Raw genomic sequence first — 55178 nt, 5'->3', positions numbered from 1 at the left:
TATGACAAACCAAAATCACTTTCACAATGCGGAAGCTTTACTAAACTTGTAATATTTTGTAGACAATGTGCCTCGTATTTTATAAACAAAACAATTAGTTAATTTATGACGTTTCGTATAAGCAAAAATGTTAGTTTAGGCATTAATTCCCCGCATTCAAAAAGTTCTTTGAAAAAAAACGAAAAACAGCGTATTCGGCCGAAATGTTTCGGCATACCGAAACTTCGGTGCATCACTATACTATAGTCACTGCTTTATATCGCTTTGTGCAACAATTTAACTTTGTATTTTATCAGTTGGTGCCTTGGTGGCTTTTGGCTTGCTACAGTTCAGTTATATTTCTAGTTGTAATAGTGCACCAAGGGGTCCAACAGTTTCACATAATAGCCGCCACACAACACACCACTGTTGTTATTTTTTTTCATTTTTGTCTCAAATATTGCAAACATTTCTGTAGTTGTGAATGTGAACCGCCGTCATGCATTACTGCACATTCTTGGCATAGAAATAAAATAAAATACCTAGATTTTTGGCGCGAATTTATTCAGTCTTCAGTCTGCTGAAGTTTAAATTAGGTGAAAAAAAGTCCCAGTTAGCAAAAAATATGCAACGTGCAAAGTCTATTTAAAAGTTTTTAACACCACTGGGCACTGACAATCAACATAACATTACAAAGCGCTGCAGGAACAATGCAAATCGGAAAAAAACGGGCCCGTGATAGTATTGAAATATTTGCTGCTATTTGAGTATTCGCACCCCAATATTTGATACTATTGGAGTAAACCTAGCATCACCCGAATACTCCGTACTATGGAAGATAATACTCGAAGACTCGTTGCGAATTGAGTAGCCAGCTACTAACACCCAAATACTCGATATAATATTTAAGTACTAGTGTCCTAATGATTGGTGCTATTAGAGTATATTCGATATTATTCAAGTATCAGTAACTTAATACTAAACTTATGTGGAGTATGAAGTATGTTTGGTAAAACGCTCGGTGAGGTCAGGCGTTTAACCCACAAAGTCTGCAATGCCTTTCTATGCCACTATTTCCGAAGCTTTCGTCACATGGATAAATCGCGCGCCCTTTAAATCCTCTGTTTCTTTTTTACATCTTGCCCTTTTCCCACCGCAGGTTCTGCGCTTAAACTGACAACCAGTCCGCCTGTTGGATTTTTGCAAGAAAAGGTTGTTGTTGTTGGTTTTACTTGCAACTAAACCTGTAACGTAATTGGTTTTGTTAAGTGTTTAGTTTTGTAAGGACGTGTTCCGATACATGTGGACTTTGTACAGCGTAGTGCAAAGGTAGCATAAGTGCGACCTGTGATTGCAAATCGATGTTGAAAATCAACCTGTACGCCCATTCTTGACAGTTGACACCTTAAGAAACGAGGTGATCTAAGTGCTGTTCTTTGTGTCGATTGCCCCAACTAATGTAGGCCTACATTGTATTGTGCGGTTGCCCACCACACAACGGATAATGATGGTCACCTAAGTGAACTATTATAAGGTCAGCAGTGCTTTTAATTTATACCGAATTAGGTTTCAGGACAACCACCGTTTTATATCCATTAGCGCTGCTTGAACAAAGAAAGCACCAATATATACACAACACACCTGAGAAGAGGATTGCAATTATTTGAGGCTTTGTCAGCTCATCACATCTGGAGTTAAAGACAATTCCCGCGTTAATGGTTGCACTACTATGTAAGAATGTTTCCACGAGGTGTAGCCAGCAGAGCGTGTTAAAACCCGGGAGCCAAATGATTAAAAGGATTTCTGGTAATCTGGATTCACTGGTAATGGAACACAATGAGGTAAATTCAACCTCCCATACGGTAGCTAATGTAAAATGTAGTTATAATAGATGTAGGTTCTTATATGTCTGCTGGCCTTAGTTTGAAAGAACCCTACGAGTTACTCACTGCTTGCTACAGGCCGTTACTTAAAGACTAATAGATTAGAAGTAAGTCCTTGCGTTCTTAGCTTTTCCGTCGATTGGAGTGTTTACCCTGATAAAGGCGACTTGAATAGGACGGTGGAACGACGGTGGAAAAATACATATTTTTTGTCATTATGGCGTTACGCGATATGCATTCACTGACTTGAGTGTATTTGTTATCCTGGTTAAAAATACACATGTCACTGTTGATTAGCACCAATTTTGTTGGGTTGGCACCAGGCTTTATTGCCTTAATAACAATATAATTGAAAAGTTTCTTATCGTAACGGCACTATTTCAGCTAATTGGGTCGCCTAAATAAAGAGTTCTTAACTTTTTCAACATGTATATTTTTTACACTGCATTTATTAAACCGTTGCGTTCGAAACCAGCAGAAACACTTCCGTCCAGACCATCTTACTACCCAAGACTTTAAAACCCCAAAATTAACAGCATGTGTATGCGACTCAATAATTTTACGCCAAAGATTTTCGCAACGAAAACATTTTATTCTGATATTTTACAAAACAAAAATTTTGTTTGATATTGAATGTAATCAATGATACATATTTAACTATACAATACAATACGTCATATAAAAGCACACGAATTAGCATTTGTATTTTTATTATAGATTTAAGTAGATCACCAAGAACGGAAATAAAGTAGTAGTTTCACTTTCATTTCCCGATTTCGCTTTTGTTTCAAGGTCTGGGCAAAACTGAAAAAGCAAAATGTTAAACAATCGTTTACAAAACACGAAATGAGCACTGGACCTCGGGTTTGCAAACTTTTTAGACTTTGAAATGAAAACAGTGTGCTTTTTATATTCACAAGTTACCTGTGCATCCAGTCTCATACGGATCTCTGATAGTTCCCCACAAGAACAAACTTGAGTCAGATAAGCTTTACACTCTGCACCGATGTCACACGGACTAGGGTGCAACGGTCAGACACTGGAACCAAACACTTATGTCACAAATGTTAATTGTCTTCAGTATTTTGTTGTTCCAGTTTAAAATTTTAACATTGATAATTCGTTTGGAATAGAACTAATGATTCCAGATACTTGAAAGGTTTTAAGTTCACTTCGTATGTTTTTCAATGTATGAGAATGATTCTGGTCCTATCCTAAGATTGTTACTCACTACGGTTAACAAAGTTTTCGACATGTTAAGATATAGGCAAAAATGCAGCTTGCGTTCGAACCCACGACAGCAGTCTTTCCGGGACTCGCCCAGTCGAAGGACGTTTTGCCCACAAGAACGGTAGGGCTTCTTCAATCGGCAATGAAGTGAGATATTTGCAAACACATGAACGAAAACGCATGGGAGCAGCGGGATGCGAAAAAATAACTACATATGAACAAAGTTTTTCTTGACGAGTTGTATGCGCCACAATTAAATAGCGCATAACTTATGTCCGACAACATATGCCCAACTGTATCACTAAAATAATCAACAAGCCGGAAATAGCTGCGCTAAGTTAAAAGGTTATGAAGCGAAAAACAGTGGCTGGCACAATTGTCGGATGATGGCTGCAGCTACACCGTATTATTAAGCGTTATGTGACTGGGGCTCATTAGAAAGTGAGTGGTAACGTTGGTGGGGCCAGTTCTAAAAAGATTGAACACCCGTGTTAGGGAAAGAGGTTGAGGTTGATGTTTGTGCGCCCGGATTGCTTTAAGTAATGCGATTCAATGTTGCGCCGTGATTTGTTTTATAATTTACGGAAACCTGCGTTTCTGGTATTTGTAGCAACGGTGCAGTCGGGTATTAGTTGATTGTTTTTGTTTGGTTGAAGGTCCGGTGCGCCTGACTCATATATACAGAAATAAATAAAATCTTGATTGGGATTTATCCCCGGGAGCGTATTGGGTTCGAACCCCGTGAAAAAAACAAAAAAATGCTGACGAATGCTGACAAAAAATGCTTAGGGTTGGATTGAGGTTTCGTAATAACAACAACAATAAAATCAGCCTAAAAAACGTCGACAAGTTTCTAACGTGAAATTTAGTTTTTATCACAGTCTCACTGTCGATTTAAACAACTGCGCTTTTTATGCAATCTATTGGTATTTAGCAAACCGTTTCTAGTGTAAGTTTTTGTGTTAGTAGCTCTACCAACAAATTGGCAGGTGCATTGTGTCGTTTACACACCCTTAAGTTTGCCCTCGGAATGTAAGTAGCAATTAAAGCGTGTTGTTTATCTCGGGACCCCCAAAAAAATTGAATTATTTTTCGTTGCAGTGAGGCGAAATGAAGTATTTGTTTCTACTCTATGCTCTCGTGTCTCTATCTGTGGCCCTTAAAGGTAAGTTTTGTAAAAATTATAAAGTTTTGAAAAAAATTGGGTTTACCAGTCCTTTTTTTAAGTCTTACTGTCTTACTAAATTTGCTGTCGTTCGTGCATTTATATTTGTATCCTTACTAAATTACAAAACGGGTAACAGCACTCAAATAATACTGATTAACTGATTAACTTGGATGTGTCTGAAGAAGTGACAATGCAAAAAATATCATATTTACAGTAGATTATCATCAGTAACGTTGATTTTAACTTTCGCCGATTCTGTTTGCTTTTAGATGTTTGCAGTCCCCCAGCTAAGCCCCAACGTGGTTTCTATTTTCCCTTTCAAACCAATTACAAGTACGGACAACACATCACGTTCGGATGCAGTTTAAGCTACAAGCTGGAAAAACCTGTCACCAAATTTTGTATCAACGGAAAGTTTCAACCAACCGACGACGTCGTCTGTAGTTAGTAATTAAATTTTTTCAACAACTTTGGTTCTTGCCACTATAGTGATGCTATGAATATTCGGTTTGCTGAGTTTATTCGACCGAAACCGATTATTCGGCAGCATTTCCGAGCAAATTCAGCAGAATCAACCAAACACTTGTCTACCCTACTCAAAACTATGCGAAAATGCATGTTGCCATAGCGAATCAAGTTTGTTCAAAAAATATTTGTAATTCGGAATGTTTTACGCACGCTATTTAAAGTCGAAAATGTAGCATTTCGCTTAATTACGTAGCACAGAATCTATGAACCGGCGCAAAAACTATCATCGCATCAACTAGTCACAATTTAAGTATTCATGTTTTCTCCAGCAACGATAAATAAGTTAATAAAATCATTTGCTGCTTCGACAACGGCCGAGGCAAGCTCATAACTATCTTGTTGACGTAACACCACTGTGGGTCCGGTAGAAAACTGAATTAATCACGTCAAACGCTTGACGTATGGCTAAACGTAAAGTCACAAACGGTTGGTTCGGCCGAATTTGTTGATAAAACTGTTGACATTGGGTTTGGCATAAAGCCCATTGAACCAATTTGGTGCAAATATGCTTATGACATATGAAAGTTGTAAACGGGCCTGAAATTGAAGCCTGAACCTAAAAGTACAAGTCCGAAACCCGGCCCGAACCTGAATCGTTTTTGAAAAGTCCGTTTAGGCTCGAAAGTTTGATTGGCAGGTCTATACATTGACGCAACGAGACAGACTAAGACAACAAACAAAAACTATAAGGTTGGTCTTCAAGCAAGGCGTTTTAGGGCTTTCAACAACTGGCTACTTACCTGGTTAAATTTATTCAAAAAAAAAAAAAAATAGCTGAAGCAGAGTGTAAAGTCAGGCCAGATTCAAGCCCGTTTTTTAAGAAACCTTAGCCCGAACCCGGTCCAGTTAACAACCCTGTGGCATATACCGGGAGAATCTTTAACCAATGTTATCTATTTCTAGTTCTCGACCAGTGCCACATCAACCCATGTAGCCTTCATGCAGGGTGCCATAGTATTAAAGGAATGGTGGTGTGTTTCTGTCCACCTGGATATTCCGGGGACCCGAGGATTAAATGCACAGGTTTCTGCCCAATTCTTTAATTGTTTGTTTGCTTAGTTCAGTAGTCGGCAACCATCAGGCCACGGCTTGGTTTTTGTTACCGTTACCGGGCCGTGTACTTTTTCAGGTTAAATGCTTTATCAATTTATTTCAAGCAATCCTCGCCTACGGCCACGTTGGCAAGTCCGAATACAACCTATATAACCTGAAATAGCCGGTTCGCGATAAAATTTCATTTATTACAAAAATGATGTAAAAATGATGGAAGATATCAAGTAATGTAGGCATAACTAATGTACAGTAGAATTGCGTTGCCTAAATCCTAACACACTCTATAATGTCAAAACATCCCCGCAACAGACACACATTTACCACGTGTACCATTTTGTCTGTACGAAATACGGTAGCGAACCGACAGTGGTTGTTGAAACAACTCCAGACACAGCAAACTGGCTTGTTTAGGTCTTCATTGACTTGACTCTTTTTTGCCTTTTGCCCTGACCCGGCTCCAATGGCATGTATTATCTAACGTGTATATCAATATATCATGGTGATGTTTTTTAGGCATTAACCCTTGCGATTCGAATCCCTGCGGCTTCGGAGCCAGTTGCACTAATAGAGATGGACTTGCTTTATGTACTTGTCCAGCTGGAAGTAACGGCGACCCCTTATGGGGTTGTTGAGGTAAAGTTGTATAAAGTTTTATATTACTACAGCAACATGATTTTAAAAGCTGCAGACAGTGCTTCGGCCTATAAGGTCTCATCAGTGCAGCTGGTGACGAGAGATATTGGCTGTATTGGCTAGTGTTGACATCCGTTCACCAATGATTTGACTTTCACTTATTGCATCTTAAAGTTCTAACAAGAACAAACAAGACAATCTATTTGTATAGAACACGACGTTTTGAGTTGCGTCAGAATGTCAGAATCATTGAAGAATAATGCAAGTTGTTAATTGTTTACCAAAATGCATTTTTTGCTTGGTTTAGAACTTCAAATAATGAACTTCAAATACTGTAACAAACGGAAATTAATGGTTGGTTTGTAGTTTTCTCTCACCGTTGATTTGAAATTGAAGTTCGCTTCAATCATATCCACATTGATGCAAATCTACACCCAGCTCCAATTAGTGTTCGAAATCTACAGAGCCGAGCTACAAATTTGAAATAAATTTTGTTAAAGTGTAACTTTAAATACAAAACAACTCTATTAACCAATCTTTGCTGGTTATTATTTAAAATGAAGGGCTAACTTTTTCTAGTGCTGCAGCAAAAAAAAACAGTGGTTGGCACAACCGGTGCATGGTGACTGAACGCGCCGCAGCTGCACCGTATAATAATTATTTGGTCACAGCATTTTGTATTTTCAGCAACACCGTATTGTGAAGCGTTATTACGAAGCAAAGGGATCTCACTAGAGAGTGAATTTGGCCCATTATGGGTAAACACTGCTGGGGAAATAGAATTATCTTTCTCGATTTAATTATGTTTCGTCGTACGCGCAACTTGCTTTTACAAATCAAACTGCCCATTGATTTTACTTATCATAGTCATTAAAGTTTGTTTGTCCAGACCTTAATTACATGTGTCCTGTAACTAAATTTGTTCAATTACGTTTTTGGGGGGCACCTTGACTCCAAAACCGAAAAGTTAACCGATGCCTCTTCACATCACCTCACGTTTCTTTTAAACTCACAATTTGCGTTCGCGGGTAAAAATAAACAAATAATTGATTGATGTGTTGGTCAAACTCAGTTTATCAATGGCCGTAATTTGGCGCATGATAACCTTTAGAAAAAGTTTAACTTCAACTAATTTAAGCATATGACGACTTTTAACCTTCTGTTTAGACCAGTGGTTCTTAACCGGGGCCAGAGTTCGACGAAGGTCTTTTTGTACAATACAAATACTCGTTTTTGTGAAACTTTAGGGTCTATAGTCGCTAAAAACGGTCATTTGCATTTGCCAAATATCAAAACACTGGACGGTTAAACTTACGCAGAGGTGTTTTAAACTGATGTAATCTGGGTTTTAGATGGCAAATACACTATTGATGGTAAATGCATGATATAAACCAAGTATTTTAAAACAAAAATAAGCGGGTAAATGGCGACCGTTGGTGAAATAAGAATCTGCGATGCGGCTGTCCTAGCAAAATGGTTGTGCACCCCTGCACTAAGGTTTATTTTTCATTTTTTGACGTACCAAAGAGCATTGTTCGTAAGCAGATACACAACGAAATTTTGTTGGCAGCAAAAATTTATTACTTCATCTTTTTCATGTTTGTGTACAGAATACAGATGCTATAAATGCAATGCTTCATTTTGGTAAAAACTAAAAATTGCCGGAATTAAAGCAATCATGAAACAAGTTGCTTGTACTATTATGTTAGAATTTAACAATATGACAAACATTAACTGTTGCCACTACGTTTATACAAAAACTAATTATGACCCACCAAACGAAATGGGTTAAAAACTTAGGATGAAACTTTGGGGTTCAACCAAAGGCTGAAGAATATCGTAGGGGTTCGGCCGTTATAAAAAGGTTAAGAACCACTGGTTTAGACTTTAAATATTTTGTTTTACTACAATTCTGACTGCATTTGTATTGTTGTCGAAACACTTGACTTCTTTGTACAAAGCAACAAGGTAACTGGTTTACAGGGCGAAACAAAATAGGAAAGTCGGGGAAATTGGTCACAAATGAGGCTGAGTGTAGAAGTAAACCCCGGATCAAGTCCGTTTTGTTGAAACCTAAACCCAAACCCGACCCGATTTTCTGACGTTAAAATCCGTTTTAAGACTTCTATTTCATTTACCAAAAAAAGAGTAAAATTAAATTCGACGCCGCATACGAGACACTTTCACTAAGAGTTTCTTTTCGATTTAGGGCAAATTTAACAACGATGGATCATTTGCAATACAGCAAATAACAGCTTAAAAAACTATTTATGTACCTCAATAAATTACTGTGATATTAAATCGTGACTCAACTATAATTGGCAGCTTCCAGCAACTGTTTGCGGAATGATCATGCACGAGCTGGCTAAATCGGTTCTCGGAAGGCCCGCCCGTCCGTTACCTACCAAACGAAAGGGGAATTTTGTGGTCGAATCATGAGGGAAAGTCCAAAGTTAGAGGTTAAGGTGGCGGTGAGTTCGACTTGCTTGCAGTGTTTGTCAAAAAATCCTCTGCAAGGACAAATCAAGAAATAACCAGTTACTTTTCCACCCGAAAGTAAAATAAGCAATATTTGAGAAGCTTGTTATAATAATCGAACTGGTCAGTTACGTAAAAAGCGACATGCTAACGTTTTCGGCGTGCTACAGGCACCTGCTCAAAGATTAGAGGCCCAATCATTCGTTATCGCGCAGTGTTTTCGCTGCGTTGCGTTTATTCTTTTTTCCTTTGTTTATCGTGCACTGTACTACACGCATTCAGTGTTATTTACCCTGATGAAGGCGACCTGTATAGGACGTCGAAACGTCGGAATAAAAATACATTTGCCAGAAGAGCTCCATAAACTTGATATTATGTCTGACAGCAATAGCTTATTTATGCAATATAATGTATAATACAAGAACTGGGAACAGATTCTTTGTTTTGCAGAAGCTGTCAATTTCAAAATCAACCACATGTCTATTTCCACAACATGTACAAAACACACACCAAGTAAACGTATTTAAGTTGTGTACCTTATACTATGATATATTTGAAAGCATCCCTATCTCAATGTATCATGCAAACTTGACAATATTTTATAAAAATTTTGAAATGTTATTTCAACTTTAGGTGAAATATAGTCGAAAAACATGTTTGCAGAAAGTATAACCCCCAATTAACCCCGCACGAATAGCATGAATCACCGCAAACGATTTCTCATCACAACATAAGTTTTGCACCCGAATCCTGATGCTAACATCGTCATCTGGACAATGCACTGACGTCAACACACTTCCAAATTGACCCGGCGTTCTATTTGCCCCGCAGGCATACAAGGTCATTCAGCTTATGACGTCATAGAAGCAAGGTGACTTTGCAATTGTTTAACCGTTTTAACGTTAACTTTTTAAACTCTTGCCATGCTTGTTATTTTCCGGTGGGTGGCAGCACAATTGAACTAAAACATTCACCGGGGCAAACTATTTTACTTGGCCGAATGGTCCGGCGCGCCTGACCCATATACAGACATAAAAAAACCTGATCGGGACTCGTCCCCGGGAGAACTATTTTAATGTGAATAAACAAAGTTTTAAATTCGTGGATTTTGAAAGTTTATTTGTTTTCGAATAAAATTTATGACTAAAAAATGAGACAAACGCTAATAAAATAACAAATGGAAACCAAGGTAGAAGGCAATCCTTGTATTATAGTATCATGTCTAAAATATTGCTTGTGTTTTTTTTTTACAATCATCCATTGGCGCTACTTAATTAACGGCTTTTATTTTCGCTGTTACGTCACACCGTCGTGCAGCGATTAGAACCACACGCATGCGCACTATGGAGAAAAACAATCTTATCTATTCGTTAAATTACCGGGTGATTTTGTGCCGGGCGTTAATGAAAATTCACATTTAACCGAAGGCTATATGACGCAAGCGACAGGATGGTTTATAAAGACTGCTGGTGGACGGTTAATATCATACACAGCTTAGCAAAGCAACCTGAACGAAAATGAAGACTTTACTGGTTTTGTGTTCTCTCGTCTCCGTCTCAATGGGCTTCATTTTTGGTGGAGGAGGTTTTCCAACTTTGCCTGGTTTTTCAAGTGAGTTAAGTTTCAAAAGTAAAATATAACAAATATTTCAAGTTTACATAGCTCTTCTGGCAAATGCAATTTTATTTCGACGTTTCGACGTCCTATACAGGTCGTCTTCATCAGGGTAAATAACAATGAATGCGATTAGTACAGTGCACGATAAACATTGGTAAAAAATGGAACGCAAGCACGTCGTTATGACATTCGGTGTTATTAACCCTGATGAAGATTACCTGTATAGGACGTCGAAACGTCGGACTAAAATTACATTTGCCAGAAGAGCTCTACAAACTTGATATTATGCCTGGCAGCAATGGCTTACATATTTAAAACATTTGCTGAATTGTTTTGCAATGCATTATTTGTTATGTATTTTCTCACACTATCGTTTAATTTTTAAACTTTTTACTTTTAGCAACTTGCAAGTTGCCTTCGAGGCCATATCAAAGCTATGTCTCACCAACCAAACCGACATACAAATTTGGGGAGAAGATTAAATTCTACTGCCTACCACAATACAAACTTGTGAAATCAATTACGAAGACTTGTATTTTTGGCAAGTTTCAGCCAACAAACGAACACGCCGTATGCAGTAAGTAAAAGCAATATGATTAGCAAGCTGTTTTTTAAAGTAATCCACACACATCAAAATGTATGCTGCGTATTAACCGTTGTGTGGTCACAGCAATATGTTACTCACAGTAGTCCTCAGCGTGCTCAGGGAGCTTGTGTGTATGCCCAGGCACATGAAAATCTATGCTGCGCACGAACTGGTGTGTGGCCTTAGCATGTACATCTTATGTTGCTCACAGTGGTCCTCAGTGTGCTCAGGGTGCTTGTGTGTTGTCAATTTATCTATTGTTTCTCTTTAGACCCAGTTTGCACCGTAACCGGATACGAATGGACCAAGTTTTACGACCGGGACGACCCCTCCGTCACTGGCGATCACGAACTTCGGTCTCTGATGCGAAATCCTAATGTTTGTGCGAAACCAGTTTCTATCGACGCCCGGGTTGTAGGAACGAACAAAGACTTCCGAACAACGAATGAAAAAGTCGAAATTTTACCAAGTTTGGGTCTAAAATGTTTGAAGAAAAACAACAACAATAAATGTTCGGACTACAAAGTGCGATTCTGCTGTGGTAAGTGGTTACTTCTTTAACAAAACGTAATCTAACTAAACTAGTATTCGTTACCAAATCAGACATTTGTGTTTTAGTTCTTGTAGCGTAGACTAATCAAAGAAAGTCGGTCTCCCGACCACGAAGTCAGTCTCAATATGATATATAACTTAAATATAGCATAGTTACTGGTCTGCGCTTGGGCTCTTTTTAGCTAACTTAGCCGGTAAGTCACGTCTAGATTTCCAAGGCCTCGCTATTATTGCCCTGGGCGTTGTGGTTTGCCTAGTTCTGCTTGAGTAAACTCTGCAATTTATAGCCTTGTCCAATGGGCCTGATATCAAATGTGAAAAAGCCCAAATAGCATGTTTGTATAACTAACCAAGAACGCTACAAAAGTTACACTAAAAAAGTGTGTTTGTATAAGAAGCATGGAAATTATATCTACTTGTTTGCAATGCACCTGCAGTGTTACATGCTTGTCCGTTCGTTTTCTAGATGCTGACGAATGTGCGAGTTCACCGTGTAGTTCTCATGGGACTTGCACCAATACGGACGGCAGTTTTAGGTGCTCATGCAATACGGGTTATACCGGAGACGGATTTTCTTGCAGAGGTAAGAAATGATTGTTTACATTGTTTTTTTTAAGGTGTTTTGAAACGGTCCCCCAAATTTCTCCAGCGGTTTCCCAAATAAGCAAATATGGCTATTTTTTGGTATTTAAATGAAACACTTGCGGTCTCTTAAAACTACTTAGCGGTCACCCAAACCAAACCTTAAAAAAACCCTGGTTGTTTACACTTTTGTTTATTTACCATTCTAGATAAAATGCTGACAATGCAAGTATTGATGACTTTGTTTTGTTTTAAAGAAACGTTTCACTTAAATTTTTACCACAAATCCAGATTTTTAGAAAACAATTGTTCTTAAATTTATGACGTCATAATACTACTGTTTCGGCATAGAATAATCACACGCAACTTTTTTGGGTGATTGCAAATTTGTTTTTTTCGAACAGACGTCAACGAATGCACTGAAGTTTCTGGCTTTTGTGGAAACGGGGCTTCATGCACAAACACACCTGGAGGAGCGAGCTGTAGTTGTCCGGCTGGTACCACAGGAAATCCAAAAGTTGAATGCACAGGTATGACACGTACCTTAAGTTTTACTAACACCAAAATGTTCACATAACAATCAATTCAAATATGTAGACACATTACAAAAAGATTTACATGCAACTTTTGTTCATGTTAATTAAACAGGTATTTTGTTTTCTCCTCTCTTAAGTCTGGGGTGTACTTAAATCAGAAATGTTAGTTTCTTCTTTTGATTTATAACTGGTTAACCTAAAAAGTTTGAACAGTTTATGGTAACTTTTTTATTCAGTCTATTTAAAGCTATATTTCAGTAATTGGTATTCATTTGTTCTTATCCAAGTCTTTTGTAAGCTTTTCACAAATATATTCAGACAATTCTCCTTATTTGCATAAAATTTAAATACATATTCTTTTTTGTATATATTTGAATTGGAAGCCTATTTGTTGACAAAAAAACTGTGATTGAATATTCTTTTTATCTGTATAAACAATGTTGTCTGGCACTTAAACTACTGCCTACAGTTTAGTACAGCACTGTACCTAATTTTTAAAAATCACACCTCACTGCAGTGGTCAGGTTCCTACTTAAGTATGTGACAGATCAGTTCATAAACACATATTCACTTCCAGCTATTGATGTTGACGAATGTGCCACTGATACTGACAACTGTCATGCACAGGCAACCTGCCAAAACACCATAGGAAGTTTTACTTGTACTTGTAAATCTGGATACACCGGTGATGGAACCCAATGCACCAGTAAGTTAAATGGGATTCTAAAATCTTGTCTCTTTAATTGAACAGTTTGTTTACAATAAGGTTATCTAAGAATACTTAAAACAACCCGCAAATCATTTCACCTTTATGTAGTTACACCATGTTGTTGTTGTTTTGCAGGAATCACATGTCCCAAGCCCACACCTCCAGAAAATGGCAAAATTATATTCGGCAAGAGCTCATACAAACCTGGTGACAGTTTGATATTCAGCTGCAATGATCATTATGTTCATGACTATGCAAAGCATGGTTTCCCAAGGTACAAATGTGGAAACAATGGAGAATGGAGTGGCAGCAAACTTGTTTGTGAAGGTGGATATTATATAGTTTGTAACAGACTCTCTAATATTGCGTATTAGTGACAAAAATTGACAACAGTTTTACAATGCACCTTATGAAAAGGACAAACATTTGGTCTTGTTTAATTGCTATGTGCAAAGATGTATGTTTTGTGCCTTACATTTACAGGTACAATTTTTATTGTGTTATTTGTTATTTAAATACAATTTAAGGATACTGATGTTGGTATGTAGCAGTCTGATAAAAATCTAAATCTGTTAGCAACTTTGACTGCTTGTATTGAAAGATTTCACTTCATCTTTTAACCTGATCTTTGAAACCTTCCTATAACTGAAACCTAGGGTAATTTTGCACTAAATCAAGTTGTACATTTTTGTTTTAAGGTAGCTGTAGGTATGCATGCTCCTCACACAGTATCCATTTGCTGAGAGGATCGCCTCCTTGTGGCTGTGATCCCTCGTGCAAAGAAAATGGAACCTGCTGTGCAGATTATACACAAAACTGTGGTAAGTCAAAATAAACCAGTCACTTTAGGGTGGCTACCTCCAAACCTACAAAACTGAGCTAAATAGTTGCCTTGTGCTAGAAGGCTTTAACTGTGCCCTCAAAAGTACGACACTGCTTACATTCAGGAAATACACAATACATAGTTGATGTAAATGTTAATAACCTTGTAGCTTTGTGCTGGCTACATTACCTTACTTTATAGAAAGTTGCTGATTTATCCAACCTCATGTTCAAATGATTTCTTTTTGCAGAGACATGCTCATTTGGCTGTCAAGACAAACCAGGATGTAAATGTTCCAACTGTTTAGGAGACTGCTGTAAAAATTACAAACAAGCTTGCTGTAAGTTAAGATTAAAGTTAAATTTACCTATTTAAGTTGCAGCATACAAGACGTTAGTGACAATACTTCCAGCATGCTTCCATTAAAGCTAAAATAACACTAACTGTGAAGTGACATTTTGCAAAATGTACTTTTAAACCGGCCATCTTACCTTTGATTTTAAAAACTGAGAGGCATAAGAACGAATTAAGCCAAGTCTATCGAGCATGTCCATGTGGCAGGGCATAGGTTTGATAAATCAAAGTCTGGTATTAGAAACGACGGGAGTCTTTTTGGGCCTGATGCTCTTACAACTTACCTAAACTTGGTGGTTAGCCCGCCGAAAGTCTAATCACAGGCACCTATGATATACCATGTTGGCAGTGGTGGGATTCAGTCGGTTCGCATCGGTTCTATAGAGCCATCTCACGAATATTTATGAGATCAACGAACCGGTTAGCATTACTTGTTACTGTCAGTGGACTTTTTGTAACAGAACCGGCTGAAAATATGACTTTTGTGATAAAACCGGCTGACAAAAAAATGGAATCCCACCACTGCATGTTGGATTAATTGTTGATGTATGGACCTCGTTTATGCAACAATTTACCGATAAAAGATATCTATACCAATTTTCTCTTTATTTGCAGTGTACCCAAATCCAGTTCCAACGTTTTCATTTCCCCCAAAACCAACGTTTACATTTCCACCCAGACCAACGATTTCCTATCCATTTCCGACTGGATCTTTTACCTTCCCACCATTCACGCCTCCGGGGAAAAAATAAAAATATCTCTGCAAAATTTTGACTTTTATGTGCAAATAAAATCTAAACCTATAGCAACTGATTGTTCCTGCTTGCTTGATAGTTGGGTATTTGTGGTTTTTGCTCTGCAGTGAAAAAATATAGAAACGTCTGATGCAGTTTATGCCGTCGACAACTTTGTTTGAAACGGTGGAACTAGATTGGTTGGACTCCATTAAAGTCAAAACAGTCACAAAAAACGGATAAAAATGACTCCTCCTTGTAGAGAACCATAAAAATATTAGGTTAGGGTTGCCATACGTCAGGATTTTCCCTGACATGTCAGGGTATTTAGTGTTCAAATCTGCGTCAGGGAGAAATGTTAAAATGTATTTAAAAGTCAGGAATTTAAGAAAAAAAGATATATATATACTATGAAATTAGTACCAACGAAGTTTCTAGTAGTTAGCTACAATCGCGTCTATACCATGAAACTTAAAGAGACAAACTGGCGGCGTGCAGGTTAACGTACAAGGTTACTGTTTCGTTTTGCAGTGTGTATGCGCGCGTAACAACTGGAAACTAACTAACAACCAAAGATATATGTGCTTATTGTTTCAAGGATAGTAAGAGTAGTGAGCTTAGCCTAACAAACATAACTAAACAGAAGCCAGCAAAAAGCCAATTCACAAGGATCAGAGTATCGTATCCAACGTTTTCTCGTGTCGCCGTCCGTGTGACTTCCGAATATTCTAAATTTATTCCTGAATAGAAGTGTTTGGATCCCAAAAATGGTTAACGCAGCGGTTCCTAAACTGGGGCCCGCGGTCCTTTGGGGCATTTTGCGGGGACCGCGAAAAGGTGGAAGTAATCCTATATTTTTATTTGGCGTCAGTTTGTGCAACTGAATAAGTTTAAATGAAAGAGAAAGTGTGATTCGACCGTCCCCATTGCTAAACAATAGGCTTTATTGCATGATGACTAACAAAAATGCAATTGTTCGCGCACAATTATAATGTTTTTGTCTTGTCTGTGATGTCAGATTTGGATCATTGTTATGTGCAATTTTTGCATAACTAGCTAAAATTCTGCAATCAACTTTCGTTTTTCTAAAATACACATTCAGACTTAAAGTTTGAGAAAAACTGGGTTAACGCAACCGAGATAAATTTTGTCAGGGATTGTGTATCATAAAATATGGCAACCCTATATTAGGTGCTCTACAAATCAACAGCCTTGCAATCGCTATTTCTGAACAGGTGCACTTTGAACCATACAGCTTCCAAAAGGTGCTGACCAAATTAGTATTACATGAGATTTTCACAAATTTTATTTTCAAATCAATACCAAATAAAATATAGCGTAATGGCAAACCTAATGCTGAGTGATTTGGCATTGAATTTTTATTGTGAGGATTTCCAGTTTTATTCCGACTTCTTTAGGCTGACAATTGTCAATTTGTAGAACTGTTGGACAATGACTGGTTTGGAAGGATGAAAACAAGAGGCTTTTTCATGTGAATGATTTCCTGACTTCGTATGAAAAGGTTTATTAAAGGGCCCCGGCAGCGGCGATGTGACTTTTTCTACATTTTAGCCATTTAGAATTGCCATACTGCGGGGATTCCGTGTCACTAATTTTTTTTGTCCTATGATTTGTCGTTTTCGAGATATTCAATCAAAAAATGAGCTCTCGAGCGACACCTAGGTTTAAAATATAGCAGCGATTGTTACGTCACCAACTTCCAACAATGGCGATGCTCAGCTGTTGTTTTTGTTGCTTGTTTTAGCTTTGATACGTACATTTTTTACTGTTTACAACCGATAGAACCAACGTAAATATTTAGTTCACAAAAATATTGACTATTTTACCCATGCTCAAGTGAATCAGAAGAAGATCATTATGCTTATGTGGACAAAGATATATTGTAGGTTATTCGTTTGAAACACAGTACCAAGAGGATGAACTAAGCGTGGACGAACCACAGTCAGCCAGCCTTCAAATGCAAATGGAGCATACAAATTGGTAACAGTCTTGCTTCGCTGAGCTAAGTTTAGTTTTAACGGTATTATTGTAGGTGTTTATGTACAAACTGTGTGATAATGGAGGAGAGAAAATCGTGCGTTTGTTGCCATAAAATTAGTAAGTATAACAGCAGTTATCCAAGTTCAACGAATATTCTGAGTCGAATCTGCTTTGTATAAATGCACATCCTGGATTTGAACCCATTTGTCTCAATGTGTATGCATTAGAAGCAACATAATTATCGATTTAAACGTCAATTCGGAAACCATGATGACAAAGTTTTACTGTACTAACTGAGGAACATGCAATATGCAACCAGCAACTGCTATTTACTTAGGCGTTACAGATATACAGCCCACAGAAAATTTGTTGAATGGTGCTGAAGAAGACTATTACCAACATGAATACATGGAATGGCATTTGGCTTTAACACCAGAACATTTGCCATACCCCTAGCGAAAGCGAAAAAGAGTCACATTGCTGGCCTTTTGATTTCCTATCGAATTGCAACCCTACACAGAACACACTGCAGGCATTTTGCACGCTTAAGTCCAAAAATTAAAACGAAACACCAAAATACTAAAACTGACTAACGTTGTTGGCGTCGCTGAACGTTAACAACCACCGACGACAAACACGCTCCAAACTAGTGATGCACCGAAGTTTCGGTTGGACTTTTTTCTAAAATTCGGCCGAAACCGAACTTTTTGATTGCATTGAATTAATGCCTACACTATCATTTTCGCCTATACGAAACGTAATAAATTAACTAATTGTTGTGTTTATAAAATACGAGCCACATTGTCTACAAAATATTACAAGTTTAGTAAAACTTCCGCATTGTGAAAGTGATTTTGATTTATCATAATTCACTTCACTCGCATCAACGGCACAAGGTTCAGTTGGCAACATTCATATAAACGGGGATTTTAGGTTCGGCCTGATTCGGCCGAAATTATTCGGCCTCGTGGCCGAATATTCGGTTTCGGCCCGAACCTTTTTAGGCGGGTTCGGTGCATCACTACTCCAAACCAAGTTGGTACGAGGTGACGTCACAGGGCGCTTGGACAATGTGACAAAATATCCGCAAGGTGTCAGTGTTTTTAGATTTTAAACATAAATATTTTACTAGTAACTTTGAATTTTGTCATTTTAAACCTGAAATCGTGTTTATAAAAATTCAACAAATAACATATTAAAAAATGAGCAGGGGCTCTAAAAAAAATTCCGATGTTGTGTTTTCAGTTAGTTGTGCCTGCCTGCTGGATTATGACATCACAAAACGAATCAATGAAACAAAACTAGCACTGCCCTCGTTCTGAAAAAAGGTTACAGACAAAACATGTTCGTTATTTGAAATTGACCAGACTGCATGAAGCTTAACTGGTTTAATAGTAACAAAGTGAACAGTTTTACAGAAACGTTTTTGAGGACAATTAGGAAATTGTGAACTTGTTAATAGGCATGTCATTAGAATTAGTTGCTATATTTTTTGCATATGTCGACTGGTTATGTACCAGGGCGCTAGCATATATGGACTGGTTATGTACTTGTGCATGACATTGAAACAAGTTAATTGGTAAACGGTTGTTCAACCAGCCGGATATCACCCCTGAGCTGTTTCTGCAATGCTTGGGGCATTGTTGTGATAAAAAAGCACTGCCCTGCCGATTGCTTACAGCTTTGTAGTAAAGTAGACTAATACCAACAACCAGAAATAACCCACCAAGGAAAATTCATGTCCTTTTATGGAGAGTAAAGTAAGTTGTGTAAAACGATGCATGACTTTGAAAACAATTGTTTCTTTTTTACATTTTGCCTTTTTTCCACCGCAGGTTTCTGATTCTGCGCCTTAACTGACAATCAGTCAGGCTGTTGGGTTTGCAAGAAAAGGTTTTTGGTGGTTTTCCTCACTTGCAACTAACTCTCAGTGTATTAAAATTGTTTAAGTTTTGTATGGACATGTTCAGTTTTGTGAGGGTGTGGTAGAATGCATGTTAAACTTGTACAACGTGCTGCAAATGCTGCATGTCGAAATTCGTGTGCCCCAAGCAACGTGGTGATGTAAGTGTTAATCTTTGTGTCCATTGGAACTTTAAATCGCGTGCTTGAAGGAATGTCAACTGTGTTGCGAGGTTGCCCAGCACACGACGGCTACAATAGAAAATGGTCACATCAAGGGCTCTTATGAGGTAAGCACTATTCCTAATTCACACGGAATTAGGTTTCAAGGCAACCATCGTACTAACTAACTTTTGAATCCATTAGCGCTGCGTAAACAAAGAAGGCTTTAGGGAAAAAAATACCATTTCTTTACGTTTTGCTATCTGCTTTATTACATCTGTAGCACTGCTTTAAATTAAAGTAAGGCCGTATCTGTGTTGATGGTAGCGCTGCAAAGTTAAAAACGTACCCACGAGGTGTAGCCAGCAAAGCGTGTTAAAACCCGGGTACCAAATGATTAAATCGCATTTCTGTGCTTTTCTGTCTCTGGCCCTTGCCCAACTGCCATGCAGATGCAATTTGTCAAAACCCTGAAGAAAAGTGGTACTTGGAACGCTGCATTCACTGGTGATGGAACACAATGCGTAATTCAACCTTCCTAAGACAGCTACTGTAAAATGTAGTAATAGAATATGTCTACTGGTCCTAATTTAAAAGAACCCTACGAGTTACTTTCTGCTTAATACGGGCCTTTACTAACAGATTAGAACTAAGTCATTGCGTTCTTATCTTTGTGTTTGTCATGCCTTTGTTTGTGTTTTCGCCTGTTTTTTCTCTTCTTGTAAACTTTTTTTTGTCGATTGGAATGTTTACCCAAATGATTGCGTGCTTCTTTTTTCGCAAATGATCTCTTTTGACTCCTTGGGAAAGTGCTTTTGCCTTTACAAATATTTTACGTAATGTAAACGTAATGTAACTGTCACTACAAACACTTTCCCAAGGAAGTCAAAAGAGATCATTTGCGATGTTTTAACTTTAAGCTTCAGAATAATGTCGTTTTTCATTATGCTGGCGTTCACCTAAAACTGGATTTACTCAATATACTAAATCAGCCGCCCACCAAGCATCCCCATATGGAAAGGTATAGGCCAAAAAATGCAGCCTGCGTTGAATTCGAACCCACGACAGCAGTCTTTTCGGGACTCGCCTAGGCCGTAGGTTACGTTTTGCCCACCAGAACGTTAGGGCTTCTTCAATCAGAGCAATGAATAAAATATTATCCAGCACACAAGCGAAAACGTATAAGAGCAGCGGGATACGATAAAATAAGGTTAAGCTACTAACACCATACACCACGGGACACCCACATTTAGCTAATTTTCGATAGGTGGCGCAAAGAGCACTGTTTCCACTTAAAACGGTATATCCCAAAAAATGCTCACAGTTAGGGCTATTAGGGTCGGGGTAAGGTATTAGCATTTAAAATTCAATAAAACTATCAAAAAAATAGTTTGTGATGTAAATTTTTTAAACATTTACTTCCCAAGCCAACCCCTGTTTAGCCGCTAAATAAATAATTCAGCTCTTTGCGTCACCTATCGAAAATGAGCTAAATGTGGGTGTCCCGTGAGGTATGGTGTCAGTAGCTCAACCATAAAATAATTACATAAAAGTTTTCCATGATGAGTTGCGTGTGATTGCAATGTCAGTAGCTCAACCAAAAAATAATTACATAAAAGTTTTCCATGACGAGTTGCAATATAACAGTGCATAATTTACGTCCGATAACACAGTGGTTCCCAACCTTTTTTTGTCGCGACCCAAATACTTACCAAAATTTTGTTTTGTGGTCTCTCGCGACCCATGGGCATGCATTCTTACTATTTGGGTTGAATTTTTGTTTGTAAATCAGGAAAGCTTTTCGAAAATTACTACGTCAGTTTGAAAAATAAAAAACATCAAACAAAAATTATTCGTTTTTCCGCCAACTTTAGAGCTGGTTCAAAGCATTATGACCCAGACAACGCTTAGCAGTGATCTCACACAAACAGAATAATTCAATATCACGCCAAATAGTCATGAAATGGTTATTGGGAAACAATTTATAGCCTTGGGAAATAACAAAATAACGCTACGAAACGTAGATGCTCTTATTGTCACAAAAACTGGCGACTCAACAGAATTTACAGGCGACCCAACTTTGGGTCGCGACCCATAGGTTGGGAAACACTGCGATAACATATGTCCAATTGTATCACTGAAACAATCACCAAGCCGGAAATAGCTGCGCGAAGTTAAAAAAGTCCTGGAGCACAAAACAGTGGAAGGCACAATTGGTGGATAATGGCTGAACGCGATGCAGCTACACCGTATAATAATTATTTGGTCACAGCATTCAGCTACACCTTATTCTGAAGCGTTATGTGGGGGGAGCTCACAAGGGTTTAAGTTTGGCGCACTGCGAGTATAACACGACAAAAACGGGGCAGTTATCATAAATCGGTTAATTATGTTTCGTCGTACGCGCAACTTGCATTTACAAATCAAACTGTCCATTGATGTTACTTACGATAGCCATAAAAGTTTGTTTGTCCGGACCTTTATTGTATGTTTTGGTCAAACTGGTCGTAATTTCTAAACCCACGGACGCCAAATATTTTAAATTAAAAATAAACAACGTTTAGCAAAAGCTTAACTTTAACTAACTTAATTTAAGCATATGACGACTTTTACTAACAAAACCTTCTGTTTGGACTTAAAATATTTTTTTACTACAGTGCTAACTGCATTTCCTTTTGTTGTCAAAACACTTGGACTCCTTTGTACATAGGTAAATGGTTCACAGTGCAAAACAAAATAAGAAGTTTGAGCTCAAATAAGACCGAGTGCCAAGTCAAACCCGAATCAAGTCCGTTTTATACGAGCTTAAACCCGCACCTGACCTGACTTCCAACTGTGTTACTCTTTCACATGAGTTTTGTTCAATTGTCACCATCTGCAACTATTTTTAACGCTTTAATAAAACCCAAATTGTCAAGGGTGTAGAATAAAACGTACTCATGAAATCAAGAACTAACAAGCTACCTTTGCACTCAAAGCTAATATGCAATAGTTGAGAAACTTATAATAATCGTTATAAGTTATAATAATCGCACCGATCAGTTACGTAAAGAGCGGCATGCTATATACCAGGGGTTCTCAACCTGGGGTACATGTACCCCTTGGGGGTACGAAGCACCAAAGCAGGGGGTACGACATGCAGTGTGAAATTGTACGCGATTTAGGCATATTTGTAAAGAATGCGTAACAAGTTACTTTGTTATGTGTCTTTGACTGATTTGAATTGACTGATTGTTGATGTGCTGTAAATACTGTTGAAATTGTCTGTTTTAATGCATGCATCAAAATCTTAAGTTCTTAATACACTGAATTTAATTCCTATTATATAATTTTGTTTACTTCCGTCGGCCATTGTAGACAGGGGGTACGAAAAAAATTCCTGAAAGCTCAAAGGGTACGAGCGCTAAAAAGGTTAAGAAACACTGCTATATACTGTCTAATAAGGTACCTGAAGGTATATAGACCCGGAATGTAATAAGGCCCACTGCTAATATTTTTTTATATACAAGAAAAAATGCTGCCGTTTTCATGTAATTTTAAAATATACACGTACTTACAATGATTTACAAAGTTTTGGATCTGCAAGTTATGTGTAATTGATATTATGACCAATCCAAATTTAGAAGTGTTTGTTTTCAACTTATTATAATTTTTTTAAAAAATGGCAACAAAAATAAAAAGGTTGTGTTATCGAAATGAAATCTTATTACGTTAAATTAGTGATGGGGTCATTTTAGTTTAATTGAAGCATTATCCCATCAACAGAATTACTTCAAATAAATTTTGTTAGGGTGTTGTTTGTCAGCCATTGCTTGCAATAAGGCCCAACGGTTTTTGTCATTTTCTAAAGTGTATTTATAGTAAAGGCGACCCCAATTAACCCGGCATCACACTTCAAACTTGACCCGGCGTTTTAATTGCCCCGCAGGCATCCAAGGTCATTCAGTTTGTGTCAAGGTGACTTTGCAATCATTAAACCTTTTTTCATCGTTTATACTGGTGCCTTGCTAGCTATTTTCCGCTGGGTGACGCAATTTTGCCGCTCTTAATAAACTGAACTATAGCTCGCATTGAGTCAAGTATATTTTGCCGGGTAAACAAATCGTAGCAGCAACAATTGAGCTAAAATATTCACCAGGCCGAGCTATTTCAAATTGAATAAACAAAGTTTTAAATTTGTTGATTTGAAGAAGTGTGATTGTTTTCGAATAAAAATTATGAACAAAATATAAAACAAAGCTAAATTAAATAACAAAAGGAAACCAAGGTATTGGACAATCCTTGTATTAGAGCAGCGGTTCTCAAACTGGGGTCCGCAGTCCTTTAGGGGTCCGTGAGGCAATTTTAGGGGACCGCGAAAAGGTTGAAGTACTTCTATAATCTTATTTTGCGCCAGTTTGTGCCACTGAATGAGTTTAAATCATAGTAGAATTAAGAATCGACTGTCCCCAATTGCTAGAAAATAGCCTTCATTGCACAAAAACTAACAAAAATGCATTTGTTGGCACACAATCGTAATGTTTTTTTGTTTTGTTTGTGATGTCACAAGCTGTCTTTGGATCCTTGTTAAGGGCAATTGCATAACTAGCTAAAATCCTGCAATCAACTTTCGTTTTTCTGAAATACACATTCCAGCTAAATGACCGCAAGCCCCCGAAACAATGGCAAAGGGACCGTTTAGAAAAAATAATGAAAAGTTTGAGAACCACTGTATTAGAGTATCATGTCTTAAATATTGCTTGGTTGTTGTTTTACAATCATTTATTAAATGCTGAACAGGCGTTTTCGTGGACAAAAACAACTAGTATTTTTGTTTAACATTACACCAGTTGAACGACATTTTTGTTAAATCAATCATTTATTGTCGCTAATTAAATAACGGCTGCCTGACGTTGATGCAAATTTACATTTACCCGCTGGCTATATGACGCAACGACAGGATGGTTTATAAAGACTGCTGGTAGAAGGTTGTTATCATTTTCAGCTATTAGCAACGCAACCGGAACGAAAATGAAGACTTTATTGGTTTTGTGTTCTCTTGTCTCCTTCTCAATGGGCTTAATTTTTGGCGGAGAATTTCCTACTTTACGAGGTAAATCAAGTTCCCAAAGTAAAAAAAACAAACATTTTAAACATTTAAAACATTTGCTGATGATTTTATGCATTTGTTATGTATTTTCTCACACTACAGTTAAATTTTTAAACTTTTCTCTTTCAGCATCTTGTACGCCGCCTTCGAGGCCGTACCAAAGCTATTACTCACCGAAGAAATCAAAATACGGATTTGGAAACAAGATTACATTCAAGTGCCTATCCTCATACGAACTTGCGAAATCAGTTACAAAGACTTATTTTTGGCAAGTTTGAGCCAACAAACGAACACGCCGTATGTAGTAAGTGAAAGCAAATTAATAAGCAAGTTGTCTTTTAAAGTAATCCAAACACAAAAAAAATATGCTGCATTTTTTTTCTGTAACCGGTAAGTCACATTTAGTTCCGGTAAAATTCTGCATGAAGTAATTAGGTTCCGATTCGTGTAGGAAAATCCTTCCAATTATGCTTCCGACACAAGCTTAGATTTCGAAGACCTCGCTATTATTGTCCTGGGCGTTGTGGTTTGTCCAGCCCTGCTTCAGTAAACGCTGTATTTTTTAGTCTTGTCCATGGGCCTGATATCAAAAGTAAAGAAGCCCAAATAAATGCATTTGTAATTATGTTACACCTAAGAACGTTATGTAAAGGTAGAACTGTAAATTGTGTTCGTAAGAAGCATGGGAATTTTACCTACATGTTTGCAACGCACCTGCAGTGTTACATGCTTGCCCGTTCGTTTTCTAGGTGCTGACGAATGTGCAAGTTCACCGTGTAGTTCACATGGGACTTGCACAAATACGGATGAAAGTTTTAGGTGCGAATGTAATACAGGTTACGTTGGAGACGAATTTTCTTGCAGAGGTAAGAAATAAGTGTTTACACTAATCTTCACTTACCATTCTAGATAAAATGTTGACAATGCAAGTAATAATGATTATGTTCTAAGATTTTTGACGTCATAATAGTACTGTTTTGACATAGAATAGCCACACGCAACTTTTATGTGTGATTGCAAAAGTCGTTTTTTTCTAACAGACGTCAACGAATGCACTGAAGTTTCTGGCTTTTGTGGAAACGGGGCTTCATGCACAAACACTCCTGGAGGAGCGAGCTGTAGTTGTCCGGCTGGCACTACAGGAAATCCAAAGGTTGAATGCGTAGGTATGAAACAGACCCAGAACAACAAATATTGAACAAAATAATCAATTCAAATATTTGGACCTATTACAAAAAGATTTAAAAGCAACTTTGTTCATGTTATTCAAACTGGTCTTTTATTTTATTTCTCCTCTCCAAGTCTTGGGGTGTATTTAAATCAGAAATATTAGTGGACGCTTCAGGGCTGATCCCAGTATGCATAGGCGCCGAGTAGGCGGTGGCGGGGTGGCGCCGCTACCTTGGGTTTGTAAAGCACGGTGGCGGCCACCGTGGATATTTTGGTTTCTTTATTGCGGTATGGTACGAAACATCGCAAAATCTATAGAAAAAACAGTAAAATTTGCTTTTAAACAAACGTACTGACAATATAGCAACAAAACTTGCCTCAAAACTCCAACCTGTTTTGGTTAGTGCCTTGTTTATGACATTTGTTTGCCAGTGAGTGTTTGGCCATTATTGTGTGCAATGCGATTGTGTTGTGATAAAAAAAAAGGTTAATTCAGGTGATACAAAGAAACAACAACTTGACGAAACATTTTTTAAACGTCGCTAAACCAATAATAAACAGCAACGTGTTCAAAAATAAACAATGCTTCAAACTTTTAGTTTTTTTTTCTAAATTTTGACGAACGTTCCATTCTATGGGAAGTTTGGCTTTGATTTGAGCTTTTGTGTTTGCACGCATTGACGTCACATTATGTGTTTAAACCTATAGCCCAGTATCAAATAGCTTTGTGACCTACAGGTTGAGAAAAACTGGTCTTAGACTACACCTCACCCAAGTTCTGGTATATCTGGATGGATTATTTGCAAGGGTTTATTTTGTAAACTGGATTAACCTGTGTATAAAAATACTTAATACAACCTTGAAATCATTTTTATGTAGTTGGACACAATTTTTTTTTTTGCAGAAATCACATGCCCGCAGCCCACACCACCAGAAAATGGCAAAATCATAATCATATTCGGCAAGCGCTCATACAAACCTGGGGACAGTTTGTTATTCAGATGCAATAATCATTATTTTCATGACTATGCAAAGCATGGTATCCCAAGGTACACATGTGGAAGCAATGGAGAATGGCGTGGAAGCAAGTACATTTGTGAAGGTGGATATTTTATATTTCGTATCAGACCCCCTAAGATTGCCTATTGGTAAAAAAAAATTGACAACAGCTTTACAGTGCACCTTAGAAAAAGCGTTTGTTCCTAAAGTTTTTGCCATGTACAAAGATGTATATTGTGCGGCTTACATATACGGGTACAATTTTTACCTTGTTTGTGAGGATACTGATGTTGGTATGTAAGAGTCTGATAAAAATCTTCACTACATTATTAAACCTGACTTTTAAAAGCCTCCAATTACTCTACAACATTGGTTAATGTTGCACTGTATCAATTTGTACATTTTTGTTTTAAGGTAGCTGCAGGTTTGCATGCTCCTCACACAGTATCCGTATTGTGAGAGGATCGCCACCTTGTGGCTGTGATCCATCCTGCAACGAAAATGGAACCTGCTGTGCATATTATTGGAAAAACTGTGGTAAGTGAATATAATCCAGTGCAGGTTTTTTTTAAGGTTTGGTTTGGGTGACCGCTAAGTAGTTTTAAGAGACCGCAAGTGTTTCACTTCAATACCAAAAACTGTAGTTGTAGTTGCAAGTTCAAATTTTGGGAAACCGCTGGAGAAATTTGGGGGACCGTTTCGGTCCCCCAAAACACCTTAAAAAAACACTGATCCAGTGTCAAATTTTTATGAATGCGACTTTAGGGTGGCTACCTCTAAACCTACAAGCAGTTAACCTACTTAATTAAAGTTTCAGCTTAGAATACAATAGTGACAATACTTTTAACATGCTTCCATTAATGCTAAAATAACATTAGCTATGAAGCAACAGTTTGCAAACATGTACTTCAAACAGGCTAACATACCTTTAATTTAACAAATTTGTTTTTTGCTGACGTTTCGCCCACCAGAACGGTATAGGGCTTAATCAGAGCAATGAAAGAAATATTGCGAGCACACCAGGAAAAATGTACAAAGGCATGCTGAAAAATACCTTTAATTTAAAAAACTGAGCGGCACAATAACAAATTAAGCCAATCTACCCACAAGTATTCCCACATGGCAAGACATAGGTCTAATAAATCAAAGTGCAACATAACAATGAACCCACGACGGGAGTCTTTTTGGGCCTGGTGCTCTTACAACTGACGTAAACAAACTTGGTCGTCAGCCCGCCGAAAGTCCGACCACAGGCACTTTTGGTATGTCATGCTGTTAAATTGTTGTACCTCGTTTCTGCAACAAGTTACCCATAAAAGATATCCATGATTTTCTCTTTATTTGCAGTGTAGCTTACCCAAATCCAATTCCAACTTTCCCTGGAACAACGTTTTCATTTCCCCCCAGACCAACGTTTTCCCATCCATTCCCGACGAGATCTTTTCCCTTCCAATCTTTCACGCCTCCGGGGCAAAAATAATAATATTTCTGCAAAATTGTGACTTTTATGTACAAATAAAAAATACAACCATAACAAAATATACAACCATGGTTGTTTCTGTTTTGCTTGAAACTTTGGTATTTGTGGTTTGTGCTCTTCTGTAAGAAAATATAGAAACGTCTGGTGTGGTTAAGCAGCTTGTTCATGTCCTCAACAACTTTGTTTAAATCCAGTGGAACCATATTGGTTGAACTCCATTAAAGTCACGGTGATAAAGAAAACAACGAAATAACCCCACTATTTAGAGAATCAAAATAATATTAGGTGCTCTATAAATCAACTGACATGCAAACGCCATTTCTAAACTGGTGCGCTTCACCAGCTCCAAAAATGAGCTGGCCAAATTAGTATAAATTTTATCTCCAAAACAATAGAACATAGCGTAATGGCAATCTTAATGCTAAATGATTTGACATTGAATTTTTGTTGTTAGGATTATTACTAGTTTTATACCCGCTTCGTTTGTGTTGCCAATTGTCAATTTGTGAAACTGCCGGACAACGACTGGATGATTGTTTTGTCCCTTTGTCGTTTATTAAATATAATTACCGATATTTCAATTAGTTGTGCCTGCCTACTGGATTATGACATCACAAAACGAATCAATCAAACTAAACTAGCACTGTCCTTGTTCTGTAAAAACAAGAATTTAGGCAAAACATTGACCAGACTAAAACTTAGCTGGTTTGATTTGCAGAAAACGTTTTAAGATAAGGGCAATTAATTGATTGTAAAATAAATGATTGTAATTACATTTGAACAAGTTAATTGGTGAAAGGTTGTTTCACCAGCCAGATATCACCTCTCAGCTGTTTCTGGAATGCTAGGGGCGTTTTTGTTCAGCGATAGAAAAGGCTTGCCCTGCTGATTGCTTGCAGCTTTGTAGTGAAGCAGACAGATGCCATGTTAGCTGTTTAAGTTCTACAGTTTGTTATGATGGTGCTGCCGAAAATATTGGCAGATGCACGTTGTACAAGTTCGAATTTTAATTTCCAACTGCAAAATTAAAAAACATGCTGGAATCGCCAATCAAAAGTAGAAAACGTATTGAACACAAACATGATTTGTTTGAAGGGTCAAGCACAACGTTTGGAAATATAGCTTACTGGTGGAATAAAGACAAACGATTACTCGAAAATACATCAAAAAGGTAGGTCGACAATAACCCGTATTGTAAAGTGGAAATAATGGATCATATTACGGGTTTTAAGTAATCTGTTTACTAGGTTTTATGTGTTGAGCTCGTCAAAACCGTGGTAAATCAACGAACAAAAGTTATTTTCTCGAATCTTCCTTTGGTTATTTTTACCAGTTTTTGCGCAATATAAATACCAAGCAATGCACGTCGTAAATACAGTACTACATAAACATTTGCAATAACGCTTGTTACAAACAGCATGATTTGGTGTAAACCAGGGGTGTGCAACATGTGGCCCGCGGGCCAAATGCGGCCCGTTGGTAAAGGCCCGCGGGCCAAATGCGGCCCGTTGGTAAAGGCCCGCGAAGAGGCTGGAAATTTCTAATTTACTGGCAAACGAGTCCAATTATCACATATTTTAATGCACCCTGTGTTATTTTTCTGCAATCTGGCAATAATGCGGCTAGAAGTAACTGTGAATTTATCTTGCTAACTCAATATAAGCATATTTGGTATGCAACACAGTAAAATCAACTGGTGGTGCGGCCCGCGATCTAATTATGGTAAATGTATTTGGCCCCACAGTGACAAAGGTTGCACACCCCTGGTGTAAACAATGCACACTTTGTTTGAAGACTCAAATCTATTGCATTATGATGGCGTTTGACATCTGCAGCCCATTCTTACGACGTTCAGTAAAAAGCAATGGTGGAAGTTATATCAATGAGGAATATAGCAGGTAAGCAGATCCAATTATGACAGCTGTCATTGTCTTTGCCTTCGTGCTAATCAATACTGCAAGTTGGTAATTTCTTTTAGAACTTATGCATATTATTTACTTAAGCATGTAAATGGAGACAGAAAAAGCCCGATTCATTCACTGGGTATTAAGAATTGCGGTTTTCGAAGTTGAAAATAGAAAATCGTTTCTTATGTGGCAAATGGGGCTTTATGTATAGCCTGCATAACTTGCAAACGGTAACAAATTTATGTGTTTTCCCCAAAACGCATCACACAATCATTGATATCATATCAATACTATATGAAAGCATACCTCAAGGTCTCAAAAAGGTGTTGTTTACTGCATATTGCATGCTATACGTTGTGGACGAAGATTATCAGCTAAAACGACAACAAATGTTGGGAGTTTGTAAACACTTCACGATTTTTTTGGTATATTTGGTGAACCGTTTGCGTGTTTATGTAAAAAGACCAAAGTTACAAAACGAACTCTTTGTGACTGGTTATAAACGGGGTAACTGATGTGACCCTCAAATCATTGATAATATCATGAGCATTTGGGGAAACGTTGAATAATAATAAAGTAGCCGCTTTCTTCGTCTATTTGGGTCGTTATATTCGTCAATAAACTCAGTCTTCTCGAAAAGTTTTTAACTTAGACCTGGTCGTGAACGTAATTAAACTCACCAAAATTGCCCGAGCTTGATAGAGGTGCCTTATGTGCATATTATTTGAATATGAATGCGAGAGGAATGTTGAAAGCTATACTCAGTGTATTGTCATGGATATTTATAACGAAACGGCGGAAATCGGAACGAATGGTATTTTAATGCTTCTTGCTTCGAAAAACAACAACAAACAATTGCGGTATAAAGTAGCCTATACTTAAAGTGGTGTAATGCGCATTTTTTAGCCGAGTAGTGTCTTTGTTAGCTGGACGATAAAGTTTGACTGAAAACCGAAACAGAAACCGAAGTCCTAAACTTTTTGTGGTAAAAGAAGAAAGTATCACTTGGTTGTTTTTTTGCTGCGCTTGCAAAATATCGTTTGACGCCATGTTGTTTGCGGTAAACGACTTTGGTTCGGGTGCAAATCCGCAAGAATTAATAACATAGTCTAATATAAAACCAGCGTGTTTGTTTACATGAATGCGTTTTATTGATTTGCAGCGTTATGTTTGTAACTAACACGGATTTAACCTCCTCACTGTTATGTTGCCGAAAGCGAGAATATATTTACATTATTTTCTTTTTATGTGGCCTGTGCATTTACCAAGACATTAAAATCATACTTCATTAACATGTCTTCTAAACATATCAAATAGGCACCAGAAATACTTTGTAAAAAGAATTTTAAATGCGCGTTATGCAGCCTGCAAAAATGGCAATATTTTACATTCAAAATTCTATTGTAATCAACAATAATTTCTACTTATGGTGGAAAATAGTCGAAAAACATGTTTGCAGAAAGTATAACCCCCAATTAACCCGCATGAAAAGCATGAATCACCCCAAACGAATTCTTATCACAACATAAGTTTTGCACACAGATCTTGATGCTAACACCGTCATCTGGACAATGCACTGTCGTCAACACACTTCAAACTTGACCTACTGCCGTGGTACGCTTTGTTTTAAGACTCAAATATATTGCATTATGATGGCGTTTGACATCTGCAGTCCATTCGTACGATGTTCAGTAGAAAGCAATGGTGAATACACATTTTTTACATTTAGCCGCAGGCTATATCATGCAAGGGACAGGATGGTTTATAAAGACTGCTGGTAGAAGGTTGATATCATATATTCAGATTTTAGTAACGCGACGTGAACAAACATGAAGATTTTACTGGTTCTGTGTGCTCTCGTCTCCGTCTCAATGGGCTTCATTTTTGGTGAACGTTTTCCAGGTTTTCCATGTAAGTTAAGTTTCAAATACAAAATTTTACATTTGCTGATTTTTTTTTAATTTTTAAACTTCAAAATACTGGTCTATATGTGGTGTTGTAACTATTAAGAGACCCATTGTGTTATCACAAGTGGAAAAAACAAAGATACAAGATAATAAAGAAGTTCTTATTTAGTAGTATACTTCGAACTAAATAAAGCTAAAAAGCTAAAACATTTGTATAGGCAAGCCGCCTTCGAGCCCGTATCAAAGCTATTACTCACCGAAGAAATCAAAATACAAAACTGGAGACAAGATTACATTCTACTGCCTCACCTCATACAAACTTACGAAATCAGTCAAGAAGACCTGTATTTTTGGCGAGTTTTATCCTACAAACGAACACGCTGTATGCAGTAAGAGAACGCAAAATGGTAAGCAAGCTGAATTTTAAATAAATTGAACCAATGAAAATCTATGCTGCGTATTAACTGGTGTATGGCCACAGCGTGCACATCACAGTGGTTTTCGGTGTTTATTGTTCGTAATTGATATTTTATCTATGGCTTCTCTTCAGACCCTGTTTGCACCAAAGCCGGATACAAATGGACCAAGTTTTACGACCGGGACGACCCCTCTGTCACTGGCGATCACGAACTTCGACATCTGATGCGAAATCCGAATGTCTGTGCGAAACCAATTTCCATCGATGCCAGGGTTGTGGGGACGAACAAAGACTACAGAACAACAAAAGAAAAAGTCGAAATTTCACCAAGTTTGGGTCTGAGATGTTTGAAGAAAAATAACAACAATAAATGTTCGGACTACAAAGTGCGATTCTGCTGTGGTAAGTGGTTACTGCTTTTGACAAAACGTAATCCAAATAAACCAGTTATAGTAAGCCAGGCCTACTGTAGCATAACACCGAATGAAGTCGGCCTCTCAACCATATGATACATATATAACTTTAACATAGCGTGATCACTGGTCTGCATGAACGCTTTACGGTTGATCCCAGTACTGATGGTCAATCAAATAGCTATTCAAACCGGTATGTCAGGTTTGGTTCTATAATGTAAGTTTATTTGAAGTAGTTTGGTACGGTTTCGATTCCTGAAGTGTTTGGAAAACACCGTACATCAAAAATCCATCGAATTATGCTTCCAACACAAAACTTAAATTGCGAAGACATAGCTGTTATTGCCCTTGGCGATGTGGTTTGCACAGCTCTGTTGAAACCCTCCAACGACCACATTATCTCCAAAACTAAAGTTCACCGTGTAGTTCACATGGGACTTGCACGAAAAACAGATTGAAGTTTTAAGTGCTTATGTAATACGGGCTATGTGGGAAACGGATTTTTTTTACAGAGGTCATTGTTTGTAGTCATCTTTGATACCATTCTAGATAAAATACTGACGATGCAACCAAACCATCAGTAACCTTACTTGTTTTAAAGGAACTTTTTGCTCATTTTTTACCACAATCCAGTTTTAAAACTCCAGCAGATTTGAAAAACAGTTCTTCTAACATTCATGACGTCATAATGATGATGTTTCGACAGAGAATAGTTTGGTACGGTTTCATATCATGTAGTGCTTGGAAAACTGCGTACATCAAAAATCCATCGAATTATGCTTACAACACAAAACTTAATTTGCGACGACATAGCTGTTATTGCCCTTGGCCATTTGGTTTTCACAGCTCTGCTGTGGTTTGTGGTTTGTACAACTCTCAAGCCAGCCAACGATCGCAATATCTCCAAGCATTCCTATGCGACAAGTCATAGGCTTAAAAAATTGAAGTCTGGTATGGGAATAAAATAACAGTCTTTTGGGGGCTGGTGCTCGTACAATGTAAAAGATGTTGTGTAAAAGTATTGTTTGCGTATGGACCTAGTTGCTTTTAACAATTTACTCATAGAAGATATCTGTAACAAATTTTCTAATTTTTAATTTGCAGTGTTTCCAAATACGTTCGCATACCCCAGACCAACGCCCTCCTTTCCATTTCCGATCAAACCTTTTCCTTTGGAGCACAAATAATAATATCTCTGCAAAGTTCTGACTTTGATGTGCAAATAGAATATACAACAATAGCAACTGGTTGTGATTGATATTGTATGTATGGCTTCTCTTCAGACGCTGTTTGCACCAAAGCCGGATACAAATGGACCAAGTTTTACGACCGGGACGACCCCTCTGTCACTGGCGATCACGAACTTCGGTCTCTGATGCGAAATCCGAATGTTTGTGCGAAACCAATTTCCATCGATGCCAGGGTTGTGGGGACGAACAAAGACTACAGAACAACAAAAGAAAAAGTCGAAATTTCACCAAGTTTGGGTCTGAGATGTTTGAAGAAAAATAACAACAATAAATGTTCGGACTACAAAGTGCGATTCTGCTGTGGTAAGTGGTTACTGCTTTTGACAAAACGTAATCCAAATAAACCAGTTATAGTAAGCCAGGCCTACTGTAGCATAACACCGAATGAAGTCGGCCTCTCAACCATATGATACATATATAACTTTAACATAGCGTGATCACTGGTCTGCATGAACGCTTTACGGTTGATCCCAGTACTGATGGTCAATCAAATAGCTATTCAAACCGGTATGTCAGGTTTGGTTCTATAATGTAAGTTTATTTGAAGTAGTTTGGTACGGTTTCGATTCCTGAAGTGTTTGGAAAACACCGTACATCAAAAATCCATCGAATTATGCTTCCAACACAAAACTTAAATTGCGAAGACATAGCTGTTATTGCCCTTGGCGATGTGGTTTGCACAGCTCTGTTGAAACCAGCCAACGACCACATTATCTCCAAAACTAAAGTTCACCGTGTAGTTCACATGGGACTTGCACGAAAAACAGATTGAAGTTTTAAGTGCTTATGTAATACGGGCTATGTGGGAAACGGATTTTTTTACAGAGGTCATTGTTTGTAGTCATCTTTGATACCATTCTAGATAAAATACTGACGATGCAACCAAACCATCAGTAACCTTACTTGTTTTAAAGGAACTTTTTGCTCATTTTTTACCACAATCCAGTTTTAAAACTCCAGCAGATTTGAAAAATAGTTCTTCTAACATTCATGACGTCATAATGATGATGTTTCGACAGAGAATAGTTTGGTACGGTTTCATATCATGTAGTGCTTGGAAAACTGCGTACATCAAAAATCCATCGAATTATGCTTACAACACAAAACTTAATTTGCGACGACATAGCTGTTATTGCCCTTGGCCATTTGGTTTTCACAGCTCTGCTGTGGTTTGTGGTTTGTACAACTCTCAAGCCAGCCAACGATCGCAATATCTCCAAGCATTCCCATGCGACAAGTCATAGGCTTAAAAAATTGAAGTCTGGTATGGGAATAAAATAACAGTCTTTTGGGGGCTGGTGCTCGTACAATGTAAAAGATGTTGTGTAAAAGTATTGTTTGCGTATGGACCTAGTTGCTTTTAACAATTTACTCATAGAAGATATCTGTAACAAATTTTCTAATTTTTAATTTGCAGTGTTTCCAAATACGTTCGCATACCCCAGACCAACGCCCTCCTTTCCATTTCCGATCAAACCTTTTCCTTCGGAGCACAAATAATAATATCTCTGCAAATTTCTGACTTTGATGTACAAATATAATATACAACAATAGCAACTGGTTGTGTATGTTTGCTTAAAACTTGTGTATTTGTGGTTTGTGCTTCGCGTTGGAAAAGTATAGAAACGTCTGGAGTAATTTATGCCTTTGACAACTTTGCTTAAAAAAGTGGAACCAGATTGGTTGGACTCCATTAAAGTCACCAAAGATCGAAAAAACAACAACAATGAGATTCGCTCTATAAATCAGGGAGTCGAACCGGAACTGAACCCGAACCCGCGAACCGGTTTGAGCGGTTAATTTCATTAAACCCGAACCCGAACCGCTAATTACGATTTCCTAAAAACCTGAACCGGAGTTGAACCCTATATTTTGTTTGGCGTTGGACCCGAATCGGAACCGAACCAGTAAAAACGCAGTCTGTTTTGGATTTTGGATTTTTTTTCAAAACAACGCACTGAAGAATACACGAGATAACACTTATAGGGCGTGTCAAAAATAACAGTGCATGGGCAAAATTCTTTTGGAGTTTGATAAGTGCAGGTAGATGATGGGTAGCATTAAATTAAAACGAATAAAAATTTGAACCGGTTTAAAAACCGCAAACCGGTTCGGACCGGATAATTTGCCCAAACCGGAACAAAATCCGAACCCGAAAATAAAAACTTGAACCGAACCCGAACCCTTAAAAACAAAACCAAGTGAACCCGAACCGAACCTGAACCCGTATGACAAGCGGTTCGACTCCTTGCTATAAATCATACAATAGACATCTCGAAAATTTACGGTTAAACTTTATCACTCGAGTTCTTTTGAGCCAATTATAATAAACTGTCATCGGCATTTGTGAACAGGCACACTTTACATTTACAGCATTAAGAACAAAAAGCTCTGACCAAATATGTATTACACGCGAACTTTTATCAATTTTCCTTTTTGGCTTAGGTTTTTCAGGAGTAAGTATTTTACTTTCAAAACAATACCAAATTAAACAAAGCTTTGTGGCAAATCTAATGCAAAAACGATTGGACATTGATGAGAGTTTGTTTGTGAGGATTATTTCCAGTTTTATGCCGAGGCTGGCAACTTGTAAAACTTTTGGGCAATGACCAGTTTGAAAGGATGATAAAAAAAAAGGCATTTCCATGTAACTGATTTCTAGGCGCCAACTATAATAGACTGTGATAGCTCATATGTTTTGACCCTTTGTCTTTTATTAAAAACATTTACCGATATTGTATTTTCAATTAGTTGCGTCTGCCTGCTGGATTATGACATCACAAAACCAATTAATCGAAAGTAAAACTAGCACTGTCCTTGTTCTAAAAAGAGGTTTAAGTTGAAATAATGTTCGATATTTGAAATTAATTAGACTGCTGAAACTGGTTTGAAAGCAACAATAAAATTGTTTTGCAGAAACTTTTTAAGGGCGATAAAATGATTGTTAACTGGTTATGTTTTATTAATTGTTACAATCTGTATGTCATTAAAAATAGATGCTATATTTCAAAAGGCGTTTGCATATGTTGACTGATTATGTACGTGTACATGACTTTTGAGCAAGATGATTGGCAAAAGGTTGTTTCACCGGCCAGATAACACCGCTGAGCTGTTTCTGGAATGCTAGGGGCATTATTGCCTAGCGTTAAAAAAGCGCTGTCCTGCTGATTGCTTACAGCTTTGGAGTGAAGCACACAGATGCCATGTTAGCTGTTTAAGTTCTACAGTTTGTTATGATGGTGCTGCCGAAAGTGTTGGCAGATGCACGTTGTAACATGCTGGAATCGACAATCAAAAGTAGAAAACGTGTTCAACACAAAAATGATTTGCTCAGAAGGTCAAGCATAACGTTTGGAAATATAGCTTACTGATGGAACAAGGAAAAACGATTCCTCGGAAATACATCAAAAAGGTAGGTCGACAATAACCCGTATTGTAAAGTGGAAATAATGGATCATATTACGGGTTTTAAGTAATCTGTTTACTAGGTTTTATGTGTTGAGCTCGTCAAAACCGTGGTAGACCATCGAACAAAAGTTATTTTCTTGAGTCTTCCTTTGGTTATTTTTACCAGTTTTTGCGCAATATAAATACCAAGCAATGCACGTCGTAAATACAGTACTACACAAACATTTGCAATAACGCTTGTTACAAACAGCATGATTTGGTGTAAACCAGGGGTGTGCAACATGCGGCCCGTTGGTAAAGGCCCGCGAAGAGGCTGGAAATTTCTAATTTACTGGCAAACGAGTCCAATTATCACATATTTTAATGCACCCTGTGTTATTTTTCTGCAATCTGGCAATAATGCGGCTAGAAGTAACTGTGAATTTATCTTGTTAACTCAATATAAGCATAGTTGGTATGCAACACAGTAAAATCAACTGGTGGTGCGGCCCGCGATCTAATTATGGTAAATGTATTTGGCCCCACAGTGACAAAGGTTGCACACCCCTGGTGTAAACAATGCACACTTTGTTTGAAGACTCAAATCTATTGCATTATGATGGCGTTTGACATCTGCAGCCCATTCTTACGACGTTCAGTAAAAAGCAATGGTGGAAGTTATATCAATGAGGAATATAGCAGGTAAGCAGATCCAATTATGACAGCTGTCATTGTCTTTGCCTTCGTGCTAATCAATACTGCAAGTTGGTAATTTCTTTTAGAACTTATGCATATTATTTACTTAAGCATGTAAATGGAGACAGAAAAAGCCCGATTCATTCACTGGGTATTAAGAATTGCGGTTTTCGAAGTTGAAAATAGAAAAGCGTTTCTTATGTGGCAAATGGGGCTTTATGTATAGCCTGCATAACTTGCAAACGGTAACAAATTTATGTGTTTTCCCCAAAACTCATCACACAATCATTGATATCATATCAATACTATATGAAAGCATACCTCAAGGTCTCAAAAAGGTGTTGTTTACTGCATATTGCATGCTATACGTTGTGGACGAAGATTATCAGCTAAAACGACAACAAATGTTGGGAGTTTGTAAACACTTCACGATTTTTTTGGTATATTTGGTGAACCGTTTGCGTGTTTATGTAAAAAGACCAAAGTTACAAAACGAACTCTTTGTGACTGGTTATAAACGGGGTAACTGATGTGACCCTCAAATCATTGATAATATCATGAGCATTTGGGGAAACGTTGAATAATAATAAAGTAGCCGCTTTCTTCGTCTATTTGGGTCGTTATATTCGTCAATAAACTCAGTCTTCTCGAAAAGTTTTTAACTTAGACCTGGTCGTGAACGTAATTAAACTCACCAAAATTGCCCGAGCTTGACAGAGGTGCCTTATGTGCATATTATTTGAATATGAATGCGAGAGGAATGTTGAAAGCTATACTCAGTGTATTGTCATGGATATTTATAACGAAACGGCGGAAATCGGAACGAATGGTATTTTAATGCTTCTTGCTTCGAAAAACAACAACAAACAATTGCGGTATAAAGTAGCCTATACTTAAAGTGGTGTAATGCGCATTTTTTAGCCGAGTAGTGTCTTTGTTAGCTGGACGATAAAGTTTGACTGAAAACCGAAACAGAAACCGAAGTCCTAAACTTTTTGTGGTAAAAGAAGAAAGTATCACTTGGTTGTTTTTTTGCTGCGCTTGCAAAATATCGTTTGACGCCATGTTGTTTGCGGTAAACGACTTTGGTTGGGGTGCAAATCCGCAAGAATTAATAACATAGTCTAATATAAAACCAGCGTGTTTGTTTACATGAATGCGTTTTATTGATTTGCAGCGTTATGTTTGTAACTAACACGGATTTAACCTCCTCACTGTTATGTTGCCGAAAGCGAGAATATATTTACATTATTTTCTTTTTATGTGGCCTGTGCATTTACCAAGACATTAAAATCATACTTCATTACCATGTCTTCTAAACATATGAAATAGGCACCAGAAATACTTCGTAAAAAGAATTTTAAATGCGCGTTATGCAGCCTGCAAAAATGGCAATATTTTACATTCAAAATTCTATTGTAATCAACAATAATTTCTACTTATGGTGGAAAATAGTCGAAAAACATGTTTGCAGAAAGTATAACCCCCAATTAACCCGCATGAAAAGCATGAATCACCCCAAACGAATTCTTATCACAACATAAGTTTTGCACACAGATCTTGATGCTAACACCGTCATCTGGACAATGCACTGTCGTCAACACACTTCAAACTTGACCTACTGCCGTGGTACGCTTTGTTTTAAGACTCAAATATATTGCATTATGATGGCGTTTGACATCTGCAGTCCATTCGTACGACGTTCAGTAGAAAGCAATGGTGAATACACATTTATAAATTCACATTTAGCCGCAAGCTATATGACGTAAGCGACAGGATGGTTTATAAAGACTGCTGGCAAACGCTTGATATCATATATCCAGATTTTATTAACGCGACGTGAACAAACATGAAGATTTTACTGGTTCTGTGTGCTCTCGTCTCCGTCTCAATGGGCTTGAACATTTTTGTTGAAAGATTTCCAGGTTTTACATGTAAGTTTTCCATGTACATTTACTGATTTTTTTTTAATTTTTAAACTTCAAAATATTGGTCTACATGCGGTGTTGTAACTATTAAGAGAGCCATTGTGTTATCATAAGTGGAAAAAAACAAAGACGCAAGATAATAAAGAAGTTCTTATTTAGCAGAATACTTCGAACTAAATAAAGCTAAAAAACTAAAACATTTGCATAGGCATGCCGCCTTCAAGTCCATATCAAAGCTATTACTCACCGAAGAAATCAAAATACAAAACTGGAGACAAGATTACATTCTACTGCCTCACCTCATACAAACTTGCGAAATCAGTCAAGAAGACTTGCTTTTTTGGCAAGTTTTATCCTACAAACGAACACGCCGTATGCAGCAAGATAACGCAAAATGGTAAGCAAGCTGAATTTTAAATCAATTGAACCAATGAAAATCTATGCTGCGTATTAACTGGTGTATGGCCACAGCGTGCACATCACAGTGGTTTTCGGTGTTTATTGTTCGTAATTGATATTTTATCTATGGCTTCTCTTCAGACCCTGTTTGCACCAAAGCCGGATACAAATGGACCAAGTTTTACGACCGGGACGACCCCTCTGCCACTGGCGATCACGAACTTCGATATCTGATGCGAAATCCGAATGTCTGTGCGAAACCAATTTCCATCGATGCCAGGGTTGTGGGGACGAACAAAGACTACAGAACAACAAAAGAAAAAGTCGAAATTTCACCAAGTTTGGGTCTGAGATGTTTGAAGAAAAATAACAACAATAAATGTTCGGACTACAAAGTGCGATTCTGCTGTGGTAAGTGGTTACTGCTTTTGACAAAACGTAATCCAAATAAACCAGTTATAGTAAGCCAGGCCTACTGTAGCATAACACCGAATGAAGTCGGCCTCTCAACCATATGATACATATATAACTTTAACATAGCGTGATCACTGGTCTGCGTGAACGCTTTACGGCTGATCCCAGTACTGATGGTCAATCATAGCTATTCAAACCGGTATGTCAGGTTTGGTTCTAATGTAAGTTTATTTGAAGTAGTTTGGTACGGTTTCGATTCCTGTAATGTTTGGAAAACTGCGTACATCAAAAATCTATCGAATTATGCTTGCAGCACTTAATTTGCGAAGACATAGCTGTTATTGCGCTTGGCGATGTGGTTTGCACAGCTTTGCTGAAACCAGCCAACGATCGCAATATCTCCAAAACTAAAGTTCACCGTGTAGTTCACATGGAACTTGTACTAATACAGATGGAAGTTTCAAGTGCTTATGTAATACGGGCTATGTGGGAAACGGATTTTCTTACAGAGGTCATTGTTTGTACTCATCTTTGATGCCATTCTAGATAAAATGCTGACAATGCAACCAAACCATCAGTAACCTTACTGGTTTTCAAGGAACTTTTTGCTCATTTTTTACCACAATCGAGTTTTAAAACTCCAGCAGATTTGAAAAACAGTTCTACTAACATTCATGACGTAATAATGATGATGTTTCGACAGAGAATAGTTTGGTACGGTTCATATCCTGTAGTGTTTGGAAAACTGCGTACATCAAAAATCTATCGAATTATGCTTGCAACACTTAATTTGCGAAGACATAGCTGTTATTGCCATTGGCGATGTGGTTTTCACAACTCTGCTTGTGGTTTGTACAACTCTCAAGCCAGCCAACGATCGCAATATCTCCAAGCATTCCCATGTGACAAGTCATAGGCTTAAAAAATTAAAGTCTGGTATGGGAATAAAATAACAGTCTTTTTATGGCTGGTGCTCGTACAATGTAAAAGATGATGTGTAAAAGTATTGTTTACGTATGAACCTAGTTGCTTTTAACAATTTACTCATAGAAGATATCTATAACAAATGTTCTATTTTTTAATTTGCAGTGTTTCCAAATACGTTCGCATACCCCAGACCAACGCCCTCCTTTCCATTTCCGATCAAACCTTTTTCTTCGATATTTAGAAATAATGGATCATATTACAGGTTTTAAGACAATCTGTTATCTAGGTTTTATGTGTTGAGCTCGTCAAAACCGTGGTAGACCATCGAACAAAAGTTATTTTCTCGAATCTTCCTTGAATTATTTTCACCCGTGCTTGCACAATATAAATACCAAGCAATGTGTGGGATTATGATGTGTACAAACGTATTTGACAAGTAAATCAATCAACACCTCAAGCATTTAATTCCACACAGCTGTATACCATATGTTGTCACCTTTTGTTGACTGTTTGTCGCTGACAATTGTACGTATATATACATGTTTTTCGAACGATACCATCCATATCACTATAAAATCACTATCATTATAAATCAACTCTTGTGTGAAAACAAAGTCTCTACGGATATAACAGTGCAGCAACGAAGTTCAATTGAAGAGTCAGATCCAGTAAGCGTCGGAGTCGCTACAAGTGCACATCTTAAATACAGTACTACATAGCCATTTGCAAAAACGCTGGCAACAAACAACATGGTTTGGTATAAACAATGTACGCTTTGTTTTAAGACTCAAATATTGCATTATGATGGCGTTTGACGGCTACAGCCCACTCGTACGACGTTTAGTAAGAAGCAATGGTGAATACACATTTGAAAATTCACATTTAGCCGCAGGCTGTATCACGCAAGGGACAGGATGGTTTACAAAAGACTGCTGGCAAACGGTTGATATCATATTCAGATTTTAGTAACGCAACCTGAACGAAAATGAACACTTTACTGGTTCTGTGTGTTCTCGTCTCCGTCTCAATGGGCTTCATTTTTGATGAACGTTTTCCAGGTTTTCCATGTAAGTTAAGTTTCAAATACAAAATTTTACATTTGCTGCTTTTTTTAAAAATTTTAAACTTCAAAATACTGGTCTATATGTGGTGTTGTAACTATTAAGAGACCCATTGCGTTATCACAAATGGAAAAAAACAAAGACGCAAGATAATAAAGAAGTTCTTATTTAGCAGAATACTTCGAACTAAATAAAGCTAAAAAACCAAAACATTTGCATAGGCATGCCGCCTTCGAGCCCGTATCGAAGCTATTACTCACCGAAGAAATCAAAATACAAAACTGGAGACAAGATTACATTCTACTGCCTCACCTCATACAAACTTACGAAATCAGTCAAGAAGACTTGCTTTTTTGGCAAGTTTTATCCTACAAACGAACACGCCGTATGCAGTAAGAAAACGCAAAATGGTAAGCAAGCTGAATTTTAAATAAATTTAACCAATGAAAATCTATGCTGCGTATTAACTGGTGTGTGGCCACAGCGTGCACATCTAATGTTGGACACAGTGGTTTTTGTTGGGTTTTGCCCAACCACCATCAGTATTGTTCGTAATTGATATTTATCTATGGTATCTCTTCAGACCCTGTTTGCACCAGAGCCGGATACAAATGGACCAAGTTTTATGACCGGGACGACCCCTCTGCCACTGGCGATCACGAACTTCGGTCTCTGATGCGAAATCCGAATGTTTGTGCGAAGCCAATTTCCATCGATGCCCGGGTTGTGGGGACGAACAAAGACTACAGAACAACAAAAGAAAAAGTCGAAATTTCACCAAGTTTGGGTCTGAGATGTTTGAAGAAAAATAACAACAATAAATGTTCGGACTACAAAGTGCGATTCTGCTGTGGTAAGTGGTTACTGCTTTTGACAAAACGTAATCCAAATAAACCGTTATAGTAAGCCAGGCCTACTGTAGCATAACACCGAATGAAGTCGGCCTGTCAACCATATGATACATATATAACTTTAACATAGCGTGATCACTGGTCTGCATGAACGCTTTACGGTTGATCCCAGTACTGATGGTCAATCAAATAGCTATTCAAACCGGTATGTCAGGTTTGGTTCTAATGTAAGTTTATATGAAGTAGTTTGGTACGGTTTCGATTGCTGTAGTGTTTGGAAAACTCCGTACATCAAAAATCCATCGAATTATGCTTACAACACAAAACTTAATTTGCGAAGACATAGCTGTTATTGCCCTTGGCGATGTGGTTTGCACAGCTCTGTTGAAACCAGCACACGGCCACATTATTTCCAAAACTAAAGTTCACTGTGTAGTTCACATGGGACGTGCACGAAAAACAGATGGAAGTTTTAAGTGCTTATGTGATACGGTCTATGTGGGAAACGGATTTTTTTACAGGGGGCCTTGTTTGTACTCATCTTTGATGCCATTCTAGATAAAATGCTGACAATGCAACCAAACCATCAGTAACCTTACTGGTTTTAAAGGAACTTTTTGCTCATTTTTTACCACAATCGAGTTTTAAAATTCCAGCAGATTTGAAAAACAGTTATACTAACATTCATGACGTCATAATGATGATGTTTCGACAGAGGATAGTTTGTTACGGTTTCGATTCCTAGAATTTGGAAAACTGCGTACATCAAAAATCCATCGAATTATGCTTACAACACAAAACTTAATTTGCGAAGACAGAGCTGTTATTGCCCTTGGCCATGTGGTTTTCACAACTCTACTGTGGTTTGTACAACTCTCAAGCCAGCCAACGATCGCAATATCTCCAAGCATTCCCATGTGACAAGTCATAGGCTTAAAAAATTAAAGTCTGGTATGGGAATAAAATAACAGTCTTTTTATGGCTGGTGCTCGTACAATGTAAAAGATGTTGTGTAAAACTATTGTTTACGAATGGACCTAGTTGCTTTTAACAATTTACTCATAGAAGATATCTGTAACAAATTTTCTATTTTTTAATTTGCAGTGTTTCCAAATACGTTTTCATACCCCAGACCAACGTTTTCATACCCCAGACCACCGTTGTCATACCCCAGACCAACGTTGTCATACCCCAGACCAACGCCCTCCTTTCCATTTCCGATCAAACCTTCTCCTTCGGAGCACAAATAATAATATCTCTGCAAAGTTCTGACTTTGATGTGCAAATAGAATATACAACAATAGCAACTGGTTGTCTATGTTTGCTTGAAACTTGTGTATTTGTGGTTTGTGCTTCGCGTTGGAAAAATATAGAAACGTCTGGAGTAATTTATGCCTTTGACAACTTTGCTTAAAAAAGTGGAACCAGATTGGTTGGACTCCATTAAAGTCACCAAAGATCGAAAAAACAACAACAATGAGATTCGCTCTATAAATCAGGGAGTCGAACCGGAACTGAACCCGAACCCGCGAACCGGTTTGAGCGGTGAATTTCATTAAAACCGAACCCGAACCGCTAATTACGATTTCCTAAAAACCTGAACCAGAGTTGAACCCTATATTTTGTTTGGCGTTGGACCCGAATCGGAACCGAACCAGTAAAAACGCAGTCTGTTTTGTATTTTGGATTTTTTCAAAACAGCGCACTGAAGAATACACGAGATAACACTTATAGGGCGTGTCAAAAATAACAGTGCATGGGCAAAATTCTTTTGGAGTTTGATAAGTCCAGGTAGATGATGGGTAGAATTAAATTAAAACGAATAAAAATTTAAAAACCGCAAACCGGTTCGGACCGGATAATTTGCTCAAACCCGAACAAAATCCGAACCCGAAAATAAACATTTTTAAAAACTTGAACCGAACCCGAACCCTTTAAAACAAAACCAAGTGAACCCGAACCTAACCTGAACCCATATGACAAGCGGTTCGACTCCTTGAGTATAAATCATACAATAGACATCTCGAAAATTTACGGTTAAACTTTATCACTCGAGTTCTTTTGAGCCAATTATAATAAACTGTCATCGGCATTTGTGAACAGGCACGTTTACATTTACAGCACGAAGTCCAAAAGCTCTGACCAAATAAGTTTTACACTCGAGCTTTTATCAATTCTCCTTTTTGGCTTAGGTTTTTCTGGAGTAAGTAGTTTACTTTCAAAACAATACCAAATTAAATAAAGCTTTGTGGTAAACCTAATGCAAAAACGATTGGACATTGATGAGAGTTTGTTTGTGAGGATTATTTCCAGTTTTATGCCGAGGCTGGCAATTTGTAAAACTTTTGGACAATCACCAGTTTGAAAGGATGATAAAAAGAGGCCTCATATAGCTCATATGTTTTGTCCCTTTGTCTTTTATTAAAAACATTTACCGATATTGTATTTTCAATTAGTTGCGTCTGCCTGCTGGATTATGACATCATAGTATACTAACATGGTAGTCCAGCTCCTCTTTTCCTCTCGTTTCTTTTATTATCCTGCGCATTTCGGTTACGCATGACTAACACTGCACGTCGCCTGAAGTTTTGTATGAGGTACGTGGTAAACAGCTAGTTTTTAAAAGCCGCTGGCGACAAATCCGTGTCTGTTTTGAAGTTTTTTAGTTATTGGGTTTATTGTTTAATGCATGTAGAGCTATTAAAACGATTTTAGCTTTCAATTGTATGAACTCTTTGAAGTGTATTTTTAAAAACTTATAGACAGGCATCTTCTTGTAGAAATTGCTTTAAAATTGAGGCAATGAACCGAATTGGCGAGTCAAGGTTTTTCAGCATGTTACTACACTAGCCAACATGGCCTGTGTCTTGTCATCAGGTGCACTGATGAGACCTTGTCAAAACAGTGAGCAGTATTTGCAGCTTACTTATCATCTATCTATTGGCTTATTAATCATATTGCCATCACTTTGGTTCCCCAGCAGTTGCTTAATTAGGCATTAAAAATCAGTTGTTTTCTGTGGTTTATACCCATTTGTGGTATTGAACAGATTTTGGTGAGGCATCATTTTTTGTAATTTGAAAAAAGAAGCACATTGTGCAGAAAGTACAGACACTTTTGACAGTTTTATTTTGATATATTTTTCAGAGCCCATTTTTTTGGTTTCCTTGGTAGACCTTTGGAACATTTTAGAAAAGAGCTTTTCGGCAAACGTGAACGACAAGACACAAATAAATAAATCCACGAATATTAAAACCTATTGAGTACTTTCTCTTTATCCATATCAACTTCCAGAATATCACATGTCCTATTTTAGAAACTTTCATAATGAAGATCATGGAAAAACTTTTGCAATACACAAAAAAGTCTAGCTTATTGGTTGGCCACAAAACTCTTTCTCAAGCATTTCAGGTACACACTTTGTAAAAGTTGCAGTAACTCTGATGAAGGATAAGTGAGACCTCCAGGGTTTTGCTCCATTGAAGAAATCAGCTTGCCCTGCTGTGATTGCATGGTGTGCAACTTGCTAACAATTTTGCTTACTTTTGTAAAATTGTTTTTTGCCTTGAACAAAACATCACCTTCCAAATACTCTAAACTCTATGTTACTTATCACAGCATTTAACTGTTTTATTGTTTATGATGTCTAGCAATTGTTTTTGTACCTTGAATTTTTTTCAAATAAACTTTTTGCTTCACAGCACTCTTTTGCTTAGTTTCTCATCTAATCAGTTCTTTTATGAAAAATCTGACGCTTGTTGACAGTTTGAAATGAGTAACTTTGGAAAAAATATGGTATTCGTTTAAGCTTGACTTTTCGTCTGTCCGAATCGAGTTCCTGGTCGGGTTCAAAGTTGTTAAATATCAGTTCATTAAAAATGCAGTCAGTTTGGCAAAGTTCAATTTTCACCAGACTTTAACTTAATCAGTAACAAGCTTTATGCACCCTTGAATATGTTAGGTAAAACCACGCTAAAATCACTTCAACGCGTTTAAAGAAGGACTAAAAGGCAAAAAAACTCAGTAAATTCTCCCCAACAGCACAATTCCAACCAAACGTAATAATATTACAAATGGTAGATGCATAAAACCGACCACGCACGCTCAGTTTTGTCATTTTCCTGCTCTGAAAGCACCCAACTCAATGCAAGCATCCGACAAGCGTGCAGAGTTAATCAAGCGTGACGGTAACAATAGCTGGACTACCATGTTAGTATACTATGATGACATCACAAAACCAATTAATCGAAAGTAAAACTAGCACTGTCCTTGTTCTAAAAAGAGGTTTAAGTTAAAATAATGTTCGATATTTGAAATTAATTAGACTGCTGAAACTGGTTTGAAAGCAACAATCAAATTGTTTTGCAGAAACTTTTTAAGGGCGATAAAATGATTGTTAACTGGTTATGTTTTATTAATTGTTACAATCTGTATGTCATTAAAAATAGATGCTATATATATTTCAAAAGGCGTTTGCATATGTTGACTGATTATGTACGTGTACATGACTTTTGAGCAAGATGATTGGCAAAAGGTTGTTTCACCAGCCAGATAACACCGCTGAGCTGTTTCTGGAATGCTAGGGGCATTGTTGTGATAAAAAGCCTTGCCCTGCTGATTGCTTACAGCTTTGTAGTGAAGCAGACAGATGCCATGTTAGCTGTTTAAGTTCTACAGTTTGTTATGATGGTGCTGCCGAAAATATTGGCAGATGCACGTTGTACAAGTTTGAATTTTAATTTCCAACTGCCAAATTAAAAAACATGCTGGAATCGCCAATCAAAAGTGGAAAATGTATTGGTCACAAACATGATTTGGAAATACAGCTTACTGATGGAACAAGGACAAACGATAACTCGGAAATGCAAAAAGGTAGATCGACAATAACCCGTATTTCGAAGTGGAAATAATGGATCATATTACGGGTTTTAAGACGATCTGTTATCTAGGTTTTATGTTTATCACCTCGTCAAAACCTTGGTAGACCATCGAATAAAGTTATTTTCACCCGTTTTTGCCCAATATAGATACCAAGCAATGCACGTCGTAAATACAGTACTACATAATCATTTGCAATAACGCTGGCAACAAACAACATGGTTTGGTATAAACAATGTACGCTTTGTTTTAAGATTCAAATCTATTGCATTATGATGACGTTTGACACCTAGCGCCCATTCTTACGGCGTTCAGTAAAAAGCAATGGTGGAAGTTATATCAATGAGGAATATAGCAGGTAAGCAGATCCAAATATTACAACTGTCATTGCCTTTGCCTTCGTGCAAATCAATACTGCAAGTTGGTAATTTCTTTTAGAACTTATGCATATTATTTACTTAAGCATGCAAATGGAGACAAAAAAGCCCGATTCATTCACTGGGTATTAATAATTGCGGTTTCCGAAGTTGAAAATAGAAAAGCGTTTCATATATGGGCAAATGGGGCTTTATGTATAGCCTGCATAACTTGCAAACGGTAACAAATTTATGACTCTTCCCTAAAACGCATTACACAATCATTGATATCATATCAATACTATGAAAGCATACCTCAAGGTCTCAAAAAGGTGTTTTTCTGCATATTGCATGCTATACGTTGTGGACTAAGAATAACAACTAAAACGACACCGAATGTAGGGAGTTTGTAAACACTTCACGATTTTTTTGGTATATTTGGTGAACCGTTTGCGTGTTTATGTAAAAAGACCAAAGTTACAAAACGAACTCTTTGTGACTGGTTATAAACGGGGTAACTGATGTGACCCTCAAATCATTGATAATATCATGAGCATTTAGGGAAACGTTGAATAATAATAAAGTAGCCGCTTTCTTCGTCTATTTAAGCCGTTATATTCGTCAATAAACTCAGTCTTCTCGAAAAGTTTTTAACTTAGACCTGGTCGTGAACGTAATTAAACTCACCAAAATTGCCCGAGCTTTATAGAGGTGCTTTATGTGCATATTATTTGAATATGAATGCGAGAGGAATGTTGAAAGCTATACTCAGTGTATTGTCATGGATATTTATAACGAAACGGCGGAAATCGGAACGAATGGTATTTTAATGCTTCTTGCTTCGAAAAACAACAACAAACAATTGCGGTATAAAGTAGCCTATACTTAAAGTGGTGTAATCCGCATTTTTTAGCCGAGTAGTGTCTTTGTTAGCTGGACGATAAAATTTGACTGAAAACCGAAACAGAAACCAAAATCCTAAACTTTTTGTGGTAAAAGAAAGTATCACTTGGTTGTTTTTTTGCTGCGCTTGCAAAATATCGTTTGACGCCATGTTGTTTGCGGTAAACGACTTTGGTTCGGGTGCAAATCCGCAAGAATTAATAACATAGTCTAATATAAAACCAGCGTGTTTGTTTACATGAATGCGTTTTATTGATTTGCAGCGTTATGTTTGTAACTAACACGGATTTAACCTCATCACTGTTATGTTGCCGAAAGCGAGAATATATTTACATTATTTTCTTTTTATGTGGCCTGTGCATTTACCAAGACATTAAAATCATACTTCATTAACATGTCTTCTAAACATATGAAATAGGCACCAGAAATACTTTGTAAAAAGAATTTTAAATGCGCGTTATGCAGCCTGCAAAAATGGCAATATTTTACATTCAAAATTCTATTGTAATCAACAATAATTTCTACTTATGGTGGAAAATAGTCGAAAAACATGTTTGCAGAAAGTATAACCCCCAATTAACCCGCATGAAAAGCATGAATCACCCCAAACGAATTCTTATCACAACATAAGTTTTGCACACAGATCTTGATGCTAACACCGTCATCTGGACAATGCACTGTCGTCAACACACTTCAAACTTGACCTACTGCCGTGGTACGCTTTGTTTTAAGACTCAAATATATTGCATTATGATGGCGTTTGACATCTGCAGTCCATTCGTACGATGTTCAGTAGAAAGCAATGGTGAATACACATTTGAAAATTTACATTTAGCCGCAGGCTATATCATGCAAGGGACAGGATGGTTTATAAAGACTGCTGGTAGAAGGTTGATATCATATATTCAGATTTTAGTAACGCGACGTGAACAAACATGAAGATTTTACTGGTTCTGTGTGCTCTCGTCTCCGTCTCAATGGGCTTCATTTTTGGTGAACGTTTTCCAGGTTTTCCATGTAAGTTAAGTTTCAAATACAAAATTTTACATTTGCTGATTTTTTTTAATTTTTAAACTTCAAAATACTGGTCTATATGTGGTGTTGTAACTATTAAGAGACCCATTGTGTTATCACAAGTGGAAAAAACAAAGATGCAAGATAATAAAGAAGTTCTTATTTAGTAGAATACTTCGAACTAAATAAAGCTAAAAAGCTAAAACATTTGCATAGGCAAGCCGCCTTCGAGCCCGTATCGAAGCTATTACTCACCGAAGAAATCAAAATACAAAACTGGAGACAAGATTACATTCTACTGCCTCACCTCATACAAACTTACGAAATCAGTCAAGAAGACTTGCTTTTTTGGCAAGTTTTATCCTACAAACGAACACGCCGTATGCAGTAAGAGAACGCAAAATGGTAAGCAAGCTGAATTTTAAATCAATTGAACCAATGAAAATCTATGCTGCGTATTAACTGGTGTATGGCCACAGCGTGCACATCACAGTGGTTTTCGGTGTTTATTGTTCGTAATTGATATTTTATCTATGGCTTCTCTTCAGACCCTGTTTGCACCAAAGCCGGATACAAATGGACCAAGTTTTACGACCGGGACGACCCCTCTGCCACTGGCGATCACGAACTTCGACATCTGATGCGAAATCCGAATGTCTGTGCGAAACCAATTTCCATCGATGCCAGGGTTGTGGGGACGAACAAAGACTACAGAACAACAAAAGAAAAAGTCGAAATTTCACCAAGTTTGGGTCTGAGATGTTTGAAGAAAAATAACAACAATAAATGTTCGGACTACAAAGTGCGATTCTGCTGTGGTAAGTGGTTACTGCTTTTGACAAAACGTAATCCAAATAAACCAGTTATAGTAAGCCAGGCCTACTGTAGCATAACACCGAATGAAGTCGGCCTCTCAACCATATGATACATATATAACTTTAACATAGCGTGATCACTGGTCTGCATGAACGCTTTACGGTTGATCCCAGTACTGATGGTCAATCAAATAGCTATTCAAACCGGTATGTCAGGTTTGGTTCTAATGTAAGTTTATATGAAGTAGTTTGGTACGGTTTCGATTCCTGTAGTGTTTGGAAAACTCCGTACACCAAAAATCCATCGAATTATGCTTACAACACAAAACTTAATTTGCGAAGACATAGCTGTTATTGCCCTTGGCCATGTGGTTTGCACAGCTCTGTTGAAACCAGCCAACGATCGCAATATCTCCAAAACTAAAGTTCACCGTGTAGTTCACATGGGACGTGCACGAAAAACAGATGGAAGTTTTAAGTGCTTATGTAATACGGACTATGTGGGAAACGGATTTTCTTGCCGAAGTCATTGTTTGTACTCATCTTTGATGCCATTCTAGATAAAATGCTGACAATGCAACCAAACCATCAGTAACCTTCCTTGTTTTAAAGGAACTTTTTGCTCATTTTTTACCACAATCGAGTTTTAAAATTCCAGCAGATTTGAAAAACAGTTATACTAACATTTATGACGTCATAATGATGATGTTTCGACAGAGGATAGTTTGTTACGGTTTCGATTCCTAGAATTTGGAAAACTGCGTACATCAAAAATCCATCGAATTATGCTTACAACACAAAACTTAATTTGCGACGACATAGCTGTTATTGCCCTTGGCCATGTGGTTTTCACAACTCTACTGTGGTTTGTACAACTCTCAATCCAGCCAACGATCGCAATATCTCCAAGCATTCCCATGTGACAAGTCATAGGCTTAAAAAAATAAAGTCTGGTATGGGAATAAATAATAATCTTTTGGGGGCTGGTGCTCGTACAATGTAAAAGATGTTGTGTAAAAGTATTGTTTACGTATGGACCTAGTTGCTTTTAACAATTTACTCATAGAAGATATCTGTAACAAATTTTCTATTTTTTAATTTGCAGTGTTTCCAAATACGTTCGCATACCCCAGACCAACGCCCATCTTTCCATTTCCGATCAAATCTTTTCCTTTGGAGCACAAATAATAATAACTCTGCAAAGTTCTGACTTTTATGTGCAAATAGAATATACAACAATAGCAACTGGTTGTGATTGATATTGTATCTATGGCTTCTCTTCAGACGCTGTTTGCACCAAAGCCGGATACAAATGGACGAAGTTTTACGACCGGGACGACCCCTCTGCCACTGGCGATCACGAACTTCGGTCTCTGATGCGAAATCCGAATGTTTGTGCGAAGCCAATTTCCATCGATGCCAGGGTTGTGGGGACGAACAAAGACTACAGAACAACAAAAGAAAAAGTCGAAATTTCACCAAGTTTGGGTCTGAGATGTTTGAAGAAAAATAACAACAATAAATGTTCGGACTATAAAGTGCGATTCTGCTGTGGTAAGTGGTTACTGCTTTTGACAAAACGTAATCCAAATAAACCAGTTATAGTAAGCCAGGCCTACTGTAGCATAACACCGAATGAAGTCGGCCTCTCAACCATATGATACATCTTTAACATAGCGTGATCACTGGTCTGCATGAACGCTTTACGGTTGATCCCAGTACTGATGGTCATTCAAATAGCTATTCAAACCGGTATGTCAGGTTTGGTTCTATAATGTAAGTTTGTATGAAGTAGTTTGGTACGGTTTCGATTCCTGTAATGTTTGGAAAACTGCGTACATCAAAAATCTATCGAATTATGCTTGCAACACTTAAATTGCGAAGACATAGCTGTTATTGCCCTTGGCGATGTGGTTTGCACAGCTTTGCTGAAACCAGCCAACGATCGCAATATCTCCAAAACTAAAGTTCAGCGTGTAGTTCACATGGAACTTGCACTAATACAGATGGAAGTTTCAAGTGCTTATGTGATACGGGCTATGTGGGAAACAGATTTTCTTACAGAGGTCATTGTTTGTAGTCATCTTTGATACCATTCTAGATAAAATGCTGACAATGCAACCAAACCATCAGTAACCTTACTGGTTTTAAAGGAACTTTTTGCCCATTTTTTACCACAATCGAGTTTTAAAACTCCAGCAGATTTGAAAAACAGTTCTACTATCATTCATGACGTCATAATGATGATGTTTCGACAGAGAATAGTTTGGTACGGTTTCATATCCTGTAGTGTTTGGAAAAATGCGTACATCAAAAATCCATCGAATTATGCTTACAACACAAAACTTAATTTGCGAAGACATAGCTGTTATTGCCCTTGGCCATTTGGTTTTCACAACTCTGCTTGTGGTTTGTACAACTCTCAAGCCAGCCAACGATCGCAATATCTCCAAGCATTCCCATGTGACAAGTCATAGGCTTAAAAAATTAAAGTCTGGTATGGGAATAAAATAACAGTCTTTTTATGGCTGGTGCTCGTACAATGTAAAAGATGATGTGTAAAAGTATTGTTTACGTATGGACCTAGTTGCTTTTAACAATTTACTCAAAGAAGATATCGGTAACAAATTTTCTATTTTTTAATTTGCAGTGTTTCCAAATACGTTCGCATACCCCAGACCACCGTTGTCATACCCCAGACCAACGTTGTCATACCCCAGACCAACGTTGTCATACCCCAGACCAACGTTGTCATACCCCAGACCAACGCCCTCCTTTCCATTTCCGATCAAACCTTTTCCTTCGGAGAACAAATAATAATATCTCTGCAAATTTCTGACTTTGATGTGCAAATAGAATATACAACAATAGCAACTGGTTGTCTATGTTTGCTTGAAACTTGTGTATTTGTGGTTTGTGCTTCGCGTTGGAAAAATATAGAAACGTCTGGAGTCATTTATGCCTTTGACAACTTTGCTTAAAAAAGTGGAAGCAGATTGGTTGGACTCCATTAAAGTCACCAAAGATCAAAAAAACAACAACAATGAGATTCGCTCTATAAATCAGGGAGTCGAACCGGAACTGAAGCCGAACCCGCGAACCGGTTTGAGCCGTGAATTTCATTAAAACCGAACTTGAACCGCTAATTACGATTTCCTAAAAACCTGAACCAGAGTTGAACCCCATATTTTGTTTGGCGTTGGACCCGAATCGGAACCGAACCAGTAAAAACGCAGTCTGTTTTATATTTTGGATTTTTTTCAAAACAGCGCAATGAAGAATACACGCGATAACACTTATAGGGCGTGTCAAAAATAACAGTGCATGGGCAAAATTCTTTTGGAGTTTGATAAGTCCAGGTAGATGATGGGTAGAATTAAATTAAAACGAATAAAAATTTGAACCG

At 37.6% G+C, this 55178-nt stretch overlaps 4 protein-coding genes and 2 long non-coding RNA genes across 9 annotated transcripts; 5 read left to right on the top strand and 1 right to left on the bottom strand.

Annotated features, from left to right (window-relative positions):
• The first annotated feature begins 4202 nt into the window (after positions 1-4202).
• LOC145228049 (sushi, von Willebrand factor type A, EGF and pentraxin domain-containing protein 1-like) lies at positions 4203-6474 on the top strand. Its single transcript, XM_080093023.1, has 4 exons — positions 4203-4257; positions 4530-4703; positions 5692-5811; positions 6355-6474. The coding sequence occupies exons 1-4, from the start codon at positions 4203-4205 to the stop codon at positions 6471-6473; spliced, it is 468 nt and encodes a 155-aa protein (XP_079949149.1). The 3' UTR covers position 6474.
• A 3910-nt stretch (positions 6475-10384) lies between these two features.
• On the top strand, positions 10385-27328 carry LOC145230261 (uncharacterized). 2 transcript variants are annotated; one of them, XM_080095650.1, is made up of 10 exons: positions 10385-10563; positions 10970-11146; positions 11427-11696; positions 12174-12290; positions 12694-12819; positions 13403-13531; positions 13670-13861; positions 14233-14355; positions 14608-14697; positions 15327-15520. In XM_080095650.1, exons 1-10 carry the CDS (start codon positions 10470-10472, stop codon positions 15461-15463), a joined length of 1455 nt encoding a protein of 484 aa, XP_079951776.1. In that variant the 5' UTR covers positions 10385-10469; the 3' UTR covers positions 15464-15520. The 2 variants fall into 2 exon arrangements, with proteins under 2 accessions (XP_079951776.1, XP_079951777.1); XM_080095651.1 differs by lacking the exons at positions 14233-14355; positions 14608-14697; positions 15327-15520 and adding an exon at positions 27183-27328 and having other exon boundaries at positions 10427-10563.
• LOC145227931 (uncharacterized) lies at positions 19475-26921 on the top strand. The gene is made up of 6 exons (XM_080092890.1): positions 19475-19510; positions 19561-19638; positions 24729-24903; positions 25349-25465; positions 25640-25765; positions 26674-26921. Exons 1-6 carry the CDS (start codon positions 19475-19477, stop codon positions 26919-26921), a joined length of 780 nt encoding a protein of 259 aa, XP_079949016.1.
• Positions 27329-27756: 428 nt separating the features above from the next.
• LOC145230294 (uncharacterized) lies at positions 27757-28498 on the bottom strand. Its single transcript, XR_013860622.1, has 3 exons — positions 28316-28498; positions 28126-28256; positions 27757-28064 (listed from the first exon to the last, which is right to left on the bottom strand). It is a non-coding gene; the product is annotated as an uncharacterized LOC145230294 (long non-coding RNA).
• A 650-nt stretch (positions 28499-29148) lies between these two features.
• Positions 29149-54674, top strand: LOC145230252 (uncharacterized). Of its 3 annotated transcripts, XM_080095635.1 has the most exons (13): positions 29149-29419; positions 29993-30146; positions 31698-31769; positions 31959-32066; positions 32281-32469; positions 32613-32882; positions 34177-34446; positions 40695-40964; positions 43539-43808; positions 51506-51775; positions 53057-53326; positions 54423-54454; positions 54539-54674. In XM_080095635.1, the coding sequence occupies exons 4-13, from the start codon at positions 31985-31987 to the stop codon at positions 54587-54589; spliced, it is 1974 nt and encodes a 657-aa protein (XP_079951761.1). In that variant the 5' UTR covers positions 29149-29419; positions 29993-30146; positions 31698-31769; positions 31959-31984; the 3' UTR covers positions 54590-54674. The 3 variants fall into 3 exon arrangements, with proteins under 3 accessions (XP_079951761.1, XP_079951762.1, XP_079951763.1); XM_080095636.1 differs by lacking the exons at positions 53057-53326; positions 54423-54454; positions 54539-54674 and adding an exon at positions 52211-52864; XM_080095637.1 differs by lacking the exons at positions 53057-53326; positions 54423-54454; positions 54539-54674 and adding an exon at positions 52878-53050 and having other exon boundaries at positions 29151-29419.
• LOC145227929 (uncharacterized) lies at positions 48271-50882 on the top strand. The gene is made up of 4 exons (XR_013860010.1): positions 48271-48678; positions 48939-49042; positions 50587-50658; positions 50779-50882. It is a non-coding gene; the product is annotated as an uncharacterized LOC145227929 (long non-coding RNA).
• Positions 54675-55178: the final 504 nt, after the last annotated feature.

The sequence above is a fragment of the Phallusia mammillata genome, chromosome 5 (assembly GCF_965637545.1).
Source record: "Phallusia mammillata chromosome 5, kaPhaMamm4.hap1.1, whole genome shotgun sequence".
Lineage (NCBI taxonomy): Eukaryota > Metazoa > Chordata > Ascidiacea > Phlebobranchia > Ascidiidae > Phallusia > Phallusia mammillata.
Note: the sequence above shows the minus strand (reverse complement) of the source record. Positions and strands in the feature narration are given on the sequence as shown.

Excerpts from the sequence above, each read along its gene's own strand:
- LOC145228049 (XM_080093023.1), top strand. The coding sequence starts at position 4,203 with ATGAAGTATTTGTTTCTACTCTATGCTCTCGTGTCTCTATCTGTGGCC. Across the intron at positions 4,258-4,529 it reads TCTATCTGTGGCCCTTAAAG|ATGTTTGCAGTCCCCCAGCT; the intron begins GTAAGTTTTGTA and ends GTTTGCTTTTAG. Across the intron at positions 5,812-6,354 it reads CCCGAGGATTAAATGCACAG|GCATTAACCCTTGCGATTCG; the intron begins GTTTCTGCCCAA and ends GATGTTTTTTAG.
- LOC145230261 (XM_080095650.1), top strand. The coding sequence starts at position 10,470 with ATGAAGACTTTACTGGTTTTGTGTTCTCTCGTCTCCGTCTCAATGGGC. Across the intron at positions 12,291-12,693 it reads AGACGGATTTTCTTGCAGAG|ACGTCAACGAATGCACTGAA; the intron begins GTAAGAAATGAT and ends TTTTTCGAACAG. Across the intron at positions 14,356-14,607 it reads AGATTATACACAAAACTGTG|AGACATGCTCATTTGGCTGT; the intron begins GTAAGTCAAAAT and ends TTCTTTTTGCAG.
- LOC145227931 (XM_080092890.1), top strand. The coding sequence starts at position 19,475 with ATGTCGAAATTCGTGTGCCCCAAGCAACGTGGTGAT. Across the intron at positions 24,904-25,348 it reads AAACGAACACGCCGTATGTA|GTGCTGACGAATGTGCAAGT; the intron begins GTAAGTGAAAGC and ends TTCGTTTTCTAG. Across the intron at positions 25,766-26,673 it reads TCCAAAGGTTGAATGCGTAG|AAATCACATGCCCGCAGCCC; the intron begins GTATGAAACAGA and ends TTTTTTTTGCAG.
- LOC145230252 (XM_080095635.1), top strand. The coding sequence starts at position 31,985 with ATGAAGATTTTACTGGTTCTGTGTGCTCTCGTCTCCGTCTCAATGGGC. Across the intron at positions 32,470-32,612 it reads CAGTAAGAGAACGCAAAATG|ACCCTGTTTGCACCAAAGCC; the intron begins GTAAGCAAGCTG and ends GCTTCTCTTCAG. Across the intron at positions 54,455-54,538 it reads CGTTCGCATACCCCAGACCA|ACGCCCTCCTTTCCATTTCC; the intron begins CCGTTGTCATAC and ends TACCCCAGACCA.